Source organism: Alnus glutinosa, chromosome 2 (assembly GCF_958979055.1).
Source record: "Alnus glutinosa chromosome 2, dhAlnGlut1.1, whole genome shotgun sequence".
Lineage (NCBI taxonomy): Eukaryota > Viridiplantae > Streptophyta > Magnoliopsida > Fagales > Betulaceae > Alnus > Alnus glutinosa.
This window is the reverse complement of record NC_084887.1, coordinates 25,797,204-25,869,292: the sequence shown is the minus strand read 5'-3', so window position 1 is coordinate 25,869,292 and position 72,089 is coordinate 25,797,204. Positions and strand designations below refer to the sequence as shown.

Sequence of the window (72,089 nt, the reverse complement as noted above, 5' to 3'; positions counted from 1 at the left end):
TCACAGTCTCATACCTTCTCATATATAGAGCACGCCATCTAAATGCTGATTAAGAGTTTGTTTGGTTAAATAGCTTAAAAAGTACTTTTAGTACTTAAAAAGGTGGGCTAAGCAAAAATGAGTTTGTTTGGTAAAAAAAACTCAAAAAGTACATATTTGACTTTTATGTTGTAAAAAATGTCAAAACTTATTTTTGGGAAAAGCTGGAAATGAAGCTCTTTCTCAAAAGCCCTTTATTGATATAAAATCTATACTTTCCAACACAATTCCAAACATGCTCTAACTGTAGGATCCAGCTTGTGTGCTGTAGTTTTAACTATAACACACATGCTGTAAAAAAAGTGAATAGCTCAGATTTAACTAAATAATTGAAGGGTTCAGATCTGTTCTAAGATTTTTGTCCACGTCTCTTCCCTCTATCATTGCTTCTCCTCCATTTCCTCCTCTGTAAAACCTCTCTTTCACTCTTTTCCGTCCATCATTTTCCTCACCATCAAAGCCCAAAGAAAATGAAGCAAAAAAAGATTAGATTTTGCAAAGAACCACTTGATGGGTATGGGATTTTGTAGAAAAAAGTGTGAATCTCCAATTTACACTAAGCACTACTATCTCAACCTTAATATCATTAGAGTTCATTTATCTCATAGCGGAATATATATATATATATATTTTAAAGATAACCCTCTTAGAATACATAAGAACAGAAACTATGACTTTTATATTATATTGATTTGTACATTGTACTTTACATGATATAAAAAACACTAGAATAAAATGCCACACACAACATAATAATAGCTATATTAGGTTTACCAAAAAAGAATCATTTTATTTTATTCATAGTTGATAAGATAAGCATTGTAGAGCTGTTTAATAATACATAATAAAATTCACTAATCCATATCTTCTTTATTAAGATATTTCAATGACATTAATTCAATAGCTTTTTTTTTTTTTCCTATGCTGGAGGGGAAAAACGCATGAAGGGGTGAGGTGAGGCAATTAATAAAAATGGCTAGCTTATTGGTGGGGGATGACACATTTCCACATCCACGCGTCAGTTTTTTTTGTTGTTGTTGTTGTTGTTGTTGTTTTTTTTTTTTTTTTTTTTGGTTTTTTTTTTTAAGGGTCTTGTAATTTGCCTTAAAGCTCTTAAGTTTTCTGCATATTACATCCTGCATTATTAATGAATCAATTCTTATTATTTTAAAAAGGTTCAAAATTATTTAAAATAAGCCCATAAAAGATATTAAAGAAGGCCCAAAAGGTCATATATAAAAAGCAATTATCATTCGCCAGTTATAAGTTTTAATAACCGCTAATTAACTACCTAAGCGAAGTGGGTAGAGCTAATAACCGCTAATCATAAGTACCGCTTGTACATGCCTACTTGAATGAAGAGTGTGCTTTGTGGTTGAGAAGCGAAAAACGTTTTGGGAATGTTTGCCGATTATAGTTAAACTCTTTTGGCTTAAAACAAAATTTATTATCTTACCTTCTGGTATATATATATTAATATAGAAATGAATTTATATTTGGATGCTATTTACCGGCCGGCACCTAATATAATCATTGTGATATTCAAAATCCACTAAAGGTATGTTGTGATTGGAATGTCTTGCCAATTAATTTGTTTCGGTTTTCCTAAATTAATTGGTAAGTAAACTTAAAAAAATTAAGCTTAATTTATTTGCCATATAAACAAGAACAAAATTTGATATATAGTTAGTGCAAACAGAGGTACTTACTTACCAAAACATTAAATTGATTTGTATTGATTATATAAGAATATATACGTACAATGACTTATAAGATAACAAGAGCCGATGATGATCGACACAATATTCATGGTATTATTCCATTTCTTGAGATGTTGTTGAATCATGATAACCAATTAAGTAATTAATACATAAAAGAGAGAATCCTAAACTTATTTTAGAAATAATCCGAGGAGATCCTTTTACTACGTAGCAATCATTAGATATTGCTGTTACTCCATAATTAGCCGTTTAGACGCATGCATATATAGATCGTCACGCTCAATATCCATCCACACAGCATTCGACAAATACGCGTATAAAGAAAAAGAGCAAGAAAAGATGATGAAGAAGACAGTTTTTCTCGTGGTTGTTCTTCTGTCAACCCTACTTACCCTTTCTCAGGGACAAGGTAAAGCTATATATATCTCTTGATATCTTTGTAAACTTTCTGGTTTCTTATTTATAAAAAAAAGAAGAAAAAAGACATCAACATATTAATGAATATTAGTCCAATGATATTGTAAAGCTAACGTGTATATATATATTCTGGCATGTATTTGGGATGTATACATATATATAGGGCAAATCAAATTTTGCCCTGGACAGTTGACTAAGCCAGGCCAATGCGGTCCACGTGGCGGTTTGGACTGTGCTCTTGAATTCTTGAATCGGTACGGAGCAAGGTCAATGGCCCAGAAGTGCACCTGCCAATCTGCTTCGACGCCAAATACTTGCCTTTGCAAATGCCTCATCGTTTGCGGTACTGATCTTGTTTGATATATCAGTGCATGATTGATCAATGTACGTGATCATGATGGTAATAAAAGTTTTGTGACAGCGAATAATAGTAGATTTTTCTAGCTTTTATGGGGAAGTTAATTAATTCCTAGCATGCATGATCACTACAGGAAATTTGGTCATTAAAAATCACAAAAGTTGTCGCTAAAAGCAAAAAGAAGTGTTGCTAATAAGTATGATCGAACATCAGCAATGATAGAAGTCGTGGTCTCAACAGTAAAACAATGCCAATTAGTGTCGTTTGACCCAAAAGATATTATTAGTTATTAGTATCTGTCGCAAATAGAACTTTGGCGACAATTAATTACAAGTGGGCAAAAATCATCGCTAAAGCTCATTCTAATGTCTATTTGAAGGACATAAATATAATAAAAAAAATTACACGAAACTCTAACATTCTTCATTTCATTAGCGACCACATCTGTGGCCAAATAAAGTCACAAATTAGCGACCACGTACATAAAGGGTTGTTAATGTCTTCTATTTGCGACGACAAAAATTGCGCGCAGTCACCGATATCAATTGGTCGCTAATACTACTTAAGTTTCATTGCTTAAGAAACTAAAAATTACATTTACTTTTTACCCAAAAAAGCTATAAATAATTACGTGTACATGTATCCAAGCACCAAATATTTCTTCTACCTATTATATATTATATTCCTCATTTTTCAATTCATTACAAACTGATAGCATAATGTAGACGATTAGATAGACAATATCAAATACACAAAATCAGGGCACATGATTTAAGCACAAGACATATGGATTAGTTAAGCCCCAAGATTTATTTACCACGTAAATAAGCCCCAAGGACTTCTTTATTGTTAACTCTGGATAAATAAGGAGCGGAAAATATATATATGTACTTATTAGTACAAGATACCTCACAAACTACAAACAATACATTGCTTGTGCAAATACAAATCTCTCCAAAATCTAAACATCAAATACCAAATTCATACCAAACTTCTCCAAATAACCTCATAACACCATAGAGTAAAATAATTTTTCCAAAATAACATAATTAAAATTAAACTAATTTTAAAAATCTAAGCTCTCTAAATCATCATTGTGCAGGGTAATCATTCTTGGTCATTAGGTTTACATCGAGCACAGTATATCAAGAATAAAATGTCAATAAATTCTTCAAATTTCCCCTTGAACATTTTAAGCATGAAACTCAACGACTTAGGCTCTATATCTTCAAACATTAGCCTGGCTAGATCCTTCTTAGTCACATAACTTCTCATAGAGCACGCCATCTAAATGCTGATTAAGAGTCTGTTTGGTTAAATAGCTTAAAAAAAACTTTTAGTACTTAAAAAGGTGGGCCAAGCAAAAATGAGTTTGTTTGGTAAAAAAAACTTAAAAAGTACATATTTGAGTTTTATGTTGTAAAAAATGTCAACTTATTTTTAGGAAAAGTTAGAAATGAAGCTCTTTCTCAAAAGCCCTTTATTGATATAAAATCTATACTTTCCGACACAATCCCAAACATGCTCTAACTGTAGGATCCGGCTTGTGTGGTGTAGTTTTAACTACAACACACATGCTGTAAAAAAAGTGAATGACTCATATTTAACTAAATAATTGAAGGGCTCAGATCTATTCTAAGATTTTTGTCCACGTCTCTTCCCTCTATCACTGCTTCTCCTCCAGTTCCTCCTCTATAAAACCTCTCTCTCTCTCTCTCTCTCTCTCTCTCTCTCTCTCTCTCTCTCTCTCTCTCTTCCGTCCCTCAATTTCCTCACCAACAAAGCTCAAAGGAAATGAAGCAAAAAAAAGATTAGATTTTGCAAAGAACCATTTGATGGGTATGGGATTTTGTAGAAAAAAGTATGAAATTTTTTTACTTGCAAAATCCATACCCATCAATCCAACTATAAGTACATTTCATAAGATAGACATTTTCAAGATATTTACCATAAACTAAAACACAAGAAAACCTTATCTATAATACCCTAGACAGACATATGGATCATCTTCACCATCTTCTATACATGCATCAACTTCTATGTAAATGTGGCGTTAGGCGGATTAATAAGTCCACGGTGCCAATAAGTATAAGAATTACTAATCATTTTCAAATATGAGCAATTTTTTAAAAAAATATATCTAACACGGTGATTATAATTATAGCTATATTGGGTTTACCAAAAAGAATCATTTTATTTTATTCATAGTTGATAAGATAAGCATTGTAGAGCTGTTTAATAATGCATAATAAAATTCACTTATCTTTTCTTTGATATTTCTTTAATATGTATTGTATAGCTTTATACATATATTAATATACATGTTACTTTCATCTCATAAAATGCATATGTATATAAATATAGAGCAATGAATCAGATCACAAATCACAAAAACATATAAATCACATTATTCATTAGATGCAATGCAATTCTCTCTCATTTTCCTCTAGGAGACTCTTTTGGCTCCTCTAGCTTTCTAAAGGACTTGAACCTTTAATTTATGGCTATCAAGAGACACCTTTGGCTCCTCAGTTAACGTCTATAGGAGACACATTTGGCTTCTCGTTTAAATATCATTTCTAGAAAACTTTTTGGTTTCTTATTTAATTTGGAATGCACCTTCGGCTTCCACAATTAAAATAAGAAAACCCTCTAACTTTATATTAAGACCTTCTTGCTTCTTATTTAATTTGGAAGGCACCTTCGGCTTTCACAGTTAACATAGAAAAACCTTCTGGCTTTATATTTAACTTTAGGAAGACCTTTTGGCTTCTTATTTAACTTGGAAGGCACTTTCGGTTTCCACAGTTAACATAGGATAACCTTCTGGCTTCATATTTAACTTAAGAAGACTTTTTGGCTTCCCAGTTTTTCTATCTCTTATTCTCATTGTTCAACAATATGCAATAATATGTCTATCTTAAAATCATTCTTTTGTTCTCATAATCATCATCTTTCAGTTCACAAATCATTTCAACACATGTAAAAATAATTAAAAACATATAATCATGTTATTCATAAAATACTTAGCTCATCTAATTGTAATAATCATACTTCAAAAACTTTAGTAGGTAAAATACTCATAAAAATAATATCATTTTCCAGTAAGTAGTTATACTTACCACTTTGCAAACTGTCCAAACGCTCTTCTTGTCTTTAACAACTCACTGCAATTTATTGCGCCCACGCGCGACAGTATATTAGTCTAATATTAATTTTAAAAAAGCTAATATCTAGATCATTGATTATTTTCCTTATACTCTGTCTAAAAACAGTCAAAATAAAATCATATATCTAAAATATCATAATGTCATTCTCACATTGATCATAACGGCTATGTAGCTTTACCACGTATTTTCACACAAGCATTTCTAGGGCCCTAGTATAATATTTATCTAAAATTTTAATATTACTTGGGCATTACAATAACACTATTGTGAAATACCTAATAATATTTAGGCAGCACAATGACACATTTCTAATATTTAAAATGATGATTGAATATAATATCATTCCTTGAGATATTCAATTATATTTTTCCAAACAATTTAGGCATTATATTGACATAATTTAAATTCTAATAACTAGAATTAACATAAACTAAGGATAAAATAATTATACCTAGCACTCCCACTTCAAGTAGCTTTGAAGTTTATCAGTATAATTTTAATTTTAATTTTTAGCACTCCTAAGACAGAGGGAGAGAGAGAGAGAGAGAGAGAGAGAGAGAGAGAGAGAGAGAGAATAAATTTTGATGTGAAAATACTAATGTGGTTTGGCCTATTTATAGACATAATTTTAGGACAAGTTTAGAATTTTGGAAAAGATATCAAATGGTGAGCATTTTCTTTTCTTTCTAGAGTCTACAAATGTCGAGTATATGATGTAGTACGAGTAATGCTATATATCACTCTTATGTCCCGGCCTCTTTTGTTCCCCCAAAATTAATGTAGCTCTTAAAATCATCATTGAATTTAAGATAGACTACTATTAAATTTTGATATAATAATGATTTTAAGAGTCATATCAATTTTGTGGGGACAAAAAGGGGACACAAAAGTGATATGTAGCATTACTCGATGTCGTACTGTTCCAAATTAAGTAGGCGTGAAACAGTCCAAAAATTGGAAAAAACAGTCTGAAAAACAGTCCAGACGGTTTTTTCTGGACGGTTTCAAACTGTCCATGACAATGGGTCGCTAATCCGGGTTATGGACGGTTTGGGTCAAATCGTTCACAATTCCAAACAGTTTGGCCCAAACCGTCCAGATTTTTTAATTTTTTTTAAAAATAATTATAATTATAATTATTTTTTTAATATAATTATTATTCTTATTTTTTTTGTCCAACGATTAGAATTGTCCAGCGACGATCCATATTGCGCATGCCGGTCTCCTTCGGATTCCACTGACGATCCATATTGTCGGTCTCCTTCGGATTCCATTGGAAATCAATGGTAGATCCGGTCATCGGGATTCAAAACATCCTTCACAAATCAAACCCAATAATTTTCAAAACCCCGTCTTTCAAACCCAATAATTTTCACAAATCAAAACCAATAATCATCACAATCCAAACCCAAAACAAATACAAAATGTAAATCAAACCTAAGAATTTCACTTACCCAAAAAAAAAAAAATCAAAGATTCGTCCAGTGGTTTGTTTGGAAGAGAGTGGTGTCGAGGAGGCCGGAGGGGGGAGAGAAAGAGAGAGGAAGAGAGAACCGGCCGGAAATCCACGTCTTTTGGCTGGATCTGTCTCTGTATTCGGCTAGAGATTCGGCCGGGTGTGGGTTTTGGCCGGAGATCCGACCTTTCGCTTCAGATCCAACCTCAGCGACGTCACCGACTCCGTGTCCAGATCCCGTCGTCCGTCTCAGTCGCTGGCCGGAGAGAGAAGAAGAAGAACGAGAGGGAGAGGGAGAGATGAGAGGGAGAGATGAGGTCGAGACTCGAGAGAGAGAGAGAGAGAGAGAGAGAGAGAGAGAGAGAGAGAGAGAGAGAGAGAGAGAGAGAGAGAGAGAGAGAGAGAGAGAGAGAGAGAGAGAGATTTTTTTTGAAGGAAGATTATTGGGTTAAAAAGAGGTATTATGTTTGTCTCTGTATCAGGCGCTGGTCTTTTTGTTAAAAAGAAGAAAACAGGAAAAAAAAAAAAAAAAAAAAAGGTAAGTGATTTCATTAAATTTCCAGAAGATTTTAGGAAAACTGTCTAGAAAAAAACAAGGAAAAAAAATTTAGATGGTTTAATTGAAACCGTCATAATTTATTATTTTACGAACGGTTTTCAAAAAACTGTTAGTAATTTTTTTTTCTAGACGGTTTTAAAAACCGTCAATAAATGAGAATTTTTTTGTAGTGCAATGTTGATTTTAAGAGCTATATCAATTTTGGGGAGACAAAAGGAGGACACAAGAGTGATATGTAGCATTACTCAATGTAGTACTGTTCCAAATTAAGTAGGCGTGAATCTCATCCTCCATAATTCTTTGAATTTCAACTTAGTTCTTCAGGAAATTCTAGAGCCTACGTTAGTGGTGCACAAAATTGGTGGTGAAATAAAACCTCTAGAATTTGACTTGTGAACCCATTAATTCGGACCTCCACCCCAAGAAAACATCATACTTTTATTAATGTTTTTGGAACCCATTTGGTTTTTTTCATTTTTTAATTTTTTTTAATTTTTAAAGGAAAGTGAAACTTTCATTGATAAAAACATTACAACAACAATCACCATATAGGTGAAAATCAACCACCCTAAAGGTGTACATCCAAACAAGAGTCTAAAAGACTCGGTCAAATATAGACAGTTGCTACTAAAAAATCTCAGCCAACAGAATGGTGCCTCTGAGTTGACATAAACTTTTACTTGAACAAGGAATCGATCATATATTCTGGGCGAAAACCAATGATTAGATTAATACAAGCGCACAACAAACTGTTAGAAGATACACAAATACAACACAACAGGAAAAACTCAAAAATAAAAGCTGCCGTTCGGGAAAACTGCCATCTGAGGCAGCGCATGTACCACACGCGCCACCACCAAAAGATGCCCTACAACACCCAATCACCATAAACCTCCGATCACCACCAAACACGGCAAAAAATCTGGTTCGTGGCCATCACGCACAACCCAAAACAAAGAACCACCCAAGCTCATGATGACCATGCGCCAACCACAGAATGTTTGCATGGCCTTGAAAGGCGGCAAAAGCATCAGAGACCGACAATGAATCAGGGTTGAGGGAGCGTGCCCAGCAGAAAATGACAGAGACTCACAGATCTAACCTCCAAAAATCTGTCAGTTGAAAAAAAACGGCCAAAATATCCGCCGTCAACACCCCACTGGACGATCTCTCCCTTCCAGCACCTTCTCCAGTGAGTTCACTTGCCAAAACAAACTAAAAACAAGAAAAATACAATAACCACCACCGGATCTAGACCGGGGGGACAAAACTCCACAACCCTATTGGTTGGGAGACTCTAACCTTCATTGATAAGACTAGGTAGGACCAAAAGCCACCTTAGCTTAAGAGGCTAAGGGGAACAACAGCAAAGTCGAGGAGTAGAAGAAAACTAGAGGGATTTTAGAGAGAGAGAGGCCCTCCACTCGTATTTCGCTACCCAACCGGTCACTAGTTCGGTCAACACCCATAATTAAAAGCAAATATGCTTAACTGCTTTAATTAGTGTTTACATGAATGCTAGTGCCTAGTGATATCTCTTAAAATATAATATAATATAATATTATATTATATTATATATTACAATTCTTAAACTCTCAAAGCTTCAAAATTTCATTTCTTTTTTAATCTAGTTCAAACTGTCCACTTCTTAGACTAAACCGAGAACATAAAATTAGACATAAAATATATTTTTCAAATATATTTAATCTAATTTAAAACTATTATTTATACCAAAGTATTTTAATCATCCTAATTAGGTGTTACACAATATAAGTATACATAAACATGATAAACAATAATCAATATTATCATAACTCAACTCTATATGGCCTGGAAGTCTTTCCAAGTCTATAAACTTGCCCCGACCGAGCCCAATTTGATTCCAACTAACCATAGGGTCAAAATTACCCAGCCTCTTAATTAGGGTTAGGACTGGGGAATTATATTCTCCATATAAAAATTTCATCCTTGGAATTTCAGAATACAAAATGAACAAGGGTAGTAACATTACTGTTAGTATTTTGGCCTCATTCTGTGTTTGGACAAAATCACTTATATGTAAGGATGCTGCAAACAGGGATTCCACTGTTCAGAGTGAAGTCAGAAGAATTTCAAAGTTCCCTGTCAGCCGTCCGGACGATGTGTCATCCCGTCCGGATGCCCATCTGTCTACTGTTCCATCCGTTCGGACGACGTGTCTTTCCGTCCGGACGTCAGACAGCATCATCTGTTCGGACGACGTGTTTCTTCCATCCGGACACCTACATCATATCGAGAAGCTTCTGTGCCAACTTGCTCCGTCCGGACGTTTCAGCAGCACGACCGGACGCCTATCAGTTCTCGAACGGTTCACTGATTCTTTCCAAGTTCAAGAAAGGGAAGATCAATCAACTGTCCGGACGATGTGGTATCCCGTCCGGACGCGTATCTCCGTAAGGCAAGAATCGCAGTTCAAAATGAACCGTCCGGACATCTGACAGCTGTGGTCCGGACGCTGGTGCATCGTATATGGTAACTGACGATTCGACTTCAATAGTCTGGACGTCTCCCCCTTATGGTCCGGACGCATGCGTATCAGATATGGAAATTGCGTGTTGAAGTTTAGCCGTCCGGACGCTCTTGCCCCTTGGTCCGGACGCGCAAAGCCTGTTATGGAAATTACTTACAGCGGACGTGCGTCCGTCCGGACGATCGAGCCATCCCGTCCGGACGATGTTCTTATACAGGAAAGATTTCTTAGCGAAAATTTTGGAAAATTCTGTCGCACAGTTGTCTGTCTGGACGGTCATGGTCCACCGTCCGGGCGGCTCACAGGCTTATTTTGCCTGACGCCCATTCTGACCCCCAACCTATAAATAGGGGCCTCTGGGCACTTAGAGCTGCAAGAATTCGGTGTGAATTTCATTAGAGCTCAGAGACGTGATATTTCCTCTGAAGCCGTTTTTCAAGTGTGCCGTGCTTAAACCGAAGTCTATCTTAGAGGTTGGCTCTAAGATAAAGGAGTTCCATTGAAGACCCCTTCAGGTAGGTGAACCTGGTTGGGAAGCGTTCGTGTTGGGTTACACGTCAGTGATAAAGGTACGACCACTGCATCGGTACATGTGAGTGTTACTATCTTGTATCTAGCTTTGTCTTCTAAATAGTGGAATTCCTGGGTTTGGCTGCCCCGGAGTGGTTTTTCTCTTAACTGAGTTTTCACTTCGTCAACAAAAATCTGTGTGTCATTTACTTTCCGCTGTGCCTTAATTTTTGTTGACACTTATGCGCACACTTTATATTTGAAGTCAAATTTCAATTTTCAATTACCTTATCCACCACTATGACATGAGGTCCTAAATTCCCTCCAACAAGTGTGGATAGCGATTTCCCATGATGGTAGACGTAATTCATGTGCAAATCGTCTTTGGATGATCCACCCCTACACTTCTTTACAAAATAAGTCCTCTGCAAATCCATGCGACTAATTATAACCTAGTCTATATGTATGCCTCCTCGATCCGTGTTTATATATATATATATATATGTGGTTAGCAAGAAAATAACAAGTAAGATAATATTAGGAGCTTGCCCTTACTTGTACTTAAATTATTATACTATTGAATTCAGGCATAATTATGGTATTTGCAATATGTAGGATATATAATAATATAGTCCAAAAGGTGGTAACAGTCCACAATAACAAGAGTGGCTGGTAAACCTTTTGAAAAGTGTTGTATGTGGGATTCACCTACGCAAATTTTTTGAAAAGCCAAAATTCTGAGAAATGTTTCAAAACATAAAAGAAAAAAAAAAAAAAGAAGGGGTGGCCTAAATAATAAATAAAATTAAAAAAACTCAAGGGTGCTTGTGCGGCCACCTATTGGGTTTTAATATTGGCAAATTTGGTGTCAAAACTTATTTGTTTTATTCAATAAAGGAAATAGCCAAGTGAGAAGAATATTGCAGAATATTATTTAAGAAAGGAAAGAGCCGAATGAAAAGAATATTGCAAAATATTAATCAAGAAAGAAAAGAGCCAAAGAAGAAGAATATTGCAGAATATTAATCAAGAAAGGAAATAGCTGAATAAGGAGAATATTGTAGAATATTAATCAAGAAAGGAAAGTGCAGTGATTTGGAGAATATTCTACATAATTAATTGTTCCTAAATGTCTTGTATTCTTGCACAATGTCCGTACAACCAGAAGTCGTGTTCGGACACAAGTTACATAAATTTTTTCTTCAACAAGATGTCCGAACACGATTGGCAGTAAGTCTATACTCTCAACATGTTTGGATAGTCCAGCAGATGCATGTTTCAGAAAGTCCCTATTTTGCAAGATGTCCGGACACTCAAGACAAGACGGGATATCGAAAAGTTTTCTTGCCAATGTCCGAACACTAGGGCAACATGTCCGGACACTCTTCATAGAAAGTTTACTTTCTGATACATGTTTAGGCATGCGATGACATGTTCAGACACCGCCGCCTAGAATTCTGTTCCTGACTTATTTTAAGGTTTTTAGAGCCTATTTAAAGGGTCTTCTAGAGAAGAGAAGATTATTTAGGCTTAAACAGATTTATGTATTTCTCTTAGAGTCTTTGATGTATTCTATTGTTCAACCGTTCAACCATTGAAGTCTAACTTGAGAGGAGTTCCAGTTAAGGAAGTCAATTGAAGAACTCTTCAGAAGGGTTTGGGAGAGAGGTGGACAAGTAGGCGCTTGTTAAAATTCAAGGGAGTGACTACTGCAAAGGGTTGAGTTGAGAGTATGAACTTCTTGAAATTAGCTATTTCTTCTGATAATTGATTTCTTGGGTTTGGCTGCCCTGGAGTGGTTTTTTTCTTTGGTGCAAAGACTTTCTACTTCATAACCAAATATCTTTGTTATTTATTTTTATCGCTTTATATATTTGGTTAACTGTTTGGTTGAGGTTGCTTAGGAGTCTAAAATTATTTTTCAATTGGTATTAGAGAGGGTTCACTCTATTTGAATTAATTTCCTAAGTGTGATCCTAGACTCCTTTTTAAGATGTCTCTCTTTCTTAATTATGTCCCTCTTTTTGATGGATCTAATTATAGCTATTGGAAATCCCGCATGAGATTTTTTCTAAAATCAATAAACATTTGTCATATTGTCAAATCTGGATGGACAACACCGAATACGACAGTAGCTGAATGGACTGTTCTCCAAAAACAAACTCATGTTGTGAATGACATAGCTATGTATGCCATATGCCTAGCACTTTCACAATCAGAATTCTCAAGAATTTCTTATTGTGAAATTGCTAAGGAAGCATGAGAGATCCTAGAAATTACATATGAAGGAAATAAACTGGTTAAATCTGCAAAAATTCAAATATTAGTTTCTGAATTGTAAAAATTTAGAATGTTGGAAGATGAGACATTTAATGAGTTTTATACCAAGACAAGTGATCTTCATAATTCTATGATTAATCTTGGAAAGAAAATTTCTGATGCTAAGTAACTACTATTGAAGAGAGCAAAGACCTTGACACTATGAAAATTGAAGAGCTAGTTGGCTCTCTGCAAACCTATGAATTTTCTTTGCCTCAACCTAAGAAAAACAAGTCCATTGTTTTAGTTTATTTTAATTGGCTACATTCTGTTTGACAAAAACGCTTCCATAACAAGGACACTGTAATTCTAGAAGAATTGTTGCGGAATATTAATTCCAATATGGAAAGAGCTGAACAAGGAAGTAACTGCATAGAATAATCACTAAGAAGACAATATTCTGAAGAAGGAAAGTTTCTGGAGTCTTTACAGTCAGAACAGTCAGTTTTCCCTATCGCCCGTCCGGACGCCCAGATGCCAGAGTCTGGATGCCTAGCTCAGAAACTCAGAGTCTTATGAAGGTTCGAACGCTATAACAGACGACAAAGTCATAAGCTCAGTGTCTGGAAAGCTCAGCGGACATGAACCATAGAGAGCACTCGTTTGCAAGGAAGTCCAAATACTAATGCAAGGACTCCAGATGGGGGAACTATTTTATGCAACCGTCAGGATGCTAGAAGTCAAAGTCCAGACGCCGCCTATGGAAATCCAAATTTGTGTAGAATTAGGATTTCTGAAACTTATTTAAAGGGGCTTCTAGGCCGTGTTATTGTAAGAATTCTGAATAGAATTCCAGTGTGCTAAGCGACGGTTTTTAGGCAAATATTGTTAGATGTGCTAACTCTTTTACTGTTTTATTTGGTTTGTATTCAACCGTTTGAAGTATAACTTAAAGATGAGCTTTAAGTTAAAGGAATCTATTGAAGAAGTCTTCAGACAGGGGTTTGGTTGAGAGGCGCTCAAGTATAGGTACTTCTTAGAGTTCAAGGTACGACTACTGCAAGGGTATTGTGAGTACTACTATCTTGTAACTAGCTATTTCTTCTGTTAGTAGATTTCCTGAGTTTGGCTGCCTTAGAGTGATTTTTCTCTTTGGTGCAAAGAGTTTACATTTTGTAACCAAAATATATGTGTCTATTTCTTAACTGCTTTTATATTTTGGTTGCATGTTTATTTCTGGTTGATTATCTAGGAGTCATTATTTTTCACATTGCTTTCAAAACTGTTAGAAAAGAGACAAATGACTCCTCTGATGAGGAATCAGTGGATGAAGAAGATCTGGCCTTGATTGTTAGGTAGTTAAATAGGCTCTTAAAAAGTGAAAAGAACCTTCGTCGCATCCAATACCTGTCAAGAAGCATTCTAAGTCTAGATTCATTCCTACATGTCACCATTGTGGGATTATTGGTCACATTAGACCAAATTGTTATCAGTTGAATTCCAAAGTCCTTGGAATAAGAAGGATGCTTCTGAGAAAGAAAAGGATATTGTAGAGCCTTCCATGTCTAAATATGTCACTCAACATAGGAAACAACATTCTCAAAGGTTTGTCCATACTTGCCATCATTGTGGCAAAATTGGTCATACCTGACCTAACTGTTTCAAGTTGAAGCCTCGTGAGCATATGCATGACCTAACTGTTTCAGGTGTTATAACCTAATTTGTGTTATTTTTTCCTTAATGGATAAGCATTCACACACTACACGCATGACATAAGTTGAGTGAATTATTTGGTTTCATTTTATTGCAAAGAAACTTTGCTCATGTTTACTTACTTCTCATATATATTTTTGGATATTTTTCCTTGCTATTTGACTGTTCTCTTAGTTTTAAATACATGCGTGTTTTGGGGCTCTCATTGAAAAATTTATTCTGTTTTTGCCTTAAAAAAAAAAAAATTGTGTGTGGTGCGCCTGGACGGCCTATTTAGTGTGTAAGTTTTTGTTTAAACTGCCATTTCCTTTCATTGTTTTGTTTTTATTGTGTCATTTTTTTTTTGGATATTGGATCATATATTGAGTGGGGAGAATTTCATTTATATATTCAATTCTGCATATCATGTGTTCTATTGTTCATGATGTTGCATTTCATGCATGGGTTATTGTTTTGGTTTGTTTTTATTACTGGCTTATGTGTTTGATCATTCTTTTGGAACCCTTTGTCATTTCATGACAAAAAGGGAGAGAATGTTTTAATTACTTTGATAGGGGGAGTAATTACTTTGATGCTATACATTGAATGATCCATCTTTATGTTAATATGACTTTTACTACTTCAAATCTCTATGCGTTTAATGATTTGTTTATGTTTCAGAAAACAGGTTAGACTCAAAATTTCATATAAGTTTATATTAGGTTTTGCCTCTGAATTGCCAAATTGGGAGTTTGCTGGGCCTTTAATATTGGCAAATTTGGTGTCAAAACTTATTTGTTTTATCCAAGAAAGGAAAGTGCCAAGTGAGAAGAATATTGTAGAATATTATTCAAGAAAGGAAAGAGCCGAATGAAAAGAATATTGCAAAATATTAATCAAGAAAGAAAAGAGCCAAAGAAAAAGAATATTGCAGAATATTAATCAAGAAAGGAAAGAGTTAAATAATGAGAATATTGCAGAATATTAATCAAGAAATGAAAGTGTAGTGATTTGGAGAGTATTCTGCATAATTAATTGCTCTTAAAGTTTCAGTTTTCCTGCACAGTGTCCGGACAGCCAAAAGCCTTGTCCGGACACAAGTTACAGAAATTTTTTCTTCAACAAGATGTCTAGACATCCTAAAGCCATGTCCAGACACGATTGGCAGTAAGTCTATGTTCTCAACATGTCCAAGCATCCTAGCGGACACAAGTTCCAGAAAGTAGTGTTCTGCAAGATGTCCGGACACTCAAGACAAGATAGCGGACACAGAAAAGTTTTCTTACAAATGTCCGGCCACGCTTCATAGAAAGTTTACTTTCTGATACATGTCCGGACGCACGATGACATGTCCGCACACCACCGCCTAGAAATCCGTTCCTAACTTATTTTACGGTTTCTAGAATCTATTTAAAGGGGCTCTAGGCAGTGTTTCTTTAAGAATTCCAGTAGAGAATTCCATTGTCCTAAGATAAGATTATTTAGGCTTAAACAGATTTATGTATTTCTCTTAGAGTCTTTGATGTATTTTGTTGTTCAACAGTTTAACCATTGAAGTCTAACTGGAGAGGAACTTCAGTTAAGGAAGTCAATAGAAAAACTCTCCAGAAGGGTCTGGGAGAGAGGCGGACAAGTAGGCACTTGTTAGAATTCAAGAGAGTGACTACTGCAAAGGGTTGTGAGTACAAACTTCCTGTAATTAGCTGTCTCTTCTGATAATTGATTTACTGGGTTTGGTTGCCCTAGAGTGGTTTTTCTCTTTGGTGCAAAGAGTTTCTACTTCATAACCAAATATCTGTATTATTTACTTTTATCGCTTTATATATTTGGTTGACTGTTTGGTTAAGTTTACTTAGGACTCTAAAATTATTTTTCACCACCCCTACCCTCTATCCTGCTGGGTAGCTACGTGGCCCAACTTGCATTTTTTTTTTTTTTTTTTTTGCAGGTGGTGCAGCCATCCATATCAGGTTCAGTTAGCCATGCAACCACCCCTCTTCATCGTTGGGGTGGCTGCAATGTGGAGTTTTGTTTTGTTTTTTTTTTTTATTATTATTATTTTAAACGTGTGTGTGTGTGGTTTTTTTTTGTGATATGTTTTATGTTTTATCTTATGAAAAGCATTTCATTTGGTATCTATTTTTTTAAAAATGGGTTTTTGTGGTTAAGAAAATAAATGTTTTTGGAATGTTTAGCAAATTAAACATAGTTAAACAATTTTGGTCTAAAAAAAAAATTATTATCTTACCGTTAGGTATATATATTAAAAAAAAAAAAAAAATTGAATTCATGTTTTACTGGAGCCTATTTAGTGTGATATATTCAAAATACACGAATGTTGTGTTGTAGTTGGAACATTGCCAATCTGTTTCTTTTTTCCTAAACAAGAGGAAATTAGTTAACTTTGATAGTTAGGTATGTTGTTGAGCTTTATTTACCATATAAACAAGAGTAATGTTCGATAGTTAGCTTGGTATGCTTATTGAGAAGTACCAAATAAATTCATAGCCATTAAATTTCAATTAATTAACTTATTCAAATTTGGTCAACTTTAACATTTAGATATATATACAATGATACACGGAGTACACTTAATTCTTTCTCTAGTTGGCAGACTGTCCATACATAGGGCTAACTCTGTGGCCCATGGTTTATTTTGGCAAGGCTGCAGTTAGACAAGTTATTAATGTAATTTGGATGGAAGAAATTCTTAGTTGTATTTGTGATATTTTTTTTGTTAGATCAATCTCTTCTATTTTTTTTTTAATCTGATTGAATAAACTAAGAATATTTTGTAAACTTATTTTAAAAATAAAAGTTGTGACATTATAGAATAATTGGAGCAGATCTCAAGCATTGTTATTGTCATATATTTACTCTACACGTAGCTATCATTAGATAGTTGTCATGTACTTCATAATTAGTCATTTAGACGCATATATATTACTATGTCGTCCATGGACACAGCATTCGACAAATACGTATAAAGAAAGAGAGAGATAGAGCAAGAAAAGATGATGAAGAAGGCAGTGTTTCTCATGGTTGTTCTTTTGTCCAATCTACTTACCCTTTCTCAAGGACAAGGTAAATCTTGATATCTTTGTTTTTTTTGATTAAACCGTCTCAAATTTTTTGTCACCTCAATTCTAAAAAAAGACATGAATTGAACATTGAATATATTTCATGTATTTGGATGAATATATAGTGCAATACAGACTTTGCCTAGGACCATAATTTACTGCAAAGGGCACATGTGGTCCCCATGGCGGCGATGAGTGTGCCATTGAATTTTGCCTTCAGAATGGAGCGAGTGGAATGTTTTCGAAGTGCACATGCCAACCTGCTTCTAAGCCTGATACTCGCCTTTGCAACTGTCGTGTCCTTTGCCAAGAATAAAACTAAGGCCTCCTTTGGTTCGTCATGATCTTGTTTAATTAAGGGATTGATGAATGTGATCATGACGGTAATGAAAGTATTGTAAGCAGCAAATAACTCATCATGATCATGTCTCAGTGATTGATGATGCAGGAATATATATGTGTGTGTGTGATGATGTACACAGACGTTTGGAACTTTTATTGGAAGACAACGATCCTAGCATGTTTGCTATGTATAATATTTAATAGGTTTTTCTTTTAAAATTAATGTGTGGTAACTGGTATGAACTATGAAGTTAATTATTTCATAGCCCATTTTCAACCAAAAAGAACTTTAGTCATGTGTTATCATTATTTCAGACTGTAAGTACACCCCTACCCTCAAGAAGGCCAGGTTTGTTAACCCCAAAGTCTGAGAGGCGCTTAAGATTACCTATTAGTAATTTTTTTTTTTTTGAAAATACTTATTAGTAAATTTAAAGCACTTATAAATGACTATATATGATGCATGTCATGAGAAAGATAATTTTATGAAAATATAACGTCAAACACATTAAAATTGTCATAACATTAACTTAAATAGTCAAGTGATTTTTCCAATCGATCGATCTGTGCCTGAAGGCACTTATTAAAATTGTAACATAGCATATGACAAAAGAAACATGGAATGCAGATTGACATAATACATGTAAAGTATAATAAAACGTGACATTTCTTACTAATTAAACTTAAAACATTTCTTTTGTAACTTTTATAATATGGTCTTGCATACAATTACACATCCTGTATTCATGGGATTGTACGATCAACCTTTCGAGGATCTGGTGACACTTTTGACTATGGATGCGCCCCGGCTAGTTGATAAACTACTACATGTAATCAGCTTGGCAAACATAGTGATAGCCACACATTTCTTTGTATAAAAACTTTCATTCCTTGGAAAGTTTCCTAAAATAGAAAATTTCCTTCTTTAGAAACCTTATTTCATAGTTGAGCATTTGCCCTCATTTTTGGATGACAAGTTATTTTGCAAAAACAATTTTTACACCTTAAACAAATTTCAAACATATGAAAGCATTTTAAATAAGCAAACATATGAAAATAACAAACAAGGAAGAGAAAGACTCTAGTTGCCCCAAATAAACAAACAATGAAATAACTCTGAAAAACTAAAATTTAATTGATATATACTTCAAAACTTAAATTCAAAATAATACAGACATGCTTTTATATAGACTTAGTTTGAGTACTTTACAAACAAAATAATTGAAGTTGAAAAAGAAAGAAATAAAAATTTAAAAATTAGGGCACATGATTAGATAGACAATATCAAACTCACAAAATGAAATACCTATTATCCCTCATTTTTCAATTCGTTACAAACTAATAATAAACATATACGATTAGATAGAGAATATCAAATACACAAAATCATAGCAGACGATTTAAGCACAAGACATATGGATTAGTTGAGCCCCAAGATCTATTTACCACGTAAATGAGCCCCCAAGGACTTCCTTATGGTTAACCATAGATAAATAAGGAGCGGAAAATATGCACTTATTAATACAACATAGCTGACAAACTATAAACAATACAGTGATAGTGCAAAGACTAATCTCTCCCAAATCTAAACTTCAAATACCAAACTCATACCAAACTTCACACAATAACGTCATAACATCGTAGAGTAAAATAATTTTTCCAAAATAACATAATTAAAATTAAACTAATTTTAAGAATCTAATTAAGCTCTCTAAATCATCCTTGCGCGCAGGTAATCATTCTTGGTCATTAGGTTTACATCGAGCACAAAATATCATGAATAAAACGTCAATAAATTCTTCAAATTTCCCCTTGAACATTTTAAGCATGAAACTCAACAACTTAGGCTCAATATCCTCAAACATTAGCCTAGCTAGATCCTTCACAGTCGCATACCTTCTCCTAGGGCACGGCATCTAAATGTTGACTAAGAGTATGCTTGCTTAAGTAGCTTAAAAATTACTTATAGTACTTAAAGAGCTGTGCAAAGCAAAAATGAGTCTATTTGGTAAAAAAAACTCAAAAGGTACATGTTTTACTTCTTTGCTGTAAAAAATGTCAAAACTCATTTTTGAGAAAAGCTTGAAAATGAAGCTTTTTCTCAAAAGCTCTTTATGGATATAAAATCTATATTTTCCAACATAGTCTCAAGCATGTTCTAACTGTAAAACACAAGCATATATGTTTTATTGGTGGAAACAAAATTAAGTGTAAATTCACGATTTAATGAGTCAAAAATACATGGAAGACATTAATTAACCGCTTGTGAACTCAAGGGTTTAATAAAATAATTCCAGATTAAAACATTTCATCATGTAAGGCAATTATCAATAGTTTTCACAAAATGTGCAATGCAATATACGTAGACATACATCATAAACAGTAATCAATGTCATCATAAGTTCATAACTCAACTCTATTTGGCCTGAAAGTTTTCCTAAGTCTAAAAACTCGCCCCGACCGAGCCCAATTTGAGTCCAACTAACCCTAGGGTCCAAATTACTTAGTCTCTTAATTAGGGTTAGGACTAGGGAATTATATTCCCCTTACTTATAAAAATTTAATCCTTGAAATTTCATGATCCAAAATGAACAAGGTAGTAACATTACCTTATCCACCATCGCGACATGAGGTCCTAAACTCCCTCGAACAACTGTGGGTAGCGATTTCACATGTCTTGCTTCACTTCCCATGATACTAGACGTAATTCCTGTGCAAATTGTCTTTGGATTCTCCACCCCTACCCTTCTTTACAAAATAATTTCTTTGTAAATCTATGCGATTATAACCTAGTACATGTGTATGCTTCCTGGATCCGTTATATATATATATATATATCATATGCTTAGAAAGAAAATAACAAGCTAGAAAGATAAATATTACGAGCTTGCCCTTACTCGTACCTGAATTATTATACTATCTATTTCAGGCTTATTTATGGTATTTGCAATATGTAGGATATAGAATATATTATCCAAAAGGTGGTAAAAATCCACAATAACAAGAGCCGCTAGTTAACTTTTGAAAAGTGTTGTATGTTGGATTCACCTATGATTTTTTTTTTTTTTGGTAATTTTTTGAAGAAGTGTTATAGTATTTTTTTTAAAAGCAAAAAAATCTAAGAAATGTTTCAAAACATAAAAGAAACAAAAAAATAAAAATAAAATAGCGATGGTATAATAATAATAATAATAAAACACTTAAGGTTGCTTCTGCGGCCACCCCAACCCTCAATGAAATTGTTGATTTCACTCTCCACAACACAAGCTACCGTTATATATATTTCTTGGTATATCTGTTTTAGGTTCTCAAAATAAATATATTAATAAATATCTCAAAAACATAAAATAGTCTTTGTAATTTCAGGTTTGAGATGACCCAATTTGTTAACTCTAAAGCCTTAAAAGCGCTAAAATTATCTATTATAAACCGAAAGCACTTATAAATCATTACTGTGCATGCCATAAGAAAAATATTTTACAAAAGCTTAAGGTCAAGTAGTAGATTAAAATTTTCATAACATAATTAAAATAGTCATGGTGATTTTCTATACGTGCCATAAGGTACTTACTAAAGGCATATCATGACATAATAAATAAATATGAGAATGCAATTCCCTCTTACAAATAGCCTAAACATCCTCGCCTCCCATTCCGTTGCATTAATTCTTAGAAAATGAGAAAATAAAAGTGAACAAAAGGCTCAACAAGTAACATTCTCAATCAATTAAAAATAATTGGATCAAAAATCATTTAAGCAAAGCGTTAGAAACTTAGATAACATATGGCATGTAACATAAACTTTTTCATAGTTGAATTCAAGCATTTTCTTAATCTTTCTTAATAAAAATATATGTTCATAAAAAAATATTTCATAGATCAACTTCTTTCATCAAACTTAAAATAAAAACATGATTTTTGAACAAGTAAAAGCTTCTATTTTCACTTGTTACCTATGGAATCGCACACTATAATGCCCCGTATGCATGGGGAATTGGGGATGTGTGATCCAACCTTCAAGGATTCGACAACACCTGTGGTCGTCGATGCGTCCTAACTAGCTGATTAAATCTTAGGTACACTTAACATGGCTAACTTAGTGATGGACACACATTAACAGAATCGTAACTTCAATGTGGTGCACTTCATCCTAGCCCAGTACCATGCTTATTCAATTCCTTAGGCCAAAAGTCTTAAAACTTTCATTTAAAATATGATTTCACCTCACACATGCTATTTTTTACTTTCTTAAACTTTCATTAATCATATTCCTTAGTAAGTGTAGATCGAGGGGTACCTTCTCCTTACATACAAATTTTCTTATTGGATCGTTTATAAACTTTTCTTAAATAAATACTTTCTTTATATAGAATTAAACTTCATTTGTTTGAAAATACTCTTTCTTAGTTGAGTATACGTACTCATTTGTAAGTGACAAACTCATTTCTAAAACATTTTAACATTTAAAACACTTTTAAAGCACTTAACAGTATATAATAAATGCAACATAGCAATTTGAATTGATAACATTTAAATATCGAAAGCTCTTGAAAGCATTTCACATTGTGTCATGATGCATCATAGAAAATTGATTTTGAGAACATTAAAAGGCATTTCTAAGGTAAAACATGTTAATATAAATATTGGAAATTAAAAGCACTTCATAGAAGTAAAGACCAATACTTGCTATATTATAAAACAATAAGTTACAACATAGTTAAACATTTAAGGTAATTTATTCATGAATACATAATAAGGAAGCAGTAGTCATTAAATTTCAAACTTCATTTAAACATGGTAAGGAATACTACTTACCTTGATATCATGCACTTAAGAAAGTAGGTGGGGACTGCTAAAATCTTTTGAATAAGGTTCAATTATGCCAGTCCTATGCTAAGCACATAAACCCTACTTAGAAGTCGGTCCTAACTTATTGACCTTTCTGACCGTTCCCTTTCTTAGAAAATTCCCTTCTCAAATTAGGTCTAGGGCTTAACCCTAGGGTTTCTCTCTCTCTCTCTCTCTCTCTCTCTCTCTCTCTCTCTCTCTCTCTCCAACTGTAGTCCAAAAACATGGTTTAATTTTCCTTATAATTAATTTTATTATAATTTTTATAATTTTTTCGAATGAAGTAATTGTAGTAGGGCTAGTCTTGAAATTTCACTTAAAAAATGATTTAGTTTTTCTTCTAGACATCTCAAAAATATTTTGATAGAAACTTCAGTAAAAAAATGACCCATTTAGACCTATTTCTAACTAGGTTAACAATCTAAGGTCTTTAATTAACTAAATGGCCTAAACTAGCATACTGCACAAGGCTCACTTGGTCCAACAAGCCCAAAACTATACAAATTAACAATTAATAAAATTTGGATCAAATAACATATTGAACATGTTCCGGATAGAAACTCTTCAAGTTGGTTCAATGCTTATTTTTAATGCAATTTGTGAAAAATCAATTAGCTAGTCTCTTGAAAGTTATTTTATCATTGCGGAAAATGCTATTATTTAAAATTGCTTTAACAAACAAAAGAACCTCTTAACATGCAAATTTTTGGCCATCAAATTTGATGACCTAACAGAAAATCTATGCTCATGACTCAATTCAAAAACATTTATTTTTTATATCATTTAAGGACTATAGAATTTAGGTATACAATCTTAAATCATTTTGGTGAAACCCATCATTAGTTGGACTATTATGTAGTTCTTAAAATATTTTATACAAAAACACATTCTGTAAACTAATTATATCTAAATGAAATCCAAGTTATAAAACCACTATATTATAAAATTATGCATTTTGGCTACTAAATGACTTTACAAGTTTTCATTAAAACATGGTAGGTTTAAGTACACATTCTTTTCGCTACACAACAAAACATATGGTCATTTAAAATGACATTAAAGAAGAAAAAAAAAATTGACCTAAAAGGATGATGGATATATCACGAAGGTTTTACCATTATACATGGTTTAATAAAACTGTTTGACATGTGATTTCATGGATATGAAAAGATTTAACACTATGGCTTGGTCATTTAATGAAGCAAACGTAGTCATATTTTTATGACTCAAATAGACAGTTCGATACTTGAGCGAAACTATCACATTTAGGTTTAATCATAAGATAACATGTTTTTCATGCAATAGTTTGTCACATAATCTCATCAATATCAATAAATATAATGCTGCATGAACTTGGTTATTTAGAAAAAAACAATAAAATCACTCTTTCATGTGTTCAAACCAGTTTGCAATATTTTAAGTAAGAATTTCATAAAACATTTGAAGTATAATATAAAATATTTCAAACAAGTTTGTAGTTAATTACTGTCCTTTACGGTTCCAACTACAAGCGCGCATGCCAACGGCAACAAAGCATTCAGATCAGGCTCAACAAATCTACTCTATATTTTAGTTAAAAAAGTACATTTCTCTATTTAGTTATCAAGTTTTTCAAAACACCTACATCAAGCTCAACATTTTAGCTATCCCCTTTTACTATTATATTTAAATATAATTTTTTTATTCTTTCACTTTTTTATGAAATTACTTGACGTGATTTCATTGATATGAAAAGATTTAACACTATATGGGCTTGATCAATTAATAAAGCAACAGTCATGTTTTCAGGGCTAATAGATTTTTTTCAATACTTAAAGCACCGCTAGCTATCATGTATATATAGGACAAAGATTTCGCCCAAACTAGGTTGGAGGAAGTTCCTTCAACACTGTCTATTAAAAAAAACATGTTTCCATTTGCATGTGAGTAGCATGATCTTTTTTTAATTGCAAAGACAAAATTAAAAGAAATTTTATTAATAATGCATGGGAGAAACATAGAGTAATTCTAAATGTACATAAAATGTCCATCAAAAAATGATGTGGCTTTTAAAATCATCATTGAGCGTATGATTCATCAAATGATGATTTTAAAAGCCACTTCATTTTTTGATGGATAGTTTATGTACATTTAGAATTACTCTTAAGAAGCATGTACTTCTCATATGCATAAGAGCATATGTCATTTTTATAGATTAGGTTGAAGGAACTTCCTCAGACCCATTTTAGAGGAAAACTTTGTCCAATTAAGAAATCTCTATCCTATTAAAAAGGTGGGGAAAAAAAAAAAAAGTATCAATCCCACTCAACTCTTCTCTTTTCTTCTCTGTTTTTTTTTTTTCTTTTTTTTTTTTTCCAAAAGAAAAACTATCACCCAAACATCATTTCAAAAAGTTAAAAAGAAAAATAATAAAAAAAAAGTTAAAAAGTTAAAAAGAAAAATAAGAAAAACTATCACCCAAACATCTATTTTTGTTTTTTAGGTATTCGTAATTTTGGAAAAAGTTAAAAAGAAAAATAATAATAAAAAAAAAATCGCACACCCAAACATTCAATTTTTGCTCTAAAATATTAACTTGCTACTTTCTTTATAAATCATGGTAGTTGAAACCAATCAAATGAAAAATAATTTGGCACTCAAAAAGCCTAAGCTCAATCACTTAATTTTAGTGCCAGGAAGAGGCATGCCATCAAGGAAGTGCTTGATCAAAGAAAGTGCTCTGGCAGGCTGATAGCTCGGCACTTGGTGCCCTGCGCCTCTCACTGTCACCAATGTTAGGTCTCCCTCATACAATTCTGTGTAGCCACCAACCTGTAACACAAGGGCAATATTTAAGAAATACAAGAGGTTAATTTTTATCATTTTTGCAATTACTATTTCAAATTTTAAAAACTCTGGGTATTAATTCAAGTTTAAAAAGGTTTGCAATGTCACCCATATGTTAGGATTTTATGTTAAATCATAACGGATAACTTGAAAATTTCCAAAATATTCCTTTTTTTTTTTCTTAAAAAAATAAAATTGATATGCTCCATCACTGACCCACGGCCAAGAACCCATAGCCGGCCAACTTGGTCATCCATTCAAAATACCACTTCATTATTAATGTCCCCCCAAAACTACCAATTGTGTCTCCCTAAACAACTAAAGAAATGTCAATGTCCCATAAGGCCATCATAGAAAAAAAAAATTAACATTAAAAATTTTCAATAAAAAAAATATATCATTATATATTTGAAAAAAATAAAAGAAAAAATTTAAAAACCAAGGGGGTAGCTCGGTTTTTCATTTTTTTTTTCTTAATTACATTTATTTAAATATTTTTTATATATAATTTTAATATTTTCTTAAAATAAAAATAAAAATATATGAAGTGTATTTTTGTCATTGGGGGCACATTGACATTTTTTGGTTGTTTATGGGGGACATTGACACGTTTGGTAATTTATAAGGGGCATTGACTATATAGTAGTAGTTTGAGGGAGTATGTATATTTTTTCCAAAGAAAATATTTTTAATCATTTAAATAGGGCAATTTTGTAATTTTAAAATTTAACAATGGTGTAAGGGACATTTCACCATGTTACTGTCTGATTTAACCCCAAACTATAACGGTAGGAATAAAATTGCAAATATTTTAAACTTGAATACCTGACATTTAAAATTTAAAAAAGTAATTGTAAAAGGGATGAAAAAAAAAAAAAAAAGTGAAGTTTTCTCTCGTTTATTTCTATGTACGAGACTTTGGTTTGTAAGATAAGAAAATTATGAGAAAATAAGGTAAAGTCCACCAGATCTCAACAGCTAAGATAGAAAGAAACAGAGAGAAATAGAAATTACTACCTCTTTATTGAGGAACCAAGAATGCCAAGCAGTCTTTACAGGAAGACTCATTGAGTTTATAGAGTACTTTGTCGCAGTAACAGGAACCACTCCATCAACGTCGCCACTGCAATTCATCCAATAAAAAATTTCAGATTTGCATAATTATGATATATATATATATATATATATATATATATTGATGGTACGATGCTATTTGATAATTACAAAATTACCCATAAATTACAAATAATTTTCTTTTAAAATAAGAGTATTTTAGGAATTTCAACATCATGAGATTAATTTTTTTACAAAAAAAAAAAAATTCAAGTACACTAGTTTGAGAGTTTTTTAACTTTTGAGGGGAGTAAATGCAAAAATGATAGAAGTTCAGAGAGTTACGTAATTAAGTTTTTTAAATGACCGGAACCCCTACAAGGTGATACCACTTTGTGTACCCACTCCTGTCAAGTAAACCCGAGACCCATGTCTTGTACCCTCTAAGCATGGAGGGGTTGAGTCGCAGGCTTCGCTTGGAAATTAGCCCCAAGAGACAGTTTCCACTCAGTAAGTTTTGAACCTAAGACCACCAACTAAGCCAAACCTTTTGGGGTTTGTTAGGTGAAGTTTCTTCATATATATATATATATATATATATATATATCTGTGTGTGTGTGTATGTATATGTATATGTGTGTGTGTCTATATATATATATATAGAGAGAGAGAGAGAGAGGGAGAGAGAGGAGGGGTTATGGCGATGTGAACAACAATGGCAAGGATGTTTTGTTTACCTATAAATCCAAACTCGAAGTGCATTGGCCATGAACTCCCGTAGAAGGGGAATGATGGTTGATGGGGGGTCTATTCCTGTGAAATTTAGGACATCACTGCATGACTGCCAATCGTGTGTAAGTTTAGTTACATTGGCATGAAGGGCTTCTTGAACCTCAGGCCGATTCATATAAGCATACACATAATTGTCGCTACATGGATCAAATTTAAATATCTGCACCACACAAAATAATAATAATAATAATAATAATAATAATAATAATAATAATAATAATACCATTTTTACTTTTGATTTATCAAGATCATATATGTCATTTAATGATATAAATGAGGTAAATTTACTTCATTTTACCCTTAAAAAAGAAAAAGAAAAAAAAAAAAAAAGAAAAAAAAAAAGGATATCCGTTTTTTAGGCCCAAGCTAGTTCAGCACTTTTTTCTGAAAAAAGATTTAGTACCAAATCCTATTTTAGACTCAATGCACCATCATAAGCATTACATTACCCTATTTAAAGAAAATTACGAGCCCAAAATTATGGTGTTTATTCAAATCTTTTCCTTCTCTAATTTTGGGGAAACTTTACTTAACTCGATCTATTAAACTTCCATCACTTTTGTAATCTTTCTAAAGTTTAAAAATTTTAAATTTAGTGTATCTATCTTTCAATTTTTTGCAATCTCACTCCTATATTAGGATTTTCTGTTAGAATCTAACGGAGGACGGGACAATTACTAAAATACCTGACTCTACAAAGTGAATGGTCTGGGAATTTAAAAAGGGAATGGTCTGGTAATTTTATAATTCTATAAAGTTTACAGAGGTATAATGACATTGTACCCTTTGACCGCCTGATTTAACTCCAAACCTTAAAAGGTGGGGTGAGATTGTAAATTTTTTAAAGTTGGATAGACTAAATTGAGAGTTTTTAAAATTTGAAGAGATATTATAAAAGTGATGGAAGTTTTGGGGTTAAGTGAAGTTTCCCCTATAAAGGGTATATTGTTTGGAAGTGTGTTTTTTAAAAATTGCGGTTTAAAAATATATAATGAAAAAAAGTGCGTTTTCAAATCGTAAGTAATAGAGTGATTTTTTAAAAACACTATCTTTTAAAAGCTAAACTACAATTTTAAAGGTAAAACTGTGATTTAACCAAATACTTAATTGCGTTTTTCAAATAGATATTTTTTAACGAAACTTTTTGAAATTATAAGGCCAAACGGATCATACATAATAATTAAAAAAAAAAATGTCACTTACAGAAGCTTTCTTGGGCTGGAATGTTGTGTTGGGAGAAATGCACAGGGGAGCATAGATGTTATATAAATCAATGTCGAACATAATGGAGTTAACTACGTTCATGGCTGCACTGCACACAAGGGAGATATTGGCGGGATCTTTGAATGGGATACATCTTTGTCGTATTTCAGACACATCTCGATCCGAAGCGATAGCATGTGTCGCAAGGTAATCGTACATGCCTTGTGTATCAGTTTCAAAATTCATTACTGCATTTCCAATCTGCATACACAATCGATCGTAAATAAATATAATTATAAACACAATACAATTAAAAAAAAAAAACACACACACACATAGAGAGATAGAGAGAGAGAGATATATACAATGATCCCTTTGAGGTTGATAATGGTCTTGTTAGCCTTTTTGTTATTGTAGAGAATGATTTGTGCAAGCTGAGGAACATAATGCCCAGCATAGCTCTCTCCAGAAATATAAAAAGCTCGGTTTTTGTACTCAGGATATCTCTCAAGCCAATTCACCAAAAACACATAATTATCCATTGCAATGTTTCTATCCTCCATTTTGTTGTAATCTGATGTTGTATTGGAGTATGAAAATCCCACCCCAGCAGGTGACTCAAGAAACAAAACGTTCGCAGCTGAAGAGAAAATTTTAAAACAAAAAATTAGAACACGAAGTGACCCTGTGTTGAAAGGGTTTTCCGTCATTAAAAAAAATACATTTACCCCCTTTGACTACCATTTTTTATTTTTTTGCAATGTCCCTTCCAATCTACTATTGATGTTGCAATTAATGTCGCATTATTTCCACAACCCAAAATGACAAAAATATATCTAAGAAAAAAAATAGAGGGTATTTTTGTCATTTTTGGTTGTGTTGAGAGAACGTTGCAAAACTGATGGTAGTCAAAACAATATATGTTGTTAACCCAAAAAAAAACCTATATTTTTTTTTCCCTTTTTTAAAAAAAGAAAAAAACAAAAAAAAAGTTATTAAATAAATTTACCAGAATTCCAAGAAAATTTGTTTGTGAAAAGTGTTTTGCCATCGCTGAGCACGCGAAATGGTCCAAGTTCTTGCATTGCTCCATAAGCCAGAGATGAACAACCTGGGCCTGTACAGACAATAAGCAATTAAGTTTAATCATCAAATTAGAACATAGGATAATTATATATATAGGTGAAACTTGCTATAGATGATCAATTTTATTTTATTATATGCTGTCAAATATAATATATAGTTTTGTGTCCCTAAGTTTAGATGTCTGTTTTGAATTTAATTAATGGTGCTCGAGTGACTTTTATGTTAAAAATACAATAAGGTAATAAATTATTACCCTCAATGACAAGTTTTGTAGTAGTAATATTAATATTAGTATTAATTATTAGTTTAAAATGTAAAAGTTTTTAGGCTAACAGAATAATTTTTTGAATACTTACCTTATTATTATACCAGAATCTGCTTTGAAAGTACTTGTCATTAATATAGTACTGTACTAGTGATCTATTAGATATTGATTTATTTCTCTGTATAGTTTGATATAATTATGTAATATTTTGTATTCCCAACCTCATTTCACTATAAATAAATTTGTTAACAATAAAATCTATATATATTTAAAACAAAGTAGGTCACCATATAATTCTAAGTGCATGTTAACGTACGTTGACAATTAAGGCAAGAGCAAAAAAGGCTAAATAATTTAATTAAATGTAACATCAATTCCTTTCTAATAAATATTTTCTAATTTTAAATTGCAAGATGGTCCAAACACAAACTGCAGTTAGGGGCTTCTCACATGCATGCTATTAAAAAATATTATGTGTTTCTAAGATGCTAAGACACACAAGATAATTTTATAGACATAGTTGCCAGAATTAATTTCTTTCAAATATTTCTAAAAACACAAAAACAATTTTCAGATTTATGTCACACCACACTTTCCAAACAAACAAACAAAAAAAGTATGAGTTTTTATTTTTTTATTTTTTATTTTTAATGTGGCTATTTTACTCGAACGTACGTGACCATTGGAGACTGAGTTTAGATAAAGTATGAATACCTCCATTGAGCCAAAGAAGAAGAGGCATTGTATCCTTGGAATGCTGAGCTTCGACAAAGTAATAATAAAGCGCACGACCTGCTGATTTATCCACGGTGACATAACCACCATATTGAGAAAAATTCACTGGAGGTTGTCCAGGCAGTCTCTCAATCCTATCTTTTTCCTTTGAGCCCTCCTGAGGAATAAGGACATTAATATTGGTCTCATCGACGACGTCGTCAATTGCCTCGAAAAGATTTGTGTCGTCTACACCAAAATATGGCTTCAGCGTGAACTTGTAAGGATGTAGAAGACGTTCTCTCATCATCCACCCATGAGTTTGAGCCACAAAGCATGAAAGAATGAGAAAGGCCAAAAGAACCCAACAACAAAAAGGCTTATTACTACTTTCCATCGTACGTACGTACGTGCTTTGTGTCTCCTTTCTCCAATCCAATTCTCCAATCCAATGAGAGACAGAGAGGAGAAAGGAAGAGAAACAAGGAAAAAAAGGTGATGGGCGGGTTGAGAATTGAGCTCCAATTTATAAATTATATATAATGCTTGTTTGCTTGTGTCTGGGGGTACAAGGCTTAGGGTATCAACCAATATTAATTAGGCGCAAATAAAATAATTTCTTATTTTCGATTATTTCCTTTTTGGCAAGGTGATTTGCAGTGATATATATTTCCATCGAAGTGTTTACCATCTTGTAAGGGTTCTCTATTAGGAAACGAAACTTCAAGCCCAGATTGTCTTGTTTCTTCAATAATTAATATTATAGATCGATGGACTTAATTAACTATCAACATTTGGTAATTTCTCTGAAAATTAAAAGGAAAGAGAATCATATTCACAAATTTATTAATTTCTCACTATCATACCTAATTATTCGAGAACACCTCCTACTTTACACTTCCTATTCGAGAATCATACATACCTAATTATTTAACTTGTCTCGTATCACAAGTGAGCAAAATGTAATTAAAAAAAAAAATTAGCTGTAATTAATCCAAGAACTTCAAATGAAAGCTCTTATTTTATTGAAATACAGATAAAAAAGTGTTCGAATATAAATTAATAATTATTTATTAGCTTAAAATTTTATCATAAGTGATGATTTAATAAAAAAAAAGAAAAAGGAAAAAAAAAAAGGAGGTAATAAAATTGAAATGAGCATGAATGAATAATCTTGAAATTGATGAGTTCAAGGTAACCCACCAAGCAATCATTCAGAGAATCCTTAGTTAAAAAAAGAAAAAGAGAAATAATATAATATTTATTTAGAGAAATGATAAAATTATAACCCTTACACAATTATTTCACAACTCTAAAATACATGGGGTGGAACCCACATGTGTATAGATTCTACTCGATGTGTATTGATCGTGAAATAATTGTGTAATATGGGTTGTGTACCAATAAATTCCCATTTATTTATATAAATTAAAAATGCGTAATTGATTTTGACAATCGATTTGGTATATAAAATAAAATAATTACCTAACAAAGGGTCCGTACAGAAATAGAAAAAGATATATGGCAAACAGAATATAAAATTAGCTGTCAAAGGCTCTACGCTTCCCTATATAATTTAGTGTTGCGATTTGGTCATAATTAACAGAATATAAAATCTATTATTATTTTACTTCTTTATTTTCTATAATATGATAGAATCTAGAAATTCGTTTACTTTTTGAGTTTTTTTTGCGAGTAGTTGTTAGGTGATTAATAAGTAATGAATCTAATTGATTGGGAATGAATTTGATTCATTGAGGATGGAAATTCGTAGTTGATTCGATTTATTCTTAGGCTCCGTCCGTTTCGACTTAATATACAATCCGGACACATAATTTTTTATTTATTTTTTATTTTTTTGAATAAAATCAGGGATTCTGTAATTTAGTTTCTATGTTGGTGTGTACTCTGCATGTGTATATAAGCCGAGACTTGTAAATATCATCAAATACAGATCAACACGTACATTTGCTCACCTTTCTTTTCAGTTTTCACAACATGCAATACTGATACCCGGCCTGCAAAAGCATCAACCCAACTGTCCTTTAAGTGGAAGAGCATGGCACATATACCCTCATCCTTTTAGGAAAATTTTCTCTGCTTATCAAAACATATATACAAAGAGCATGCACCAATTAAGTGGCAGAGGTGGACGGCGAAGGTGGTGACTTTCATGTATAGTTTTAACTTCATTTAATCTATGTTGACTTTCAATTACTCATAATCTACCATATCACGCCTTAAGAAAGTGCTAATCACATTTGCGGTATCACTTTAAAGAGATTAATAGAGCTATATTTAAAGCTTCCTGAAATCACTTATAAAGCTTATCATTGCCCAGTAAGAAACCAATATGGACTTTTGATCTTCTTGAGCTTCTTGAGGTATCACATACGGTCAATGTTATTTTGATCTTCGCATTGATTAAGGTGTCTGAAAACCGTATGGTTTGAATGATTTTACTCTCCATCTCAAAGGGAATTTCGCTAACTCCTAAATTTAGTGCTTTGGATGAGATATATATATATTAGAATTTATATTTTGCAGCTGCATCATATATAAATACCCCAAAAACCTCAAGTAGATTAATCCAAACACGAATTTTACTCTCCAGGAAATACTATAAACCAACTGTACAACAAGTCATCACGCCTAAAGCACTCACGCAAAAATCACTAATAAACAAGGGACTGAACAGGAAGAAGAGGATTAATGACTCACCCAACTGAATGACCCTTCCATTGATTAATATCAATTAGACATTCTTGTAAGCACAATCTGTTGTGCTTCATGGTCTGCTCCTCTAAATATCTCTTCAATGATCTCTCTGAGCATGTAGAATTATTCGAAAAATCCATTGAATCCCTCTGCTGCTTGGAGTAGGTACTTGCAGTAATTTAGATTTACTGACAATTGTGTTCCTTCACAAAAGGCATCAGTCAAGTAATTTAGTCAGATGCATCAAAGACTTTTTTCTTTGGGTAACTAGACATGTTAAAAATGGGATGTAAGTTGTTACAAACAATTCATAGACGAAATTTTTTCAACTTCTCTTCCCTAAAGTTATTAGAACCATTATGCACCCATGCTACATTCCACGTCTGTGACTGTAATTCAAATGGAAATTGCTATAGGTATTAAAAAATTTCATACAATTTTGTCATAAATTGACATGCAGAGTACATAAACTGATGGGTGCCACGTGTTCATTGGCACAACAAACATAAAGTTACATCAGTTTACAACAAAATAATATAAATATATATATATTTTTTGTGTATATAATATAAGTAATCGAGATTCATTAAAAAAACAAAGGGCACACTTAAATACACATAAAGTATACAAAAGAAACACTTAACCAGCTAAATTATGATGCGACAGGTATCACACAATCGCGCCCTCTGTGAACTGGTGGATCAAATGCTTTCACTTGGCACGAACATATATAGCCACATCAGCTTATATTACCACATAAGTATAGTACCTCGAGCATTACCAATTGGACCATGACATCAGTTTGTCAAAATAAAAAATTGCAGTAAAAGTTGTAGTATGATTATGTTAGAATTTATCTCACTACATTAGGTTTATAATATGGTCTTGCATACAATTACATCCTATATTTATGGGATTGTGTGATCCAACTTTCGAGGATCTAACAACACTTGTGACCGTGGATGCATCATGGCCAGTTGATAAACTACAAGACGTACTCAGCATGGCAAATACAGTGACGGCCACACCTTTCTTTCTATAAAAACTTTCCTTCCTTGGAAAGTTTTCTAAAATAGAAAATTTCCAACTTTAGAAACGCTATTTCATAGTTGAGCATATGCACTCATTTTTGGATGACAACTTATTTTGTAAAAACATTTTTCACACCTTAAACCATTTTCAAACATATGAAAGCATTTTAAAAAAGCGAACATATGCAAAATAACAAATGGGGAAAAGAAAGACCCTAGTTGCCATAAATATACAAACAAAGAAATAACTCTGCATGGCTGAATTATAATTGATATATACTTCAAGACTTAAATTTAAAATAATATAGACATGCCTTTTTATATGCTAAGTTTGAGTATTTTTCAAGCAAAATACTTGAAGTTGAAAAAGAAAGGCATAAAAATACAAAAATCACGGCGCGTGATTAGATAGACAATATCAAACACACAAAATCAAATACCTATTATTTCTCATTTTTCAAATCGTTACAAACTGATAGAAAACGTATACGATTAGATAAACAATATCAAATACATAAAAGCAGGGCACATGATTTAAGCACAAGACATATGGAGTAATTGAGCCCCAACATCTATTTACCACGTAAATAAGCCCGAAGGGCTTTCTTATTGTTAACTCTGGATAAATAAGGAGCAAAAAATATGTACTTACTAATACAAGATAGCTGGCAAACCATAAACAATACAGTGCTAGTCCGAAGACTAATCCCTCCAAGTTTACATCGTGCACAATATATCATGAATTAAATGTCAATAAATTCTTTAAATTTCCCATGTACATTTTCAGCATGAAACTCAGCAACGTAGGCTTAATATCCTCAAACATTAGTCTGGCTAGATCCTTCATAGTCGCATGCCTTCTCATAGGGCTCACCATCTAAATGCTGGCTAAGAGTCTGTTTAGCATTGCGTTAAGTAGCTTCAAAAGTACTTTCAATACTTAAAAAATTGTGTAGAGCAAAAATGAGTCTGTTTATTAAAAAAAAACTCAAAAAGTTCTTCTTTGAATTTTTTTCACAAAAAAAGAAAAGAAAAAAAATTGTCAAAACTCACTTTTGGAAAAAGGTTGAAAATGAAGCTTTTTCTCAAAAGCTCTTTATGGATATAAAATCTCTATTTTTCAATACAATCACAAACAGGCTCTAAATGTAAAACACAAACATATATGTTTTATCGGTAAACAAAATCAAGTGTAAATCCACGATTTAATGAGTAAAAAATGCATGGAAGACAAGTATCCTCTTTTGAACTCCAGATTTTAATAAAATATTTCCAGATTAAAACATTTCATCATGTAAGTCAGTAATCAACGGTTATCAAAATCAAGCTCAACATTTTCGTAGCAGTCTCTCTCTCGCTCTCGCTCTCACTTCCTTAGAATAAGCGCCTCCTCTATATCTGCCCTAACGGTGGCGCGTGTAGGCGCATCCCGCTAGGTCTCAGCTTGGTTTTCCTTTCTCTTGGAGCGCTGAGTTCAGGCGAGCCTTAAGATGGAAATGAGGTTTTTACTGGAGGCAAAATCCTTTGTGCTATCAGTTTTGGATGGGGTGTCGATACTGTGGGTGGAAGAAAAGAGGGAAGGTTTCTTCGGTGAGATCCTACTGAGCAACTAGTGTACCAGTTGGCTAATGTCAACGTTGGAGGTTCTTTTGGGTTTCCTTGTAGATAAAGAGTTTGTCAAATCTTTCAGGGAGTGGTCGAAGGTTTTGATCATGCGTAGAGGTGGGAACAAAGATGGTCGGTTCTTGGAGGCAGCAACTTATGGGATGGGCGGGCGGAGAGGGATTCTGATGATCCCTGCTGGAGAAATTATCATCCCCTAAGCAAATGGGCTTATACCCAAACTATGGCCCAATTGATCTTGCTAGCCCAACTTGACCCGTTCAATCATTAGGGCTTAACATAGTCCTATAACACCTTGAAGGCTATATTTGGAACATATGAGATAAATATATTATCCCATGAGGAGTAAGTGTCCCACTCTCCCACTCAACCTCTATCTCATCCCACTATGGGCCCCACTCAGCCATGACATGAAGGTGGAACAATGCAGTTGAGAACTATGTGCCTATAAATAGGTTGCTACCCCAAGTACAAAATACACTCTGAATATAGACTGAAAATATATTAAACTCTCAACTCTCAATACTCTCCAAAATGGCCCACTGACTTAGGCATCGGAGAGGGGACGTCGGGAGACCCCCCCTTTGACGCATTGTTTGTTCTTCCTTGTAGATTACGAAGAACACGGCGAATTAAAGATCTACACGTCACTATACAGAAGACTGTTCTAACAGTTTGGCGCCGTCTGTGGGAAGCGATGAATTGTTTCTTGCGAAAAATAAATTCAGAATGGTGACTTGCGATCAGATCACGCCCTACCTGAACAGAGACAGATTTACGCAGATTTGGGTTTGCAAGCAACAGATCTGTAAATCTATAATCATTAGTAGCCGGTGCACGTTTGAACATACCGAACCTGTGCTCAACAATACCAGATCCTCATTCGCTTAATTGGTTGAATTCACAAATAAACCATCGATCTGCGTTCTATGGTGCAAAAAAAAAAAAATCGATCCCACGTGTCTCCACACACGTAAAAGAGCCCGCAGCTTGGGGAATCCCAGCTAATGCATCAAAGTTGCAAAGACGCCTATTGGATCGCCTTTGGCTTCTCCAGAAATGTCGCCCAAAACACCGCTGCCTCAGTCGGCCTTCAGGTCGGCCGTTGCCAAAGTTTCTGGGATCTCCGGGTCCGATTCCAGAGCAACCCAAACCGTAAACCTGACGTGGAACTATCCACCACGGAGCGACCGGTAACCCCAATTAAAAGAGTACTTCCTCGAGCTCACCTAAGAGGTACAGTGCAAAGTCAAGATCCTCCATCCTCTAACTCTGCACCCAGTTTTCCAACCCAGACCTCACCATGTCCAAAGCTCAAAATGCATCAACGCAGCCGCCCAGTGCTGCCAATGCCAGGACAACACCTCCTCGACCGGCATACGGGTCGGCCATTTTTGAAACTCCGAGAAATGCTGGGTTCAGTCCCCAATATGTGGCCCAAATCGGAAGTTTGACTGGCACAGGGACGACTTCAAACTTAATATGCAGACAACTTGGTCTCGTAAATCTGAGCCGAGGCTTAAAAAAATCGAGCCAACAATGCGTAAACCGATTCGCAGATCAGGTTCAAAGTGTCTGTAGAGTGTGAAAAATTGTTAACATCGTTGATGGAGACCAAGGCACCTGTGGTGCCATGCACTCTTCTCGGTGCGCACATGAAGATGTGTCGTGTGTAGCCTTTCTAGAAAGCCCCAGCTTTAGGCCCGAGCCACTCAATTTTGTCCACCGAGTCCAATACATGCCACAACATGCTTTCACAAGGCTAGCATTACAAACAAGAGGCCCACCAATAAATGTGCTCACATGATCTCCATAATTTATGGCATATGCAACTCTTGTTGTCGCCAATACAGCCTCAAAGCATAGGCCTCTTGCAAAAGGCTTTGCAAGAGTCGATATATCCGGGAATACACAGATATAGTTGCTGGAGAAATATAAAAAAGACCACCTTCATCGAATTCACATATAAGTTCACGGTCCTCTCTTTTTATTAATTCCGTTTTGATAAAATTGTGGAAATTAGAAATTTATGACTTGGATTAATATCTGAGTTATGATGAAATCCAATGATAAATATCTGTCACATGGAAAGCGGACAAAGATCAAATTTTGCTGGCTTGAATATGACTATGTGAAAACATGATCCTGTGCACATAAACTCTTAAAAGTTCGTACTCCATGTTATGATAAAATAATAATAATAATAATAATAATAATATCTATAAGATATGAGGCCAATTAACCCACCAACTCTATTGCTTTAAAGCCCAGGTTTTCAGAAGCATATATATGAAAAAGAAAGGTGTGTTATTTGTGCTTTTCTTTTATGTTCAATGCTTCTGACTCAAGAAACAACTTGGAAGAGTGTTAATGGTCTTTCCACACCAATAAAAAACTGGATCTTCGACAGCATAAAGAAACAAGCTGTGGAAGAAATTCCAAAGAGAGGCCAAAGGGAGAAACTCCACACGCTGCACAATGCGGGGAAAAAGGAAGAGCATGACACTTCGATTTCAAGCCACCATATGGTGCTGATCTCCGGGTAAACATCGCGAGTATCGTGTACAGTATCCTTAATGGAGGCGAAATCCTTTGTGCTATCAGTTTTGGATGGGGCATTGATACTGCGGGTGGAAGAAAAGAGGGAAGGTTTCTTCGGTGAGATCCTACTGAGCAACTAGTGTACCAGTTGGCTAATGTCGACGTTGGAGGTTCTTTTGGGTTTCCCTGCAGATAAAGAGTTTGTCAAATCTTTCAGGGAGTGGTCGAAGGTTCTGATCATGCGTAAAAGTGGGAACAAAGATGGTCGGTTCTTGGAGGCGGCAGCTTATGGGATGGGCGGGCAGAGAGGGATTCTGATGATCCCTGCTGGGGAAATTATCATCCCCTAGGCAAATGGGCCTATACTCAAACCAGGGCCCAGTTGATCTTGCTGGCCCAACTTGACCCGCTCAGTCATTAGGGCTTAACAGAATCCTATAACACCTTGAAGGCTATATTTGGAACATATGGGATAAATATATTATCCCATGAGGTGTAAGTGTCCCACTCTCCCACTAAACCTCTATCTCATCCCACTATGGGTCCCACTCAGCCATGACATGAAGGTGGAACAATGCAATTGAGAACTATGTGCCTATAAATAGGCTACTACCCCAGGTACAAAATACACTCTGAATATAGACTGAAAATATATTAAACTCTCGACTCTCAATACTCTCCAAAATGACCCACTGACTTAGGCATTGGAGAGGGGACGTCGAGAGACCCCTCCTTTGACGCATTGTTTGTTCTTCCTTGTAGATTACGAAGAACACGGCGAATCAAAGATCTACACGTCACTAGATAGAAGACTGTTCTAACAATCCCTGAGGGTCGTGGAGGGTGGGGCTATCACAAATTTGCCGGTGAGCTAAGAAAGGCAAAAGACTTACCTTTTTGCTACGGTGGGGTGTGGGAGTGGGTCTTCGCTTTCGGGGGAGAAGGAAGGTGGGAAGGAGGAAATGGGGCCCTCGTTTATGGATGTGGCGAGGTCGGGATCGTGCCCTGACGTGACGGTGTTGCCTATCGTGGGTGGTTTTCCATCGTTGTTCACAAACGTGGTGCGTTAGGTGCCATTTACTTCAATCTAGGTTGCTGACTCCGTTGGTGAAGCCGTGTGCTTTTGATATCCTTCCGACAGTGAGGTGTGAAGATTATGAGGTGATATCGGTGGTGGATTGCTCTGTTTTGGAGATACCTCTGCTTGATCCGATGGTCAAGGGGAAGCTTTAGAATCTGTTGGGTAAGAAGGTGCTCGATGCTGGTCTCTGCTTGAGGCTCAAATTCGAGTTTGAATTTGCATACAAGGAGGATGATACTCGCCAAGTTCTACATATTTGTGGGGAAGTTGTTGGGTTAGTTTGGTGGGTTCGGTCTGGGCCATAAGGTTAAAGGGCTTTGTTTGGGCTGGTTCATGCCTAAACTCAGATTCAAAGAGACGCTGGAAGTCTCTGAGTTTAGGGGTTCGGGTTTAGACCCTGTCACGGGTCTCGTCTCATCGAAGTGTCCGACGGTTGCCCATGGGAGCTCTCTTTGGCAAAGACGACGTTGGCGGTTGTTTCTGGGGTGGCTCTGGGTCTATCGGAAGTCCGCCAGATTGGCTCTTCTTTTGCCGGTAGGTGTTATTATGCTGCTCCAAGGTTTGTATTTCCTCCCTTGCCGATTTCCTCTCATATTCCTTTGATTGCTGCTCATGGGTCCTTTGCTACGGCAAAGGGGCCATCTCTCGGACTGGTTAGCAATGGCTTTGGGTCTGTTGAGCTCCGGAACCAGCCCACCTCCACTAGGCAAAACTCGTTTCTTTTCGATGACACTTACTTTGGGGCGACAGATTTGGGAGAAAGGATTCGTCTCTCTACTCCAGCATCGTTGGTTTTTAAGCCTTTTCAGAGTTACTATAGGAAGGGTAGGGAAGGCAAAGCAATACATTTGAATGAGAGTTTAGTTGCAGAGTCTGTGGCAGCATTGAGGATAGATAAGCATGCTGGATTATTGGTGGCTGCGACACAACCATTGCATGATTCTGGTGGAGTGGCAGCTCGCTTGAAGGTTGTTAAGCAATCTGTGCCAGCAAGGGATATCCTTCGGAGGGGTTTCCTCAATCTGAGTCTGCCTGTGCAACCCCTTCTTTTGCCCAAAGTGTCGACCACATCGTCATCTTCTCTTGTTGCTAAGGAAGATGGGGTGGAAGGGATTCCAACCCTTTTAGGTGATTGCAGCACTCCAAATGATGATAAGGGTGAGGATTCCAAGATTAATGGCTTGATACAGTCTCCGAAGTGGCCAATAGGCATTGGCCCGAATGGTGAGTTCGTAGTGTGGGATCATGGTGATGCGGTTTGGAATGGGGAGGTTGGAGATTCCCCTTTCCCTTTGGGTATTTTACACCCTGACATGCCCATGGATTGGGCGATGGATGGTGTTTATAGCGAGGATCCCTCCTTGGCAATCTTGGATGCCATTGAAGAGGAGTTTCATCTGGCAAAATTAATAGCGCACCAAAAGACTAACAGCAGGAGGGAGTTGATGAACTTGAAAAGTTTCATTAACTACGGTGATGCAAGCGCTCCCTCTAGGCGTTGGAAAGGCAAGGCACACATGATGTAATGTTGTGTGCCTGTTATTGGTTTTTTTGAGTTTTCTTGTAGGTTGGCTGAGTTGTTCCTATGTATACTCTTTGTGCACTTAGGGGCGCCTTACGCTTTTTATAAAACTTTTCTTACTTACAAAAAAAAAAAAACAAAAAAAACAATTATCACAAAAAGTGCAATGCAATGAAATATACGTATGCATATATGATAAACAATAATCAATATCATCACAACTCAACTCTATATGGCCTAGAAGTCCTTCCAAGTCTAAAAACTCACCTCGACCTAGCCCAATTTGATTCCAACTAACCATAAGGTCCAAATTACCGAGACTCTTAATTAGGGTTGGGACTGGGAATTATATTTCCCTTATAAAAATTTTATCCTTTAAATTTCATAATACAAAATAAACAAGGGTAGTAACATTACCTTATCCACCATTGTGACATGAGGTCCTAAACTCCCTCGAACAAGTGTGGATAGTGATTTCGCATGTCTTGCTTTACTTCCCATGATGCTAGACATAATTCATGTGGAAATTGTCTTTGGATGCTCCACCCCTATACTTTTTTACAAAATAATTCAATTGCAAATCCATGCTACTAATTATAACCTAGTCTATATGTGTGCCTCCTGGATCTGTGTGTATATATATATACACAGTGGCGGAGCCACCAAGAAGCTTGGGCCCCTCCAACCCCCAAGGTTCTCCAGAAAATAATAATAATAATAATAATTCTAAAAAAAAATAATTAAATTTTACTCCTAATTTTTTAATTTTTTTATAATTTTGGCGCCTCCAATTTTTTTTTTTCAATTTGGTCCCCCCAAGTCGGGGAGGCTGGCTCCGCCCTTGTTAATATATTTATATCTGCTTAATTAGCAAGATAAATATTAGGAGCTTGCCCTTACTCATACCTGAATAATTATACTATCTATTTCAGGCTTAATTAGGGTATTTACAATATGTAGGATATAGAATAATATAGTCCAAAAGGTGGTAAAAGTCCACAATAACAAGAGTGGCCAGTAAACTTTATGAAAATTGTTGTACGTGGGATTCACCATGAATTTTTTTTTTTGTAAATTTTTAAAAAATGTGTTATAGTATTTTTGAAAAGCAAAAAATATCTAAGAAATGTTTCAAAACATAAAATAAAAAAAAAATAGGGTGGTCTAAATAAAAATAATGAAAAAAAAAAAAAAAAAACTCAAGGGTACTGTTTGTGTGGCCACCCGACCCTTTATCTTGCTCAGTAGCTACGTGGCCCAACTTGTCATGTTGGGGCAGTGCAGCCATCCATATCTAGTTTAGTTAGCCACGCGGCCACCCCTCTTGATCGTTCGGGATGGTTGCAATCAACTCTCTATTTAGTTTAATTTTTTATTTTTCTAGAAGTAATAAGTTAACACTAATGCTTGAAAAAATAAGTACTTATTTTTATAAACATTCTTATAAAAATGGGAGTTTTATTTATTATTTAATTTTTTTTATAAGAATGTGTGTATGTGTTTTTTCTTTTAATATGTTTTCTGTTTTATCTTTTGAAAAGCATTCATTTGGTAACTATTTTTTAAAAAAATGTGTTTTTATGGTTAAGAAAATAAATGTTTTTGGAATGTTTAGCAAATTCAACATAGTTAAAATTGGCCTAAAAAAATTTATCATCTTACCTTCTGGTATATATATTTAAAAAAAAAAAAAAAAGAATTTATGTTAGGATGTCTACCGACGCCTATTCACTGTGATATATTCAAAATCCACAAAAGGTGTGTTGTGGTTGGAACGTTGCCGATCTGTTTCTGTTTTCCTAAAAAAGAGGAAATTAGTTAACTTTGATAGTTAGGTATGTTGTTGAGCTTTATTTGCCATATAAACAAGAGTAATGTTTGATAGTTAGCTAGGGATGGTTATTGAGAAGTACCAAATAAGTTCATAACCATTAACTTTAAATTAATTAACTTATTCAAATTTCATAAACTTTAACATTTAGATAGATATACAATGACGCACGGAGTACCCATAATTCTTTCTAGTTGGCAGAATGTCCATACATACCGTGGGGCTAACTCTGCGGCCCATGGTTAATTTAATCAAGGTTGCAGTTAGACAAGTCATTAATGCATGTAATTTGGATGGAAGAAATTTTTAGTTGCATTTGTGATTTTTTTTTTACTAGATCAATATGTTGTATTTTTTTAATTTGATTGAATAAAGTAAGAATATTTAATTTGTAAAGTAATTTTAAAAATAACAGTTGCAACATTATAGAATAATTGGAGCAGATCTCAAGCATTGTTATTGTCATATTTACTCTATACATAGCTATCATTAGATAGCTGTTACGTACTCCATAATTAGCCGTTTAGACGCTTATATATTGCTATGTCTTCCATGGACCCAACATTCGACAAATACGTGTATAAAGAAAGAGAGACAAAGACAAAGAGCAAGAAAAGATGATGAAGAAGGCAGTGTTTTTCGTGGTTTTTCTCCTGTCCGGTCTACTTACCCTTTCTCAAGGACAAGGTAAATCTTGATATCTTTGTTTTTTTTTTATTAAACCCTCTCATATTTTGTCACCTCAATTTTAAAAAAGACATGAACATTGAATATATTTCTTGTATTTGGATAAATATATAGTGCAACCCAGACTTTGCCCAGGGCCACAATTTACTGCAAAGGGCACATGTGGTCCCCGTGGTGGCGATGAGTGCGCTTTTGAATTCTGGCGTCAGAATGTAGCGAGCGGAATGTTCTCGAAGTGCACATGCCAACCTGCTTCTAAGCCTGATACTCGCCTTTGCAACTGTCGTGTCCTTTGCCAAGAATAAAACTAAGGCCTCATTTAGTTCGTCATGATCTTGTTTAATTAAGGGATTGATGAATGTGATCATGTCGGTAATGAGAGTATTGTAAGCAGAAAATAACTCATCATAATCATGTCTAAGTGATTGATGATGTAGGAATATATATATGTGTGTGTGTGTGTGTGTGTGTGTGTGTGTGTGTGTGATGATGATGTACACAGAAACTTAGTGTGTGGACTTTTGGAACTTTTATTGGAAGACAACAATCCTAGCATGTTTGCTATATATGATATTTAATTAATAGGTTATTCTTTTAAAATTAATCTGTGTGGTAACTGGTAACCAGTATGAAGTTAATTATTTCATGGAAAATGATATATGTACGTACATATATCTTGTACATTAGCACACACTTACAATGAGTGTGTGACCCATGTGGGATGGGTTCACATGCATGGGTCTTACACCCATTGTGAGTATGTGTACAATTTGTGTACATGATGGGTGTATGCAAATAACACAACTCTTATTTCATAGCCCATTTTCAATGAAAAAGATCTTTAGTCATGGGTTATCATTATTTCAGACTCTTTAAGTACACCCCATGCAAGCCTCAAGAAGGTCATGTTCGTTAATTCTAAAGTCTGAAAGGCAATTCAGTTTATTTATTAGAAAATTTAAAGCACTTATAAATCACTATAGTGCATGTCGTGAGAAAAATAATTTTGTGAAAATATAACATCAAACACATTAAAATATTCATAACGTAACTTAAATAGTCAAGTGATTTTTCCAATCGATCTGTGCCTTAAGGCACTTACTAAAATTGCAACCTAGGATGCATATAACAAAAGAAATAATTGTAACCTAGCATGCATATAACAAAAGAAACAAAGAATGCAGATCAACATAATACGTACACTACAAAAAAATCATTGTTTTGAGCCGCTTTTTTAGAGCCCTTTTAAGCCCTAAAAACGGCTCTAAACAATTTGAGCCCTTTTTTTTTAATCGTTTTACAAACGGGTCCACACTCAAGTATCAAAAACTCAAATTGATCCATTTTTCTATAAAACGGTTCAAACTTGAGCCGCTTTTACAAAAGCGGCTCAAATAGGTTAGAGGCGCTAGCTTTAGAAAAGTGGCTCAAAACAGTTAGAGCCGATTTTCTAAAGCGTATCAAAATGGTTAGAGCCACTTTTCTAAAGCGTATCAAAATGGTTAGAGCCGCTTTTCTAAAGCGTCTCAAAACGGTTCAAAACTTTTTGAGCCGCTTTAAACGGCTCTAAAATAAAAATGAAATAAAATATTTTAATTTTTTTTTTTTTAAATACCTGATAGCAAAAATATTGTTCATATATATAAACTCATAAACATTCACATAAACTCATATAACCCAAACTTCATATCAAGGCATTAAAACAAAAACAATGCCTTAATGTACACGCCAAGACATTAAAACAAAAACAATAACAAATACAATAACATATCACCATATATAATTTTACTCAACCCCAAACCGATCAAGTTACCTACAATCACAAACGACATATCACCATAAGTAATTTCGAAACATAATAATAAGTTACCTATGATCACAAACCGATCAAGTCCAACCAATAACACAAAAGTTACCTACATCATTTACAAAATTCAATGCAACATTCACAACAACTGAAGATGTCTTTTTCACGATAGCTCCTTATGCGTATCAACATCATCAGACGTCAAGAGCACGTCACCTACATTAGTGATTCAAATGAAATGTGTTATGCATATATATATAGTAACGATACACGTTATATTTTCAACTTTATATACTCAAAAAAATTATAGTTAATCATGTTTGGAGCTAACCTGGTGGACTAGTTACTATGGATGTCACCCTCACGATGAGCGTGACGCAGACGAAGAGTTGCCTAGAAGTGATGCATTGGCTCTAGCAAGATCGTCAATCATCTTCTGCATCTTCTCCATCATTTGATCCTGTTTTGCAATTCTTTCATTAGTTTGTTTCCTCTCTTCATCCGCTCTTTTCCTATCTTCGTCCGCGATTCTCCTCTCTTCGTCCGCTCTTCTCCTTTCTTCGTCCGCTCTTCTCCTCTCTTCCTCTGCCCTTCTCCTCTCTTCCTCCCATCGCTCATTTGATATTCTCTTCTCTTCTTCCCACTTTTTCATCATCTCTTTCATTTGAGAATTAAATGCAGCTTCTTGAGTCAACCGTGATGCAGATAATCAAGAGGTGGGTCTAACTGGTAATGGGCCAACCCCCATTCCACGAACACGACCCGAATATTCTGCCCTTCCCAGTGCCCTTGCAAGAGCATCATCTTCTGCCCATAGTATTGAACCCTGTGTAGATACAGGGTTCGCTCTTGCAGTGTCATCTGTCATCAACTCCTTCAACTTTTCCTGACATATATATATATATATTAATTGTGTTAATTATTAGACACTTATTTGGTTCGGAATAAATACTTATACTACTGTATTATATGATATATTCAACAACACACAAATAAAGACAAAGTTAAGCACTTACAATCGTCTCTCCAGCTGCTTGCGTGCTGGGCGTCCCATCCCTTTTTGTGTGAGTTGCCACAAAAACTTCAACTCGGATGGGTGGCTTCTAATTTGATATCTCCTACGAAAACAAATATACAGTTATCAAACAAGAGTCGAATGTGCGAACGTGAATTCAACAAGAACTTCTATATTTAGCACCAAAAATAAATCTCTACCAAACAAAATGATCATCAACTAGTAACATGAATCTTGTAAATAAATAAATCTATATATATATATATATATATATATATATATATATATATATATATATATATATATATATATATATATATATATATATATATATATATATATATGTATTATTGTGAATGAAATCAATGTACCAGCTCTTTCGGGACTCTAGCGTAACTCTTCGAGCCAAATGTGTGAAATATCTTATTGACACTTTTTGATATTTGTCTATTTCTCTTATCCCTTACCTACGCAATTGTTATAAACAAATAAAGTATCATGCATTGTTAAAAGTTTAAAGATACGTACTTTAAAAATAATCACATTTGTTAATATAATTACCTTATCTTCTGGAATCAACCATGTGTCGATGGCTATCGCCATGTCCTCAGCATCGAACTCCGTGATGTTGGGTGTCGACTCAATAATTGTCTCGCGAGTATCATTGGCTTGTATATTTATAGCCTTCTTCACCCTATATTTGAAATTTTTTCGCTTATGCCCGAAGTCAATCATTGCTATCCATTTGATCTCATTCATCGGTGCATCAAGCATGATGTAAAATTTTTGCTGCAAATTAGTAAAAAAAAAAAACATTTATATACTATGTTCATGTTGTAATATATGTTCAACACAATAAATTTGTAAATAACTTGATTTACATACCATTAGGGCGGCCCACAAGTCCTCTTTAGCCTGAGCCGGTATCTTCCTCCAGTTTTGGGCACCTAGCCCCACAAACTTCCTACTCCGAACATATTTCACTCCTAGCCGGTTAAATTTCATGCTACTCGTGCCAACTAGCTGCCACGTCGCATTAAAATCGACAACCACCTTCTCGCCCACGGGTATTGTCCAAAGGGTGGTTGGAAAGCCAACATCTCTGATGTGGAAATTGTTATCCGTATCTGTATTTAAATTAAACAGATGAAAAATAAAAATAAAAATAAAGTAAAATATTATGTGTATATAAGTTAAATAATCAAGTAAAATATTTGGAGCCTAGACTACATATACATCAAGTGTAACATACATACCTATCGTACGGACTTGTCGACTATCCAATTGTCAGCCAATGTTGGGAGCTTGGTCCCTCTCAGACTCTTGTGTGGGAGCTCATTCCCTCTCAGACTCTTGAGACTGAGCTCATTCACGCTCAATCTCTTATGCCAATATCGTAGAATCAATATCATCAAAAGGCTCTACAAACCCACCAGCCGTATCCGACAGCGTACGTATGATGTCCTGTAAGGGCTCCTCAACCATGATTGCACTCGGAGAAGGTAGGCGGTCATCATGTTCTATCTCATCTACATGTTGAGATGTCTTTACCTCAGGTGTAGACTCTGAAAAGAGTCGTGTTGGGATCCGCGAAGAAACTTTCTTCTTTGGAGGTGGCTTGTCTGTCATATCAGTCTACAAAATACACAAATATACATAAAGTGTCAGATCAAATGTAAATATAGAAATCACTAAACATGTTTAATGTAATTTGATATCAGTTTAAGATTATTGAAAAAACAAAGTCATACATGCATGCTACTTTTATTGTGGTTGTACTACTTTGAACGTAGGTATGTCGCTACGGGCATAATGAAGGTCTTCACCGTAATCAACATCATTTGGATCCTGATTAATGTTCAAGTTCAATGGCTCACTTTCATGGTAGTTGAGATCTTCATCATTGTTCCATTCTCCCTCACCAACATCATACACGTTTCTCGGTTTAGTCCTTACTACGCAACACCAGTCTGGGTTCCTGTCGTCATGTACGTAGTATACTTGGGATACTTGTGAAGATAATACGTACGGATCATCCAAAATGTTATCTCCCGTATGTATTAGGTTTTTGAAATTCATAAGTGTCATACCATACTCATCCTCCGACCATCCCCTATCCTTTCTAATGTCTGCCCAATCACACTTAAATAGCACATACCTAGTCGTGTCATAGTACTCTACCTCGATTATTCGAGTTAGCTTCCCATAATAGGTATCGCCATCAACTGTAGACACACACATGCCACTGTTTTGGGTTGTTTTTCCTTCATCTTGAGCCACAGTGCGAAACAGCTTGCCGTTAACCACATATCGGTTATATTCGAAGGCCGTTTCAATTGGCCATTTAGAATGTCATACAAGCTTATCCCCTAACTCAGTTCTACGTGTCTGGTCTAGGTTGACCTGCAATTTGAAATAACATTGCTTATAGTTGGCGGGATGTAGAAAATTACATATACAATAAAACGTCACTCATAAAACGATCACCATTATTTTATAAATTAAACCATATGAAATTCTTACGTAGTTACGATACAAAACACAAAATGTGTCCCTATGTTGTTGGTACAATTCTCTGTCCAATAGTCGGCCTCTATTGGAGTCGTGCCTCAGCTTAGTCAGGTGCGTCCTATATGTTTGCAGTCCACATTTAGAATAAATAAGTGTATGTTTGAGCCAAAGTAAGATGTATTAAAAAATATAACTCACGTGCGTAATTGAAGGAACTCCTCTCAACCCGATACATCCACCGATAATGTACCGGTCCACCAAGTCGACATTCACGAATCAAATGTATGACAACATGAACCATAATTGTAAAGAAGCTCGGAGGAAATATTTGTTCAAGCTTGCACAATATGATAGGGATTTCAGCTTCATGTCGGGCTAGATCTTCTTCCGTCAATGTTTTCGAACATATACCTCTAAAAAATGCAGACAACTCCATCAAATGTTTCACAACCTTCTTTTCCAAGGATCCAAGCAAAGCTATTGGCAGCAGTTGTTGCATGAATATATGGTTGTCATGACTCTTCATACCAACAATGGTACGAGCTTTAAGGTTCACACAACGAGACACATTGGAGGCATATCCATCAAGTACTCTGACATCTTTGATCACTTTTAAGAAATTAATTTTATCCTCATTAGACATCATGTGGCATGCCGCAGGTAGATATGTTTTGCCTCTCTCGTTGGTGAATGGATGAAGTGTTTTTCTTAAACCCATTTTATGCAAGTCCAAACGTGCTGCATGGTTGTCTTTTGTTTTTTCTTTCATGTCCAGTAGGGTCCCAATGATATTATCCATCACAATTTTTTCGATGTGCATCACATCAAGGTTATGTCGTAACAAATTATCATTCCAATAGGGTAATGTGAAAACAATACTTTTCTTTTTCCATACCACGTCATCATTTGCCCCATGACCTTGTTGCGCAGTTTTTTGTCGTTTGTCCCTTCCTGTGTCTTCATGAACAACATCAAATCCCTGTAATTGTCGTAGGATTTCACCGCCATCTGGAACAACAGGCGCAACACCCAACTCTTGTTTACCGTCAAATGTCCTTGCCATCTGTCGCCACTTATGATCGGCAGGCAACCATCGCCTATGCCCCATATAACAATATTTACACCCGTATGTCGACCATGTTGACCCCGTTGAATGCATACAACAAGGACATGCCAGTGGACCCCTAGTACTCCACCCAAATAAATCTGCATACACTGGAAAGTCATTTATTGTCCACATCAATGCTGTCCGCATAACAAATGACTTCTTCGTGGATATGTCATATGTCTGTACCCCTACATTCTACAACTCCTGTAACTCTGATATTAAAGGTTGTAGGTAGACATCTATATTCATTCCTGGTGCAGTTGGGCCTGGAATAATCATAGATAATATGAAATATTGTTGTTTTATGCACATCCAAGGAGGTAAGTTGTATGGAACCAACATGACAGGCCAAGTACTATGGCTTGTGCTCATGTTCCCAAAAGGTTTAAAACCATCCAACACTAGACCAAGCCTAACATTCCGTGGGTCTGATGCAAAGTTTGGGTGTAATGTATCAAATGCTCTCCAAGCTTCACCATCTTTTATGCGTCCATCAATGTGCCACCTCATGTGGGAAGCAGTATGTTGTGACATGTACACCCTTTGCAATCTTGAAGCCAATGGAAACCACCACAACACCTTCACCGGCCGTCTCTTCAATGTTCGGGATGACCCATCTTCTTCAGTAATTTTGTCCTTCCACTTTGATGCTCCACACACTGTACATGTATCTTACTTCTCATTTTCCTTCCAGAATAACATACAATGATTTCAACAAGCCAGAATCTTTTCATATCCAAGCCCCAAGTCTCTTAAATATTTGTTGGTCTCATACATTCTTTTAGGCAAAGCTGCCTCATCTGTTGGTACTATCTCATTGATAAACTCAAGCAAAGATGTGAAAATCGTATTACTGAGTCCACCCACACACTTCAAGTTGTATAGATGAACAATAGCTGATAGTTTGCTATATTGTGTTTTATCATGAAGTGGCTTGTATGCATCCTGAACCAAGTTGTAGAATTTCTTGGCACTCTCATCGATCTCTTCATCAACTACTTTAGGTACATAACCGGCTTGCACTTCCACTTGACACTCACCATCGTTTGCCCGAATATTATGTATGCCAAAAGCATCTTGCAACATGAACTGCATCGTTCTTGACTCGTCGGGTATTGGTACATTATTTGCAGCCAAAGTCGGCTTGGGAGATTCAACAATAGGTACTTTATTAGGTACAGGAGCCCTAATCTTCTCCCAATGCCAAATCCATTCAGTGTAATTAGGCATAATTCCCCTTCCACCGGTCAAATGGTCATATACTTCTTCTGGCCGTAGGCTCCTGTTCAAGCCACACTTCTTGCATGGACACACAATTGAATTTTTATTTTTGTAGTTCGTAACTGCATACTGATCACCAATGTTAGGTCTCCCTCATACAATTCTGTGTAGCCACCAACTTGTTACACAAGGGCAATATTTAAGAAATACAAGAGGTTAGTTTTTATCGTTTTTGCAATTACTATTTCAAATTTTAAAAACTCTCAATGTCGGGTATTCAAGTTTAAATAGGTTTGCAATGTCACCCATATGTTAGGATTTTATGTTAAATCATAACGGATAACTTGAAAATTTTCAAAATATTCCTTTTTTTTTTCTTAAAAAAATAAAATTGATATGCTCCATCACTGACCCACGGCCAAGAACCCATAGCCAGCTTGGTCATCCATTCAAAATACCACTTCATTATCAATGTCCCCCCAAAACTACCAATTGTGTCTCCCTAAACAACTAAAGAAATGTCAATGTCCCCTAAGGCCATCAAAGGAAAAAAAAAAAAAAAATTATCATTAAAAATTTTCAATAAAAAAAATATATCATTATATATTTGAAAAAATAAAAGAAAAATTTTAAAAACCAAGGGGGTAGCTCGGTTTTTCATTTTTTTTTTTCTTAATTACATTTATTTAAATAGTTTTTTATATATAATTTTAAGATTTTCTTAAAATATATATATATATATACATATATATGAAGAGTATTGTTGTCATTGGGGGCACATTGACATTTTTTGGTTGTTTATGGGGGACATTGACACGTTTGGTAATTTATAAGGGACATTGATTATATAGTGGTAGTTTGAGGGAGTATGTATATTTTTTCCAAAGAAAACATTTTTAATCATTTAAATAGGGCAATTTTGTAATTTTAAAATTTAACAATGGTGTAAGGGACATTTCACCCTGTTACCGTCTGATTTAACCGCAAACTATAACGGTAGGAATAACATTGCAAATATTTTAAACTTGAATACCTGACATTTAAAATTTAAAAAAGTGATTGTAAAAGGAATGAAAAAAATAAAAATAAAAAATAAGTGAAGTTTTCTCTCGTTTATTTCTATGTACGAGACATTGGTTTGTAAGATAAGAAAATTATGAGAAAATAAGGTAAAGTCCACCAGATCTCAACAGCTAAGATAGAAACAAACAGAGAGAAATAGAAATTACTACCTCTTTATTGAGGAACCAAGAATGCCAAGCAGTCTTTACAGGAAGACTCATGGAGTTTATAGAGTACTTTGTCGCAGTAACAGGAACCACTCCATCAACGTCGCCACTGCAATTCATCCAATAAAAAATTTCAGATTTGCATAATATGATTATGATATATATATATATATATATATATATATATATATATTTTGATGGTACGATGCTATTTGATAATTACAAAATTACCCATAAATTACAAATAATTTTCTTTTAAAATAAGAGTATTTTAGGAATTTCAACATCATGAGATTAATTTTTTTTTTTAAAAAAAAAAAAGTTCGGTACACTAAATTGAGAGTTTAAGTCAAGTTTCTTCATATATATATGTGTGTGTCTATATATATATATATATATATAGAGAGAGAGAGAGAGAGAGAGAGGGGTTATGGCGATGTGAACAACAATGGCAAGGATGTTTTGTTTACCTAAAAATCCAAACTCGAAGTGCATTGGCCATGAACTCCCGTAGAAGGGGAATGATGGTTGATGGGGGGACTATTCCTGTGAAATTTAGGACATCACTGCATGACTGCCAATCGTGTGTAAGTTTAGTTACATTGGCATGAAGGGCTTCTTGAACATCAGGCCGATTCATATAAGCATACACATAATTGTCGCTACATGGATCAAATTTAAATATCTGCACCACACAAAAAATAATAATAATAATAATAATACCATTTTTACTTTTGAGTTATCAAGATCATATATGTCATTTAATGATATAAATGAGGTAAATTTACTTCATTTTACCCTTAAAAAAGAAAAAAGAAAAAAGAAAAAAAAAAAAAAAAAAAAAAAAAAAAAAGGATATCCGTTTTTTAGGCAATCTCACTCCTATGTTAGGATTTTCTGTTAGAATCTAACAGAGGACGGGACAATTACTAAAATACCTGACTCTACAAAGCGAATGGTTTGGGAATTTAAAAAGGGAATGGTCTGGTAATTTTATAATTCTATAAAGTTTACAGGGGTATAATGACATTGTACCCTTTGACCGCCTGATTTAACTCCAAACCCTAAAAAGGTGGGGTGAGATTGTAAATTTTTTAAAGTTGGATAGACTAAATTGAGAGTTTTTAAAATTTGAAGAGATATTATAAAAGTGATGGAAGTACTTTTGGGGTTAAGTGAAGTTTCCCCTATTAAAGGTATATTGTTTGGAAGTGTGTTTTTTAAAAGTTGCGGTTTAAAAATATATAATGAAAAAAAAAAAGTGTTTTCAAATCGTAAGCAATAGAGTAAATTTTTAAAAACACTATATTTTAAAAGTTAAACTACAATTTTAAAGATAAAACTGTGATTTAACCAAATACTTAATTGCGTTTTTCAAATAGATTTTTTTAACGAAACTTTTTGAAACTATATGGATCATACATAATAATAATAATTAAAAAAAAAAAAAAAAATTGTCACTTACAGAAGCTTTCTTGGGCTGGAATGTTGTGTTGGTAGAAACGCACAGGGGAGCATAGATGTTATATAAATCAATGTCGAACATAATGGAGTTAACTACGTTCATGGCTGCACTGCACGCACTGGACATATTGGCGGGATCTTTGAATGGGATACATCTTTGTCGTATTTCAGACACATCTCGATCCGAAGCGATAGCATGTGTCGCAAGGTAATCGTACATGCCTTGTTTGTCAGTTTCAAAATTCATTAATGCATTTCCAATCTGCATACACAATCGATCGTAAATAAATATAATTATAAACACAATACAACTAAAAAAAAAAAAAAAAAAACACAGAGAGAGAAAGATACGTACAATGATCCCTTTGAGGTTGATAATGGTCTTGTTAGCCTTTTTGTTATTGTAGAGAATGATTTGTCCAAGTTGAGGAACATAATGCCCAGCATAGCTCTCTCCAGAAATATAAAAAGCTCGGTTTTTGTACTCAGGATATCTCTCAAGCCAATTCACCAAAAATACATAATTATCTATTGCAATGTTTCTATCCGCCACTTTGTTGTAATCTGATGTTGTATTGGAGTATGAAAATCCCACCCCAGCAGGTGACTCAAGGAACAAAACGTTCGCAGCTGAAGAGAAAATTTTAAAACAAAAAATTAGAACACAGAGTGATCCTATGTTGAAGGGGTTTTTCATCATTAAAAAAAGGGAAAACTTCAATTTACCCCCATGAAGTTGTCACCGATTTGCAATTCTACCACCAATGTTTCAATTTTGTTAATTGCACCCCATTAAGTTTTAAAAATTTTCAATTTAAGGATTCCGTCCAATTAATCCGTCTGAAATAACGAAAGTCGGCCCACGTGCCATGCACATACGTTTTTTAGTTCTAACTTACCAAAAATGCCCCTATTTCTTTCCAAAACGCTGTGTTTGAAGCACTGGAAGGCCACGTGGAGCCCATTCTTCATGAACTTCACGTACTCTCTCGCCTCCGGCCCATTCAACATGTGTAGCTTCGGGGATACTCCTCTAAGCTTCGAACGCCAAGCGAAAGAACGGGCTTTCGGGATGATCAAGATCTCGCGGACCCACATCGAAACCCATCCGAAAACACCATTGACGCCTTTTGATCAAAATGTTCTGGAGGATTAGATCATTCTGGAGGGATGGGCCACCTCATCCCCATCATGGAGCTCGGCAAATGCCTCGTGCCCAACCATAACTTTACCCTCACAATCTTCGCCGTCACTTCTCCCATGTCGTCGGCAGAGTCTGATGTTATCCAGTCCTCCATGAGCCCGAAACTTTTCGACATCGTCCAACTGATCCCACCGGTTGACATTTTTTGCCTAGTTGACGCAAACACTCCGATTGTTACTCAACTCTCGGTGATGATGAGTGAAGCTCGGCCAGCCATTCATTCCGCAATCTCTGCCTTGAAGACCCGGCCAACCGTGCTTATACACATGCAGTACAGTACGTCTGAGGTTGCATTAAAAGGCAGCTATTTCGCGAGCTGAGTAGACGTTATCCTCTTATAGATTTCCAAAACCAACTTGGCGTCAACTTCCTGACCACATGAAGAAACCATGGAAATCTGTCGGCCTTGAGGAACCCTCTTTCCTCCGAACAAATCAACGTTGTTTGGGTTCCCAACGTTGCTGGCCAAGCGAATCATCATGTCAACATATGCATCGTGGAACTTTGCCAAGAGCTTAATTGGCGAAACAATATTAATGTTAAACCTGATCAGCTTCCGGGTTCTACTCGTCCTCCATAGCCGGCGATGAGCCGTACTACTCCCACCCCCAAGCCTTGCAATCTTGAGCTTCCTTCTATTGCTATTTGCACCACTTAGCCGTTGGTATCTTCTCCTCCTCCAGTACCTCTTCAAGTTTTCATAATATGCAGAAGGAACAATCTCCATTTTTGCTACTGTACGAGCTCGAGAGAGAGAGAGAGAGAGACGTTGACTAGCTAGAGATGCTTGTCTGAGAGATATATATGGAAAGAGGCGAGTGAGAGATGCTTAATTTATATAGAAGGGAAGCTCTGTTCACCTCTGTTTTAGAAGAGGTGAACAGAGGAGCCTGTCTTCAAATGCTAATATTGCAAGCTTAATAAAGTTGGTGCTTTTGTCAGTGACAGTCAAAGTGGAAGCAGCATACGGTAGTAGCATTTACTTTTCTTTTTCTTTTTTTCTAACGAATACTGCAGCTTGTAGAGCAAGGAAGCGAGCCGAGTGATTGCACTGAGAGACGACGACGTGGTTTGACTTTATAAAATTTACCCACAACCACGCTGTCGGTGTTCGGACAAGAAAGCCCATGAGGAAAAGTGCAACGAGGACGACGAGCAGTGCGGCAAGCACTAAGGGCTGGGATGGCAGTGGTCTCGGCTCCAACGTCGAGCTTTGTTGGAGCACTAGGTGCGAGAAAGTTGGAGACGACGTGGAGATGATGGACCAAGAAGATGGAGACGACGTGGAGTTTTCATTACGAATGAGGGCTTTTTTGTCAAATTGGGACAAAAAATTGCATGTGCCGCGCACATGTTTCTACTTCCGTTTCTTCAAACAGATCAATTGGACGGAATCCCTAAATTGAAAATTTTTGAAACTTAATGGGGTGCAATTAACAAAATTGAAACATTGGTGATAGAATTGCAAATCGGTGACAACTTCATGGGGGTAAATTGAAGTTTTCCCTTAAAAAAAATTCATTTACCCCCTTTAACTACCATATTTTTTTTATTTTTATTTTTTTTTTTGCAATATCCTCAAATATTTCAATTTTGGCAATGTCCCTTCCAATCTATTATTGATGTTGCAATTAATGTCACATTTCCACAACCCAAAATGACAAAAATATCTCTAGGAAAAAATATAGAGGGTATTTTTATCATTTTTGGTTGTGTTGAAAGAACGTTGCAAAAATGATGGTATGTTAGAACGGTATATGTTGTTAACTTAACCCAAAAAAAAACTATATTTTTTTCTTTTCATTTTTTTTTTAAAAAAGTTATTAAATAAATTTACCAGAATTCCAAGAAAATTTGTTTGTGAAAAGTGTTTTGCCATCACTGAGCACGCGAAATGGTCCAAGTTCTTGCATTGCTCCATAAGCCAGAGATGAACAACCTGGGCCTGTACAGACAATAAGCAATTAAGTTTAATCATCAAATTAGAACATAGGATAATTATATAGGTGAAACTTGCTATAGATGATCAATTTTATGTTATTATATGCTGTCAAATATAATATATAGTTTTGTGTCCGTAAGTTTAGATGTCTGTTTTGAATTTAATTAATGGTGCTCGAGTGACTTTTATGTTAAAAATACAATAAGGTAATAAATTATTACCCTCAATGACAAGTTTTGTAGTAGTAATATTAATTTTAGTATTAATTATTAGTTTAAAATGTAAAAGTTTTTAGGCTAACAGAATAATTTTTTGAATACTTACCTTATAATTAACTTAATTATACCAGAATCTGCTTTGAAAGTACTTGTCATTAATATAGTACTGTACTAGTGATCTATTAGATATTGATTTATTTCTCTGTATAGTTTGATATAATTATGTAATATTTTGTATTCCCAACCTCATTACACTATAAATAAATTTGTTAAGAATAAAATCTATATATATTTAAAACAAAGTAGGCCGGTCACCATATAATTCTATGTGCATGTTAACGTACGTTGACAATTAAGGCAAGAGCAAAAAAGGCTAAATAATTTAATTAAATGTAACATCAATTCCTTTCTAATAAATATTTTCTAATTTTAAATTGCAAGCTAGATTGTCCAAACACAAACTGCAATTAGGGGCTTCTCACGTGCTATTAAAAAATATGTGTTTCTAAGATGCTAAGACACACAAGATAATTTTATAGACATAGTTGCCAGAATTAATTTCTTTCAAATATTTCTAAAATCACAAACAATTTTCAGATTTATGTCACACCACACTTTCCAAACAAACAAACAAAAAAAGTGAGAGTTTTATTTTTTATTTTTTATTTTTTATTTTTAATGTGGCTATTTTACTCGAATCGTACGTGACCATTAATTGGAGACTGAGTTTAATTAGATAAAGTATGAATACCTCCATTGAGCCAAAGAAGAAGAGGCATTGTATCCTTGGAATGCTGAGCTTCGACAAAGTAATAATAAAGCGCACGACCTGCTGATTTATCCACGGTGACATAACCACCATATTGAGAAAAATTCACTGGAGGTTGTCCAGGCAGTCTCTCAATCCTATCTTTTTCCTTTGAGCCCTCCTGAGGAATAAGGACATTAATATTGGTCTCATCGACGACGTCAATTGCCTCGAAAAGATTTGTGTCGTCTACACCAAAATATGGCTTCAGCATGAACTTGTAAGGATGTAGAAGACGTTCTCTCATCATCCACCCATGAGTTTGAGCCACAAAGCATGAAAGAATGAGAAAGGCCAAAAGAACCCAACAACAAAAAGGCTTATTACTACTTTCCATCGTACGTACGTGCTTTGTGTCTCCTTTCTCCAATCCAATTCTCCAATCCAATGAGAGACAGAGAGGAGAAAGGAAGAGAAACAAGGAAAAAAAGGTGATGGGCGGGTTGAGAATTGAGCTCCAATTTATAAATTATATATAATGCTTGTTTGCTTGTCTGGGGGTACAAGGCTTAGGGTATCAACCAATATTAATTAGGCGCAAATAAAATAATTTCTTATTTTCGATTATTTCCTTTTTGGCAAGGTGATTTGCAGTGATATATATTATTTTCATCGAAGTGTTTACCATCTTGTAAGGGTTCTCTATTAGGAAACGAAACTTCAAGCCCAGATTGTCTTGTTTCTTCAATAATTAATATTATAGATCGATGGACTTAATTAACTATCAACATTTGGTAATTTCTCTGAAAATTAAAAGGAAAGAGAATCATATTCACAAATTTATTAATTTCTCACTATCATACCTAATTATTCGAGAACACCTCCTACTGTACACTTCCTATTCGAGAATCATACATACCTAATTATTTAACTTGTCTCGTATCACAAGTGAACAAAATGTAATTAAAAAAAAACATTAGCTGTAATTAATCCAAGAACTTCAAATGAAAGCTCTTATTTTATTGAAATACAGATAAAAAAGTGTTCGAATATAAATTAATAATTATTTATTAGCTTAAAATTTTATCATAAGTGATGATTTAATAAAAAAAAAAAGAAAAAGAAAAAAAAAAAAGGAGGTAATAAAATTGAAATGAGCATGAATGAATAATCTTGAAATTGATGAGTTCAAGGTAACCCACCAAGCAATCATTCAGAGAATCCTTAGTTAAAAAAAAAAGAAAAAGAGAAATAATATAATATTTATTTAGAGAAATGAAAAAATTATAACCCTTACACAATTATTTCACAACTTTAAAATACATGGGGTGGAACCCACATGTGTATAGATTCCACTCGACGTGTATTGATCGTGAAATAATTGTGTAATATGGGTTGTGTACCAATAAATTCCCATTTATTTATATAAATTAAAAATGCGTAATTGATTTTGACAATCGATTTGGTATATAAAATAAAATAATTACCTAACAAAGGGCCCGTACAGAAATAGAAAAAGATATATGGCAAACAGAATATAAAATTAGCTGTCAAAGGCTCTACGCTTCCCTATATAATTAGTGTTGCGATTTGGTCATAATTAACAGAATATAAAATCTATTATTATTTTACTTCTTTATTTTCTATAATATGATAGAATCTAGAAATTCGTTTACTTTTTGAGTTTTTTTTGCGAGTAGTTGTTAGGTGATTAATAAGTAATGAATCTAATTGATTGGGAATGAATTTGAATCATTGAGGATGGAAATTCGTAGTTGATTCGATTTATTCTTAGGCTCCGTCCGTTTCGACTTAATATACAATCCGGACACATAATTTTTTTTTATTTTTTATTTTTTTGAATAAAATCAGGGATTCTGTAATTTAGTTTCTATGTTGGTGTGTACTCTGCATGTGTATATAAGCGGAGACTTGTAAATATCATCAAATACAGATCAACACGTACATTTGCTCACCTTTCTTTTCAGTTTTCACAACATGCAATACTGATACCCGGCCTGCAAAAGCATCAACCCAACTGTCCTTTAAGTGGAAGAGCATGGCACATATACCCTCATCCTTTTAGGAAAATTTTCTCTGCTTATCAAAACATATATACAAAGAGCATGCACCAATTAAGTGGCAGAGGTGGACGGCGAAGGTGGTGACTTTCATGTATAGTTTTAACTTCATTTAATCTATGTTGACTTTCAATTACTCATAATCTACCATATCACGCCTTAAGAAAGTGCTAATCACATTTGCGGTATCACTTTAAAGAGATTAATAGAGCTATATTTAAAGCTTCCTGAAATCACTTATAAAGCTTATCATTGCCCAGTAAGAAACCAATATGGACTTTTGATCTTCTTGAGCTTCATGAGGTATCACATACGGTCAATGTTATTTTGATCTTCGCATTGATTAAGGTGTCTGAAAACCGTATGGTTTGAATGATTTTACTCTCCATCTCAAAGGGAATTTCGCTAACTCCTAAATTTAGTGCTTTGGATGAGATATATATATTAGAATTTATATTTTGCAGCTGTATCATATATAAATACCCCAAAAACCTCAAGTAGATTAATCCAAACACGAATTTTACTCTCCAGGAAATACTATAAACCAACTGTACAACAAGTCATCACGCCTAAAGCACTCACGCAAAAATCACTAATAAACAAGGGACTGAACAGGAAGAAGAGGATTAATGACTCACCCAACTGAATGACCCTTCCATTGATTAATATCAATTAGACATTCTTGTAAGCACAATCTGTTGTGCTTCATGGTCTGCTCCTCTAAATATCTCTTCAATGATCTCTCTGAGCATGTAGAATTATTCGAAAAATCCATTGAATCCCTCTGCTGCTTGGAGTAGGTACTTGCAGTAATTTAGATTTACTGACAATTGTGTTCCTTCACAAAAGGCATCAGTCAAGTAATTTAGTCAGATGCATCAAAGACTTTTTTCTTTGGGTAACTAGACATGTTAAAAATGGGATGTAAGTTGTTACAAACAATTCATAGACGAAATTTTTTCAACTTCTCTTCCCTAAAGTTATTAGAACCATTATGCACCCATGCTACATTCCACGTCTGTGACTGTAATTCAAATGGAAATTGCTATAGGTATTAAAAAATTTCATACAATTTTGTCATAAATTGACATGCAGAGTACATAAACTGATGGGTGCCACGTGTTCATTGGCACAACAAACATAAAGTTACATCAGTTTACAACAAAATAATATAAATATATATATATTTTTTGTGTATATAATATAAGTAATCGAGATTCATTAAAAAACAAAGGGCACACTTAAATACACATAAAGTATACAAAAGAAACACTTAACCAGCTAAATTATGATGCGACAGGTATCACACAATCGCGCCCTCTGTGAACTGGTGGATCAAATGCTTTCACTTGGCACGAACATATATAGCCACATCAGCTTATATTACCACATAAGTATAGTACCTCGAGCATTACCAATTGGACCATGACATCAGTTTGTCAAAATAAAAAATTGCAGTAAAAGTTGTAGTATGATTATGTTAGAATTTATCTCACTACATTAGGTTTATAATATGGTCTTGCATACAATTACATCCTATATTTATGGGATTGTGTGATCCAACTTTCGAGGATCTAACAACACTTGTGACCGTGGATGCATCATGGCCAGTTGATAAACTACAAGACGTACTCAGCATGGCAAATACAGTGACGGCCACACCTTTCTTTCTATAAAAACTTTCCTTCCTTGGAAAGTTTTCTAAAATAGAAAATTTCCAACTTTAGAAACGCTATTTCATAGTTGAGCATATGCACTCATTTTTGGATGACAACTTATTTTGTAAAAACATTTTTCACACCTTAAACCATTTTCAAACATATGAAAGCATTTTAAATAAGCGAACATATGCAAAATAACAAATGGGGAAAAGAAAGACCCTAGTTGCCATAAATATACAAACAAAGAAATAACTCTGCATGGCTGAATTATAATTGATATATACTTCAAGACTTAAATTTAAAATAATATAGACATGCCTTTTTATATGCTAAGTTTGAGTATTTTTCAAGCAAAATAGTTGAAGTTGAAAAAGAAAGGCATAAAAATACAAAAATCACGGCGCGTGATTAGATAGACAATATCAAACACACAAAATCAAATACCTATTATTTCTCATTTTTCAAATCGTTACAAACTGATAGAAAACGTATACGATTAGATAAACAATATCAAATACATAAAAGCAGGGCACATGATTTAAGCACAAGACATATGGAGTAATTGAGCCCCAACATCTATTTACCACGTAAATAAGCCCGAAGGGCTTTCTTATTGTTAACTCTGGATAAATAAGGAGCAAAAAATATGTACTTACTAATACAAGATAGCTGGCAAACCATAAACAATACAGTGCTAGTCCGAAGACTAATCCCTCCAAGTTTACATCGTGCACAATATATCATGAATTAAATGTCAATAAATTCTTTAAATTTCCCATGTACATTTTCAGCATGAAACTCAGCAACGTAGGCTTAATATCCTCAAACATTAGTCTGGCTAGATCCTTCACAGTCGCATGCCTTCTCATAGGGCTCACCATCTAAATGCTGGCTAAGAGTCTGTTTAGCATTGCGTTAAGTAGCTTCAAAAGTACTTTCAATACTTAAAAAATTGTGTAGAGCAAAAATGAGTCTGTTTATTAAAAAAAAAACTCAAAAAGTTCTTCTTTGAATTTTTTTCACAAAAAAAGAAAAGAAAAAAAATTGTCAAAACTCACTTTTGGAAAAAGGTTGAAAATGAAGCTTTTTCTCAAAAGCTCTTTATGGATATAAAATCTCTATTTTTCAATACAATCACAAACAGGCTCTAAATCTAAAACACAAACATATATGTTTTATCGGTGGAAACAAAATCAAGTGTAAATCCACGATTTAATGAGTAAAAAATGCATGGAAGACAAGTATCCTCTTTTGAACTGCAGATTTTAATAAAATATTTCCAGATTAAAACATTTCATCATGTAAGTCAGTAATCAACGGTTATCAAAATCAAGCTCAACATTTTCGTAGCAGTCTCTCTCTCGCTCTCGCTCTCACTTCCTTAGAATAAGCGCCTCCTCTATATCTGCCCTAACGGTGGCGCGTGTAGGCGCATCCCGCTAGGTCTCAGCTTGGTTTTCCTTTCTCTTGGAGCGCTGAGTTCAGGCGAGCCTTAAGATGGAAATGAGGTTTTTACTGGAGGCAAAATCCTTTGTGCTATCAGTTTTGGATGGGGTGTCGATACTGTGGGTGGAAGAAAAGAGGGAAGGTTTCTTCGGTGAGATCCTATTGAGCAACTAGTGTACCAGTTGGCTAATGTCAACGTTGGAGGTTCTTTTGGGTTTCCTTGTAGATAAAGAGTTTGTCAAATCTTTCAGGGAGTGGTCGAAGGTTTTGATCATGCGTAGAGGTGGGAACAAAGATGGTCGGTTCTTGGAGGCAGCAACTTATGGGATGGGTGGGCGGAGAGGGATTCTGATGATCCCTGCTGGAGAAATTATCATCCCCTAAGCAAATGGGCTTATACCCAAACTATGGCCCAGTTGATCTTGCTAGCCCAACTTGACCCGTTCAATCATTAGGGCTTAACAGAGTCCTATAACACCTTGAAGGCTATATTTGGAACATATGAGATAAATATATTATCCCATGAGGAGTAAGTGTCCCACTCTCCCACTCAACCTCTATCTCATCCCACTATGGGCCCCACTCAGCCATGACATGAAGGTGGAACAATGCAGTTGAGAACTATGTGCCTATAAATAGGTTGCTACCCCAAGTACAAAATACACTCTGAATATAGACTGAAAATATATTAAACTCTCAACTCTCAATACTCTCCAAAATGGCCCACTGACTTAGGCATCGGAGAGGGGACGTCGGGAGACCCCCCCTTTGACGCATTGTTTGTTCTTCCTTGTAGATTACGAAGAACACGGCGAATCAAAGATCTACACGTCACTAGACAGAAGACTGTTCTAACAGTTTGGCGCCGTCTGTGGGAAGCGATGAATCGTTTCTTGCGAAAAATAAATTCAGAATGGTGACTTGCGATCAGATCACGCCCTACGTGAACAGAGACAGATTTACGCAGATTTGGGTTTGCAAGCAACAGATCTATAAATCTATAATCATTAGTAGCCGGTGCACGTTTGAACATACCGAACCTGTGCTCAACAATCCCAGATCCTCATTCGCTTAATTGGTTGAATTCACAAATAAACCATCGATCTGCGTTCTATGGTGCAAAAAAAAAAAAATCGATCCCACGTGTCTCCACACACATAAAAGAGCCCGCAGCTTGGGGAATCCCAGCTAATGCATCAAAGTTGCAAAGACGCCTATTGGATCGCCTTTGGCTTCTCCAGAAATGTCGCCCAAAACACCGCTGCCTCAGTCGGCCTTCAGGTCGGCCGTTGTCAAAGTTTCTGGGATCGCCGGGTCCGATTCCAGAGCAACCCAAACCGTAAACCTGACGTGGATCTATCCACCACGGAGCGACCGGTAACCCCAATTAAAAGAGTACTTCCTCGAGCTCACCTAAGAGGTACAGTGCAAAGTCAAGATCCTCCATCCTCTGACTCTGCACCCGGTTTTCCAACCCAGACCTCACCATGTCCAAAGCTCAAAATGCATCAACGCAGCCGCCCAATGCTGCCAATGCCAGGACAACACCTCCTCGACCGGCATACGGGTCGGCCATTTTTGAAACTCCGAGAAATGCTGGGTTCAGTCCCCAATATGTGGCCCAAACCGGAAGTTTGACTGGCACAGGGACGACTTCAAACTTAATATGCAGACAACTTGGTCTCGTAAATCCGAGCCGAGGCTTAAAAAAATCGAGCCAGCAATGCGTAAACCGATTCGCAGATCAGGTTCAAAGTGTCTGTAGAGTGTGAAAAATTGTTAACATAGTTGATGGAGACCAAGGCACCTGTGGTGCCATGCACTCTTCTCGGTGCGCACATGAAGATGTGTCGTGTGTAGCCTTTCTAGAAAGCCCCAGCTTTAGGCCCGAGCCACTCAATTTTGTCCACCGAGTCCAATACATGCCACAACATGCTTTCACAAGGCTAGCATTACAAACAAGAGGCCCACCAATAAATGTGCTCACATGATCTCCATAATTTATGGCATATGCAACTCTTGCTGTCGCCAATACAGCCTCAAAGCATAGGCCTCTTGCAAAAGGCTTTGCAAGAGTCGATATATCCGGGAATACACAGATATAGTTGCTGGAGAAATATAAAAAAGACCACCTTCATCGAATTCACATATAAGTTCACGGTCCTCTCTTTTTATTAATTCCGTTTTGATAAAATTGTGGAAATTAGAAATTTATGACTTGGATTAATATCTGAGTTATGATGAAATCCAATGATAAATATCTGTCACATGGAAAGCGGACAAAGATCAAATTTTGCTGGCTTGAATATGACTATGTGAAAACATGATCCTGTGCACATAAACTCTTAAAAGTTCGTACTCCATGTTATGATAAAATAATAATAATAATAATAATAATAATAATAATAATAATAATAATAATAATAATAATAATAATAATAATATCTATAAGATATGAGGCCAATTAACCCACCAACTCTATTGCTTTAAAGCCCAGGTTTTCAGAAGCATATATATGAAAAAGAAAGGTGTGTTATTTGTGCTTTTCTTTTATGTTCAATGCTTCTGACTCAAGAAACAACTTGGAAGAGTGTTAATGGTCTTTCCACACCAATAAAAAACTGGATCTTCGACAGCATAAAGAAACAAGCTGTGGAAGAAATTCCAAAGAGAGGCCAAAGGGAGAAACTCCACACGTTGCACAATGCGGGGAAAAAGGAAGAGCATGACACTTCGATTTCAAGCCACCATATGGTGCTGATCTCCGGGTAAACATCGCGAGTATCGTGTACAGTATCCTTAGTGGAGGCGAAATCCTTTGTGCTATCAGTTTTGGATGGGGCATTGATACTGCAGATGGAAGAAAAGAGGGAAGGTTTCTTCGGTGAGATCCTACTGAGCAACTAGTGTACCAGTTGGCTAATGTCGACGTTGGAGGTTCTTTTGGGTTTCCCTGCAGATAAAGAGTTTGTCAAATCTTTCAGGGAGTGGTCGAAGGTTCTGATCATGCGTAAAAGTGGGAACAAAGATGGTCGGTTCTTGGAGGTGGCAGCTTATGGGATGGGCGGGCGGAGAGGGATTCTGATGATCCCTGCTGGGGAAATTATCATCCCCTAGGCAAATGGGCCTATACTCAAACCAGGGCCCAGTTGATCTTGCTGGCCCAACTTGACCCGCTCAGTCATTAGGGCTTAACAGAATCCTATAACACCTTGAAGGCTATATTTGGAACATATGGGATAAATATATTATCCCATGAGGTGTAAGTGTCCCACTCTCCCACTAAACCTCTATCTCATCCCACTATGGGTCCCACTCAGCCATGACATGAAGGTGGAACAATGCAATTGAGAACTATGTGCCTATAAATAGGCTACTACCCCAGGTACAAAATACACTCTGAATATAGACTGAAAATATATTAAACTCTCGACTCTCAATACTCTCCAAAATGACCCACTGACTTAGGCATTGGAGAGGGGACGTCGAGAGACCCCTCCTTTGACGCATTGTTTGTTCTTCCTTGTAGATTACGAAGAACACGGCGAATCAAAGATCTACACGTCACTAGATAGAAGACTGTTCTAACAATCCCTGAGGGTCGTGGAGGGTGGGGCTATCACAAATTTGCCGGTGAGCTAAGAAAGGCAAAAGACTTACCTTTTTGCTACGGTGGGGTGTGGGAGTGGGTCTTCGCTTTCGGGGGAGAAGGAAGGTGGGAAGGAGGAAATGGGGCCCTCGTTTATGGATGTGGCGAGGTCGGGATCGTGCCCTGACGTGACGGTGTTGCCTATCGTGGGTGGTTTTCCATCGTTGTTCACAAACGTGGTGCGTTAGGTGCCATTTACTTCAATCTAGGTTGCTGACTCCGTTGGTGAAGCCGTGTGCTTTTGATATCCTTCCGACAGTGAGGTGTGAAGATTATGAGGTGATATCGGTGGTGGATTGCTCTGTTTTGGAGATACCTTTGCTTGATCCGATGGTCAAGGGGAAGCTTTAGAATCTGTTGGGTAAGAAGGTGCTCGATGCTGGTCTCTGCTTGAGGCTCAAATTCGAGTTTGAATTTGCATACAAGGAGGATGATACTCGCCATGTTCTACATATTTGTGGGGAAGTTGTTGGGTTAGTTTGGTGGGTTCGGTCTGGGCCATAAGGTTAAAGGGCTTTGTTTGGGCTGGTTCATGCCTAAACTCAGATTCAAAGAGACGCTGGAAGTCTTTGAGTTTAGGGGTTCGGGTTTAGACCCTGTCACGGGTCTCGTCTCATCGAAGTGTCCGACGGTTGCCCATGGGAGCTCTCTTTGGCAAAGACGACGTTGGCGGTTGTTTCTGGGGTGGCTCTGGGTCTATCGGAAGTCCGCCAGATTGGCTCTTCTTTTGCCGGTAGGTGTTATTATGCTGCTCCAAGTTTTGTATTTCCTCCCTTGCCGATTTCCTCTCATATTCCTTTGATTGCTACTCATGGGTCCTTTGCTACGGCAAAGGGGCCATCTCTCGGACTGGTTAGCAATGGCTTTGGGTCTGTTGAGCTCCGGAACCAGCCCACCTCCACTAGGCAAAACTCGTTTCTTTTCGATGACACTTACTTTGGGGCGACAGATTTGGGAGAAAGGATTCGTCTCTCTACTCCAGCATCGTTGGTTTTTAAGCCTTTTCAGAGTTACTATAGGAAGGGTAGGGAAGGCAAAGCAATACATTTGAATGAGAGTTTAGTTGCAGAGTCTGTGGCAGCATTGAGGATAGATAAGCATGCTGGATTATTGGTGGCTGCGACACAACCATTGCATGATTCTGGTGGAGTGGCAGCTCGCTTGAAGGTTGTTAAGCAATCTGTGCCAGCAAGGGATATCCTTCGGAGGGGTTTCCTCAATCTGAGTCTGCCTGTGCAACCCCTTCTTTCGCCCAAAGTGTCGACCACATCGTCATCTTCTCTTGTTGCTAAGGAAGATGGGGTGGAAGGGATTCCAACCCTTTTAGGTGATTGCAGCACTCCAAATGATGATAAGGGTGAGGATTCCAAGATTAATGGCTTGATACAGTCTCCGAAGTGGCCAATAGGCATTGGCCCGAATGGTGAGTTCGTAGTGTGGGATCATGGTGATGCGGTTTGGAATGGGGAGGTTGGAGATTCCCCTTTCCCTTTGGGTATTTTACACCCTGACATGCCCATGGATTGGGCGATGGATGGTGTTTATAGCGAGGATCCCTCCTTGGCAATCTTGGATGCCATTGAAGAGGAGTTTCATCTGGCAAAATTAATAGCGCACCAAAAGACTAACAGCAGGAGGGAGTTGATGAACTTGAAAAGTTTCATTAACTACGGTGATGCAAGCGCTCCCTCTAGGCGTTGGAAAGGCAAGGCACACATGATGTAATGTTGTGTGCCTGTTATTGGTTTTTTTGAGTTTTCTTGTAGGTTGGCTGAGTTGTTCCTATGTATACTCTTTGTGCACTTAGGGGCGCCTTACGCTTTTTATAAAACTTTTCTTACTTACAAAAAAAAAAAAAAAACAATTATCACAAAAAGTGCAATGCAATGAAATATACGTATGCATATATGATAAACAATAATCAATATCATCACAACTCAACTCTATATGGCCCAGAAGTCCTTCCAAGTCTAAAAACTCACCTCGACCTAGCCCAATTTGATTCCAACTAACCATAAGGTCCAAATTACCGAGACTCTTAATTAGGGTTGGGACTGGGAATTATATTTCCCTTATAAAAATTTTATCCTTTAAATTTCATAATACAAAATAAACAAGGGTAGTAACATTACCTTATCCACCATTGTGACATGAGGTCCTAAACTCCCTCGAACAAGTGTGGATAGTGATTTCGCATATCTTGCTTTACTTCCCATGATGCTAGACATAATTCATGTGGAAATTGTCTTTGGATGCTCCACCCCTATAATTTTTTACAATTGCAAATCCATGCTACTAATTATAACCTAGTCTATATGTGTGCCTCCTGGATCTGTGTGTATATATATATACACAGTGGCGGAGCCACCAAGAAGCTTGGGCCCCTCCAACCCCCAAGGTTCTCCAGAAAATAATAATAATTCTAAAAAAAAAAAAAAATTAAATTTTACTCCTAATTTTTTAATTTTTTAATTTTTTTATAATTTTGGCGCCTCCAATTTTTTTTTTTTCAATTTGGTCCCCCCAAGTCGAGGAGGCTGGCTCCGCCCCTGTTAATATATTTATATCTGCTTAATTAGCAAGATAAATATTAGGAGCTTGCCCTTACTCATACCTGAATAATTATACTATCTATTTCAAGCTTAATTAGGGTATTTACAATATGTAGGATATAGAATAATATAGTCCAAAAGGTGGTAAAAGTCCACAATAACAAGAGTGGCCAGTAAACTTTATGAAAATTGTTGTACGTGGGATTCACCATGAATTTTTTTTTGTAAATTTTTAAAAAATGTGTTATAGTATTTTTGAAAAGCAAAAAATATCTGAGAAATGTTTCAAAACATAAAATAAAAAAAAAAAATAGGGTGGTCTAAATAAAAATAATGAAAAAAAAAAAAACTCAAGGGTACTGTTTGTGTGGCCACCCGACCCTTTATCTTGCTCAGTAGCTACGTGGCCCAACTTGTCATGTTGGGGCAGTGCAGCCATCCATATCTGGTTTAGTTAGCCACGCGGCCACCCCTCTTGATCGTTCGGGATGGTTGCAATCAACTCTCTATTTAGTTTAATTTTTTATTTTTCTAGAAGTAATAAGTTAACACTAATGCTTGAAAAAATAAGTACTTATTTTTATAAACATTCTTATAAAAATGGGAGTTTTATTTATTATTTAATTTTTTTTATAAGAATGTGTGTATGTGTTTTTTCTTTTAATATGTTTTCTGTTTTATCTTTTGAAAAGCATTCATTTGGTAACTATTTTTTAAAAAAATGTGTTTTTATGGTTAAGAAAATAAATGTTTTTGGAATGTTTAGCAAATTCAACATAGTTAAAATTGGCCTAAAAAAATTTATCATCTTACCTTCTGGTATATATATTTAAAAAAAAAAAAAAAAAGAATTTATGTTAGGATGTCTACCGACGCCTATTCACTGTGATATATTCAAAATCCACAAAAGGTGTGTTGTGGTTGGAACGTTGCCGATCTGTTTCTGTTTTCCTAAAAAAGAGGAAATTAGTTAACTTTGATAGTTAGGTATGTTGTTGAGCTTTATTTGCCATATAAACAAGAGTAATGTTTGATAGTTAGCTAGGGATGGTTATTGAGAAGTACCAAATAAGTTCATAACCATTAACTTTAAATTAATTAACTTATTCAAATTTCATAAACTTTAACATTTAGATAGATATACAATGACGCACGGAGTACCCATAATTCTTTCTAGTTGGCAGAATGTCCATACATACCGTGGGGCTAACTCTGCGGCCCATGGTTAATTTAATCAAGGCTGCAGTTAGACAAGTCATTAATGCATGTAATTTGGATGGAAGAAATTTTTAGTTGCATTTGTGATTTTTTTTTTTTACTAGATCAATATGTTGTATTTTTTTAATTTGATTGAATAAAGTAAGAATATTTAATTTGTAAAGTAATTTTAAAAATAACAGTTGCAACATTATAGAATAATTGGAGCAGATCTCAAGCATTGTTATTGTCATATTTACTCTATACATAGCTATCATTAGATAGCTGTTACGTACTCCATAATTAGCCGTTTAGACGCTTATATATTGCTATGTCTTCCATGGACCCAACATTCGACAAATACGTGTATAAAGAAAGAGAGACAAAGACAAAGAGCAAGAAAAGATGATGAAGAAGGCAGTGTTTTTCGTGGTTTTTCTCCTGTCCAGTCTACTTACCCTTTCTCAAGGACAAGGTAAATCTTGATATCTTTGTTTTTTTTTATTAAACCCTCTCATATTTTGTCACCTCAATTTTAAAAAAGACATGAACATTGAATATATTTCTTGTATTTGGATAAATATATAGTGCAACCCAGACTTTGCCCAGGGCCACAATTTACTGCAAAGGGCACATGTGGTCCCCGTGGTGGCGATGAGTGCGCTTTTGAATTCTGGCGTCAGAATGTAGCGAGCGGAATGTTCTCGAAGTGCACATGCCAACCTGCTTCTAAGCCTGATACTCGCCTTTGCAACTGTCGTGTCCTTTGCCAAGAATAAAACTAAGGCCTCATTTAGTTCGTCATGATCTTGTTTAATTAAGGGATTGATGAATGTGATCATGTCGGTAATGAGAGTATTGTAAGCAGCAAATAACTCATCATGATCATGTCTAAGTGATTGATGATGTAGGAATATATATATATGTGTGTGTGTGTGTGTGTATGTGTGTGATGATGATGATGTACACAGAAACTTAGTGTGTGGACTTTTGGAACTTTTATTGGAAGACAACAATCCTAGCATGTTTGCTATATATGATATTTAATTAATAGGTTATTCTTTTAAAATTAATCTGTGTGGTAACTGGTAACCAGTATGAAGT

At 35.3% G+C, this 72,089-nt stretch overlaps 1 protein-coding gene across 1 annotated transcript; it reads right to left on the bottom strand.

The window, feature by feature from the left end:
• Window positions 1–25,542: 25,542 nt before the first annotated feature.
• Window positions 25,543–31,295, bottom strand: LOC133861468 (serine carboxypeptidase-like 40). The gene is made up of 7 exons (XM_062297263.1): window positions 30,899–31,295; window positions 29,843–29,950; window positions 29,199–29,473; window positions 28,834–29,094; window positions 27,576–27,790; window positions 26,803–26,908; window positions 25,543–25,770 (listed from the first exon to the last, which is right to left on the bottom strand). The coding sequence occupies exons 1-7, from the start codon at window positions 31,293–31,295 to the stop codon at window positions 25,615–25,617; spliced, it is 1,518 nt and encodes a 505-aa protein (XP_062153247.1). The 3' UTR covers window positions 25,543–25,614.
• Window positions 31,296–72,089: the final 40,794 nt, after the last annotated feature.

Excerpts from the sequence above, each read along its gene's own strand:
- LOC133861468 (XM_062297263.1), bottom strand. The coding sequence starts at position 31,295 with ATGGAAAGTAGTAATAAGCCTTTTTGTTGTTGGGTTCTTTTGGCCTTT. Across the intron at positions 29,474-29,842 it reads CAAATTTTCTTGGAATTCTG|CTGCGAACGTTTTGTTTCTT; the intron begins GTAAATTTATTT and ends TTTTCTCTTCAG. Across the intron at positions 29,095-29,198 it reads TCAACCTCAAAGGGATCATT|ATTGGAAATGCAGTAATGAA; the intron begins GTATATATCTCT and ends TTGTGTATGCAG.